Consider the following 68,080-nt stretch of genomic DNA (forward strand, 5'->3'; position numbering starts at 1 on the left):
AGTGAGAGAGATGCTGTTTCAAAAGATACAAAAACAAACAAGAAAGACACATGACAAAGACCTGTGGCCTCCACACCCGCTGCTCAGGTTCCCGATCTTCTAAGCTGTTGGTTGTGAAGGAGGGACCCAGCCCAGTGTCATCTAATCCTGTTGTTAGCTAACTAGCCACCTAACAGCTTAAGTTCAGAGAGCTTGCCTTGACTTCATACGATCCATAACTCTCCCAGCGCTGGGGCAATATGTCACCTGAGATAAACGGAGGGGTGACATTTGTTTAAAACATTCAAAGACAGATAGTTTAGCTGCTGCCACCTGGGGCAAACGATGAAACAGGAATCAATAATAGATAAATTGCTAGACTTAAGAGGAAATGAAGGACTGTGGAACTAAGAGTTAGAAGAATAAGGGCTTTAGACACTGCTCCCGAGACACTGAACAGCCTCTGGAATAACCCAGGACAGAATAACTAACTATTCCAAAAAGACCCCTGGCAGATCGCCAGGTTCTGCACAGGTTCTGAGGAAAATTGAGCTGTAAGCTCTCTGACTAGGTGATTAAGAGACAAAAGTCACTCACATGTGACGGCAGCTGTGTCGGCCAACTGAAGTAATACAACAGTTGGAAACATACTTTTGTCTACAAACAGAGACCAGACCCTAGAGGCAAAACCCCCGACAACTTACAGGAGAAATATCAACAGCAACTGCCCGAGTCAAGGTTCCACTTTCAAAGGTGCCTGTAACACCTGGAATAAAGATGGGTGTGGAAGGAGGGCACTGGAGACTCACTGCAAGGCAGCCAGACCTAACAGACTCTTGGCAGCTAATCTCAGCTGTCAGCTGGGCTACATCTGTATTCACCTAAAACCCCAGCAGCTCAGCACGCTTGTGTGGGATTTTCTTCACTGGATCAGCTGAGGGAGGAAGACCCACCCTGAATCTGGGCCACCCCTTCCAGTGGCAGCCTGCCACATTGGGAGAACACACTGCCCTCCCTCTCACTGGCAAGTTCATCTACCCTGCACCGAGGCATACTTTTGCTGGGGTTAGAAGCTACTTCTTCAGGACTCGAGCACAGACTGAAGACCACCAGCTCTTACGAACCCTCCAGGACTCCACCTGATTGCTGAGACATCCAGCCTCCTGGACTGAACCATGATTGCTGAACCAGATTCTTGGTCAAGAAACAGTCATTGTTAAACTACCCAGACCACGGGCTGTAAGTCACACTAATAAATCTCACACACACACACACATACACACACACACACACACACACACACATATATATAATTTTACATAAATTATATATTTTATACAGATTACATATTCATTCTATCAGTTCTGTTCCTTTAGAGGATTCTAATAGAAGACTCCATAGAATTCTCTATAGACTATTCTTCTTATACCCAGAATTCATAAGCACACACAAAACATTCACCTGGTAGGACAGATTTATAACCACAAAACAACTCTCAAAACACCTTTAACAGGTAAAGCACACAAAGTGTCTTCTCTGGCCCCATCAATAGAAGAGAAAATCTGGAAAATTGATGAATATGTGAAAATTATATAAAACACTGCTAAACAACCAACATTCCAAAGAAAAACCAAAAAAAAATTAGAAAATAGTTTTAGATGAATAACAATACAATATACTAAAGCATTCAGGATGTGTGGCAAGTATAATTAGAGAAATATAAAGCCAGAGCACTGCGTTTAAAAGATTGCAAACTGATTAGCCAGCATATACACAGAACCAGAAAAGCCCAAAGGTGGTAGCACAAGGCTTTAGTGCCAGCACTCATGAGGCAGAGGCAAGAGGATCTCTATGAGTTTGAGGACAGCCTAATTTATACAGCAAGTTCCAAGCCATCCAGGACTACATGATGAGACCTTTCTTGAGAGAGAGAGAGAAAGAGAGAGAGAGAGAGAGAGAGAGAAACTGGGGAAAGAAGAGCAACAATAGGAAATAACAAGGATTAGAGCAAAGATACATGAATTTCAGAAAACAATAGAAAGAGCTGAATCAAAATTTATGTTTTTAAAAAGGCAAGTAAATTGGGAAATATCTAAACTGACAAAGAAAAAGGAGATAATAGTCAAGCTATTAAAATCAGGCACGAAAGTAGGATATTACTACTGAATTTACAGATTAAAATGACTATAAAGGAAGGCTGCAAATGATGTCATCAAATTCAGTGACCTCAGCAAAATGTTTCACAGTACACAAACTAAGAAAAATGACTCATAAAGAAACAAAAACTATAAATAAACCTATAATGAGGCTGAATGAGTAATTTTACAACTTTCTACAAAGAAAGCCTCAGAACAGGTGACTTCATGGTAGACTATTACCAAATATCCGAAACACTATTAATAGTAAGTCCTCAAATAAATCTCAGAGTGTCACATGGCTACCCCTAAGTGAGTGGGTCCATGTGGAGCTCACCATTCTCTTTCCGTTACTTCCAAAGTTACTGTTTTTGTTTGTTGGGCATATTGAGGAAGAATTTGGAAGAGAAACATAACTGTCACCCGAAAGTTCTGACAAGTTTGGAGACTTCTCCCTCTCCTTGTTGTCCTTGAGTCAACAGTCAGCCACTCGGCCAATGACAGCCTCATCGGGAATGAAATCCTGCCCAGCCAAGAAGCTGGGGGAGACGAGGTTCACGGCTCACATGAAGTGATACAGAATATGCTACGCCTTGACAGGTCCAAGCTCGGCATCTCCCATAAGCACTTTAAGTGCCGCTACTTTTCTAATTCACCTCAGTCATAAACCTGAGTAAGAAAGATTACCTAACTGACAATCTCCAAAGGAGGGCGAATTAGTCCCTTGGGGATCTGAGGCTCACTCGTAGGAGGGCTCACCTCCAGAGAACAGCTGTTCTCTGTGAATCATACCGTCACACTCCGGGAGAAAGGGGCAGGAATTGGGCTTGGCTCCAAAGGCGATGTCACAAGGTTATGCATCACCCCTGTATCGGCAGCTGTGTTTGGCAGGGGAAGTTTCCTCTAATTAGGTATTGCTCCCTGCGGGCCATGCAGCAGAACCTTCTTTTTTTTTTCTCCACAGTTATTAATCAGCTGTCCAGTATTAACAAGATCAGATCTGGAAGTATGCAAATCCTCTCTCCATCCTTCCTCCCAGTCACTCAGCAGGCCACCTTAGTGGCTGGCTCGCTAATGAGGATCTTGGAGACTAACAAGTTCGCCCCGTTCCTGTCCTTAATGATCACTTGCGAAACGGGATACTTCCGTTACCGAGGCCTGGGCCATCTGAAACGCTGAAATCATAGCTTTTCCATGACTTTCTGGTAAGACCTTATCTAAATTAGGCAGTGTTGAAAATGAGTAGTTGAACGTCTATCACATGAAGAAATGCCTAGCCAGTGGACTTCAAATGAGAACACATTTGATACTCGGAAGTTTTCTTTCTCCAGAGGCTGAGTCCCCATCTGTGTTTCTATCATCAAAGTTCCTTCCTTCTGGACACTTGGGAAAGGAAGGAGTCAAACAAGAAGAAGGATGGAGCAGGGAGGAGAAAGATCAAGGCAGGAGGAGGAGAATATAGTCAAAATATGCAATAATCTTTTTGTTCCTTCTTTTTTTAAATTGAAAATAGATTTTTTTCATACAATATATTGTGATCATGGTTTCCACTCCCTAATCTCCTCCCAGGCCCTTCCCACCTCCTCACTCATGCAACTCCATGACTTCTTTCTCTCTTTTTAGAAAACAAGAATAGCAGAATATCATTAGGAGTCATTACATTGCTACATTCCTTAACACAACAATAGCATTTGGTTCTCCCCTAAATCCAAGCCCATCTAGTCTCCTGTTCTGGGCCTGTTATAAAGTATTGTCCCTTTCTCACCAGAGACCCCAATATGTTTATAAAATAGGTTTTTTAAAAAAATATATTTATTTTTATTCTATGTATATGACCGTTTGGCCTGAATATATTTCTGTGTACAATGTATATGCCTCTGGAAGCCAGAAGAGAGCAACAGATCTTCTGGAACTAGATGTTGTAAGCCGACATGAGGGTGCTGGGAAGTGAACCCAGGTCCTCTGGAAGAGCAGCAAGCACTTAACCACTGAGCCATCTCTCCAGCCCCCTATAAAATAGCTTTTTATAGCTCTTGTGTATGTATGACATTAGCCTTAGCATACAAAACCAATTCTGGTCAGCCCAAAATGTAGGGGTCTGCTGCCTCTGCAGGGAACACAGTGTCACACATTTAAAACAGGTGATTTATTTTTGTGTTTGCAACCCCAACTCTAAAGACAACACAGTAAGCAATATTAGTGATCTGTTTGTTGTGGTGCTTTGGGAGTGCCTGGCTTCGAGAGAGCACTCCCTCTTCTCTTGGCGAAGATTTTCTGCTCACAGAAATTTTACTGACTACTATGGTTTTAAAGAACCATAGAAGTAATATCTCCAATGTGTGTTATCATTTCACCTACCTAGACACAGGATGTACTCAGCTATTGTGTAAAAGGAGAGTGACATGTAATCAGTTGGCCTTTTCATTTATTCAGGATGCATTTACCATGAGAGAAGAATCATTTCAGTAACGTGAGTACAGAACAAAACAGACAAAAACCAACGATAAAACATTCTGTCCTTATGCATCTCAGGTGCCAGTGCAACGGAGAAGGGATATCAATAATAGAGTGAATTAAATAATGTTAAGATATGGTGTTATGAGAAAAAAATGCAATGGGGTGAGAAAGATTCAAATTCCTGACCTACGGTATAAGTGGAGAAAGCTGGAATTTTTTAATAGAATGTGTTTTAGTCATTCTTTCACCATTGTCTGCATGTAAGCAATGCATCTTTATCATAGTCGCCATAACTCCCCCCATTCTCTCCTCCTGGGAATCTACACCTCCTCCCTTCTAACCACTTCAGATACTTCCATGCCACCATGCCCCCCTGCTTCCTCTAGGAACCCCCACTCTCTCTCTTCCACATACCCCAGACACTCCCAACATGTGCCCTGTCTCTCAGAAGTGCCACCTGCTGGAATACTGTTGACTTGGTCCTGGGCAATGAGTTTATGTGCATAATAGCCATGGCACACGCCAAAAGTGGTGTTTCCCATCACTCCTCCCCACCCTTTCTGCCCCCCTTCCCTGATGAGCTTTGGAGGAGGGCTTGACATAGACGTCCTATTCAGCACTGAGTACTTAGTGTGAGCTTCCCGTTGACCAAGCTGCATGAGCTCTCCTCATTCATGCAGGCTGTCTCTCAGAGGACACCACACAAGAGTGGCTGAGGGTGGCTGAAACTTAAGCAACAATAACAGAAGACTCAAGACAGTCTCCAAATTCAGATATATTTTGACCCTTGGGAAAGAATCAGGTCCCATAGGACTGAAAATGTAAAACCAGGGACTGGGGAGATGTTTGGCCACTGGAGTGCTTACTTCACGGTGTGAGAACCTGAATCCAGATCCCCAGAACCCTGTAAAAGCCAAATACAACTTCACCCACCTTTAATTCCAGCAGGCAAGGCAGGGACGGGGTGGGGGGAGGGGGACTGGGCCTTTACTGGGCACCTCATCTAGCCAAATAGATAAGTCCCAGATTCAGTGAGAGACCCTGTCTCAAAAACCAAAGTGGAAAGCAAGTGAGGATAACACCCAGTGTCAACCTCTGACCTCCAGAAGCAAACACACAACACAAGCACACATGAACATGCACACACACACACACACACACACACATTTATAGCAGATTATGTTGGACCCATTAACATGCCAAAGAATTTCTTGTGTTAAAAAAGTAACTCTACCTTCAAAATTCTACCTGGGAACTCCTACAGCTGGTAAACACCTTCAGACAATTGTCTGGGTACAAAATTAACTCCAAAAAAAAAAAAATCAGTAGTCCTCCTTTATACAAACAATAGATGGGCTGAGAAAGAAATTAGGGAAGTAACACCCTTCATAATAGCCACAAATAAAATAAAATATCTTGATGTAACTCTAACCAAGCAAGTGAAAGACCTGTGTGACAAAAAATTCAAGCCTCTAAAGAAAGAAATAATAATGGAAAGAATATGGAAAGATCTCTCATGCTCATGGATCAGTAGGATTAACATAGAAAATAATGGCCATCCTATCAAAATCAATCTGCAGATTCAATGCAATGCCCATCAATATTCCAACACAATTCTTTACAGACCTGGAGAGAGCAATTCTCAACTTCATATGAAAAAAAAAAAACAAAAAACAAAACAAAACAAAAAAAAAACAGGATAGCTAAAACAATCCTATACAACAAAAGAACTTCTGAAGGTATTTCCATCCCTGACTTCAAGCTATGCCACAAAGCAATAGTAATAAAAACTGCATGGTACTGGCATAAAAATACTAGTTGATCAATGGAATTGAATTGAAGACCTAGAAATAAACCCACACACCTGTAGAGACTTGATTTTTGACAAAGAAGTCAAAACCAGAAAGCATCTTAAACAAAAGGTTCTGGTCCAACTGGATGTCTGCATGTAGAAGAATGCAAATAGATCCATATTTATCACTGCTCAAAATTCAAGTTCAAGTGGATCAAAGACCTCAACATAAAACCAGATACACTAAATCAAATAGAAGAGAAAGTGGGGAATAACCGTGAACTCATTAGTACAAGAGACAGCTTTCTGTACAGAACTCCAACAGCTCAGGCACTAAGATCAACAATTACTAAATGGGACCTCATGAAACTTTAAAGCTTCTATAAGGCAAAGGACATTGTCAATAGAACAAAATGGCAGCCTTAAGAATGAGGAAAGATCTACATCCAACAGAGGGTTTATATCCAACATATACAAAGAACTCAAGAAATTAAACAGCAATAAGCCAAATAACCCAATTTAAAAATGGGGCACAGAGCTAAACAGGGAATGCTCAACAGAGGAATCTCTAATGGCAAAGAAGCACTTAAAGAAATGCTCAACGTCCTTAGTCATAAGGAAAATGCAAATCAAAACCACTCTGAGATTCCATCCCACACCAGTCAGAATAGCTAAGACCAAAACCTCAAGTGACAGTGCGAGGATTTGGAGCAAGGCAAACGCTCCTCCATTGTTGGTAGGGGTGCACGCTTGTACAACTACTGCGAAAATCCATCTGAGGGTTTCTCAGAAAACTGGGAATAGATCTGCCTCAAGACCCAACTGTATGATTCCTGGGCATATGCCCAAAAGATGCTCCACCTTACCACAAGGACACTTGCTCAACTGTGCTCATTACAGCTTTATTCATAATACCAAGAAACTGGAAACAACCCAGATGTCCCTCAACTGAAGAATGGATAAAGAAAAATGTGGTACATTTACACAATGAATTAAAAACAAAGACACCATGCGATTTGCAGGCAAATGGATGGAACTGGAAAAGATCATCCTGACTGAGGTAACCCAGACCCAAAAAGACACGCACAGTAAGTGAATACTAGCCATATAGTACAGGATAAGCATGCTACAATCCACAGACCCAGAGAAGCCAAGGCGGGCCCGAGGGAAGATGCTTGAACCTTACTCTGAACAGGAAATACAATAGACACCCGAAGTAGATGAAGGAAGGGAACTGGGTGGGAGAGGGGGTGGGGAGGACGACAGGGGTGGGGATCTGGTGGGCAGGGGAGGGAGAGTGAAGGGGAGAACCGAGAGAAAACAGAAATCGGAGTGGGACAGGGGAGGCTCCAGGGAGTCTATGCGGATGACCCTGAGACTCCGATCAGCGGGTGTTATGGCGTCCACACCTCCTGTGGGACCCCCAGCGGAGGGAAGGGGACACCAACCCACCCATAAAACTTTCCACCCAAAACGTGTCCTCCCTACAAGAAGTGTAGGGATGAAGAGGAACAGAGATTGAGGCAAAGGCAAACCAATGACTGGCACAACTTCCGGCCCAGCCCGTGGGAGAGAGGCAAGCCGTTTCACTCTGCTATGACTGCAGACAGGAGCCTAACATAACTATCTTCTGAGAGGCTTTATCCAGCAGCTGATGGAGGCAGATGCTGAGACCCACAGCCAAGCAATAGGCCGAGCTTGGGGAGTGCTGTGGAAGCACAGGAGGAAGGACGGAGGGAGCTGGAGGGGTCTAGGACTCCAAAGAAGACCTACAGAGACAACTAACCTGGGCCCATGGGAACTCACAGAGACGGAGCCACCAACCAAAGAACATGCTTGGGTTCAGCCTAGACCCCCTACACACATGCAGCAAATATGCAGCTTGATCGTCATGTGAGTCCCCTAACAATGGGAGTAGGGGCTGTCTCTGACTCTGTTGCCTGCTACTCAATCTCTTTCCCCTAGCTTGTCGGGCCCCAGTGGGAGAGAATGCTCTTACTCCTGCTTCGACTTGAGGTGCCAGGGTGGGTTGGTACCCCTTGGGGGCCTCCCCTTCTCTGAGAAGAAGGAGAAGGGGAAAGGGGGGCCCATGAAGGTGGGATTGGGAGGAGAGGAGGGATGGGGCTGGGATCGGGCTTGGAAAGCGATCAAATAAATAAGTGGAAAAAAATTAAAAGTAACTCTAGAAGAAATAACTTATTTCTTGTAACAGCATGGAAGAAAATAATGCTCCTAGTAGGTCTACAACAGCACAACCTGATATATAGTAAACGTTTAAAAGAGATAAATGCAGTTGAAGCGGTTGCATTGTCCTGCAGTAGGGACCGCTCCTACTTGGCACAATGGAGCTTTGCTGCCCTCTAGTGGCGTAAGAAAACATGACCTTAGAAACCAGCATGCCCCCCTCAAGAAATAACTTATTTTCAAATGTTCTTTTTCTTCCACAAGTTGCTTTACCCAAACCAAAAGGTGTATCATTTTCGTTTTATATGTACGAGCGTTTTACCTGCATGTATGTCTGACGCCCAGGGAAGCCGGAAGATGGCATTGGATCCCCTGAAACTGGAGTTGCTGGTGGTCGTAAGCCACCATGTAGGTGCTGGGAACTGAACCCAAGTCTTTTGCAAGAACATAAAGTGCTCTTAACAGCTGAGCCATGTCTCCAGCACTCCACCACAACTTTTGATGGGTGATACCATAAACAATTCTTTATCACGGGAAATAAAATGAGGCATCGTGCTACAGTTATCCACGAAGCCCATTGATTAATGTCTTACAGTTATCATAGCTATAAAAGCGAGAGGTAAAGTCTGGAGGCACGGGTATGGCTCAGTACTGAAGCACACGCCTCTCGCGTGCAAGGCCCTGGGTTCAGTTCCCAGCAACATAAAGAAAAAGAAAAAGAAAAGAAAGGAAGAAAAGGGAACATAAATCTTTCCTGTGTTCATACACTGAGAGAGACTCACAATCACCACACTCCACACACATGCACACTCACATTCTCTCCTTTCTCTCTCTCTCTCTCTCTCTCTCTCTCTCTCCCCCTCACTCTTGCTCTCGCTCTCCCTCAGCTACTGTTCGAGAACCGTGTGGGCCACCAAGCTCCCTACCATAATAAAAATGGATTAACCTCTGAAGCTGCAGAAGAGCCCTCAATTAAGTGTGCAAATATGGTTACTTCTTTTCACCCAGTCTAAGCCTAACTGGCAGTATTTTGGATAGGCTGGTGGTCTATTCCTTCAGTGTATCTCTTAAATGTCTCCTGGAGAGCCAGAGGACCAGACACATTCAACAGCAGACCGTTTTCATCATCATTGCCCTAGGAATCATGGTCTTTCCCCCGTTTCCTGGTACGCTGTTCCCATTGTGCTTTTCAGTCTATGCTGCTATGCAGGCCGCAGTGAGACCAGTCTTCTAGGCTTCCTAAGCTAGGAATCTGGCTTTCTTGTTCAGACCCATGTGTGTAGCCATTTCTAAGGTGTTCTCATGTGCTGTACTCTGAGACTCGGAAACTTCAGCTCCAGACAGAGCCACAAACCAACACCAGATCAGCTTTTCCTCACCACCTAAAGTCTGGTCGCAAGCCAGAATCCCCATTCCAAACCCATCTGTCCTCTATAGTTTTATGTTAACTTGATACAGCTGGCAGCATCTGAGAGGAGGGAACCACGACTGAGAAAATGTCTCCATAAAATCCAGCTGCAGGGCATTTTCTTAATTAGTGATTGATGGGGTGGAGGTAGAGCCCATTACGGGTGGTGCCACCCCTGGGCTGGTGGTCCTGGGTTCTATAAGAAAGCAGACTGAGCAAACCATGAGGAGCAAGCCAGTAAGCAGCATCCCTCCATGGCCTCTGCATCAGCTCCTGCTTCAAGGTCCCTGTCCTGTCTGAGCTCCCATTCTGACTTCTCCCAATGATAAAAAGTGCTGTGGAAGTGTGAGCTTAATAAACCCTTTCCTCTCCAAGTTGCTTTTGGTGACTGTGTCTCATCACAATAGTAACCCCCTAACTATGACACCATCCTTCCTTCCTCTTGCAAAAGTTGTCTCTGCGGCCCAGAAGCACCATTCATGAACCCAAGAGATTCCTGGGAGACACAAGTGCATTTCCTTCTGTTTGGGATGCTCTCCCTCCCCCTTAGGCAACCTTTGGTCTCCAGCTACTGTAAGCAGTGGCATTCCTGAAGGCACCTGTAAGAATGAGTAGCTGGGAGAAAAGAAGCCCACAGCTAGAGAAATTTAGGGTAGGGAAGGAAGTGAGAAGAGCTTAGAAAAGGCAGGGGGCCATCACGGATTCTAGAATTGTGTAGCAGGCACTTGTAATAATGAGGGAACCTGGAGGCCAGCATGTGCCATTTGTCCCTCTGCCAGTGATAAGGGAACTGGCTCCTTTTGGTAGAGGGGAATAGAACAATGGTTCTCACATTGTGGGTCGCTGACCCTTTGACCTCTTTGGGGATCAACTGACTCTTCCACAGGGATCAAATATCAGATATCCTGCCTATCAGATATTTACATTACGACTCATAACAGTGGCAAAATCACAGTTATGAGTAGCAACAAGATAATTTTATAGTTTCATAGTTTATAGTTTTACAGTTGGGGGAAGAGGGTTACCACAACATGAGGAAAGTTGAGAACCACTAAGACAGAGAATAGAGAAAACCCAGTAAGAAAAGCAGGGGCAGAACTGTGGGTGGGTAACATTTGGAGAATAGCAGGGTTATAAGGAAAAGGAATAGCTGTGAGGAGGGCAGCCCTTGAGCTGGAGGGAGTTTGGAGTAGGAGAGGAGTTAAGAAGAGCTAGATGGACATTAAAATGTGTAACAGGAGCCTGGAGGCCAGCATGTGTTTTGATATGCTAATAGGCATCACAGGTGGCCATTTGTCCCTTATGGTGGATAGGAATCATCTGGTGGATAGGAACATTTTCACATGTTCCTGAAGAATGCTGGCTTTTTTATCTAACCCCCAGAAATTCTCTCATAGTCCAGGCTGGGCTCCTTTCTGGATATCGATTGCCTTTTAGAGTTTTGGGGAATTAGAGTTTCTTTTGGACCTAACACACAAACAGTGATTTCTATGCAAGGAGCCTTCTTGGTGGAAAAGACAAAACCAAACCCACAGTAATTATCCAATGACAACAAAACTCTGCCCTCTCCATTACAAAAAGGATCCAAACTCATTCAACGAGCCCCTGGGTGACTTCCTGGTTCCTCCAAGGAAGAGAAGCATGGCTCGACCAGTACTGGTTTCTGCTGTTGGGAGCTGAGCCTCCAACAGGCACTGTGGCCTGACTAGCTTTGGTACACAGAAAGTCCCTGCTGTAGTATCTATGTATGACTTTCATTGCTACTGCTCTACCCACTTTGTTCAAGAGTAAACTGAGCAAGGATGGGACCTGATGAAAAAAAAAGAAGTGCTCGCCACCCTGCAAAAACTCCCGGTAGTTGATGTCACCCCTTTGTGAGCACTGATAAAGGATGGGGTCAGGGGTGGGGGTGGGGATCACAGCTTTGATGTGCTTAGAGAGGCTCATTCACCTTTCTTCCCTGTGACAGCCAAAGTTGTTTTAAGTTTTCGTCAATGCGCCCAAGAGATCCAGAAAACAAAAGTGCCTCCCACCTGTAAGCCCCTTGCCCAAGGACAGCGACTTCCCGAGATGCTGCAGGCTGTTCACGTGAGACAAGGCACGTGTTTCCACTCGCCTAAACAAGCTTGGTGGACCCAACTGCACCGGATGCGCTTGATCACAAACGGGCGGGAGGTGCGTCAGCAGGAAGTTTGTCAGGATGTACGTTCGCTTCCCCAGGTTGGATGGAGGTGGGAAGCACATAGCCTAATATAAGCCTTTATAAGCACCTGGCCAACACAGCTCATGGCCATTTTCTGGGAACCCCAAGGATGAACGTGGCCAGGGCCTAATTAAAGCTCGCTTCAAATTTGGCCCAAAATTGTGGTAGTGGTCTTATCCTCACTCGGTGGAATAACACACACCCTCCCACTAACCTTGGTCTCCACTGGCTTGTAAAGATGCCAACCACCTTCTTGTAAGCATACCCCTTGGGGAAGTCGGGTCTTGGGTTAACCAGTCTCCTAAGTCTAACATTCCTACTTCGAGGTCCAAGGGGAGCCCCTAGCCCCTACCCCAAAAGGCATCGATGTCTCAAGATGACAGTCTGGGCTCAGCTTCGGGTGGACTGTGGAAGGATGGATAGATGAGCTCACACACAGCATTCCTCAGGAACCTGAGAAGCAGGTCTCTGTCTGCCAAGAAGAGTCACTTCCCTTGCCTGGCACCTAGCTACATAGCAATGCCCCATATTAACCTCCAGGCTCCTCCAGTCCATAGTCATTTGTACCTATTATGCAAACCAAAGCCCTCACCTGGTCTCTTCCTCCCTGCTGTGCTAGCTCTCAGGCTGTGCCCTCCCCCATGTCCCTCCACTCCCCCCTCCCACCACTATTCTATAACAAGCAAGGTCATTGTCCCAGCCACCCCTACCCCACTCCCACCAGCCCAGCTCTTGTCTCTTATTCCAAGAGAAAGTCCTGGCAGTCTCCAGTCTGTTCCTCTCTGTGTCCCTGCAGGGAAGGCAGGGTGGCTTTGGACTCCCCGGGGTGCCTCTGGCTATTTCCTCTTCCATATTTACAATACACCTGTTCTTTCATGCACCCACAGAGCCATCTATTTTTGGTGGTTTCACTGTTCCCTCATGTACACCCACCTGTCCCCAACACAACACCCCCTAATCCTCCTCACCCCCGGGCTTTTGAATCACTTAGTCCATGCTGTACCACAGAAATTGTGACATCTGCATCTCATTTCCTATAGGAACCATCCGCAAGCAACTTTAAGAAACCATTCTAGTGTTCGACGCCTCAGGTTCTGAACAGAACACTGATTCACGATCCACAGGTGAATGTACGCATTGCTCCTCTCTCTACCATGCCTCACCCAGCAACTTCCAAACATAGCAGCTGCTCACACATACAGGCTAGGTGCTCTAATTTCTGTGTTGTGTGGTTTCCTTCCTCCTAGGGCAAGGGCTGCTGTTTCCTTGCTAAAGGTTGTGATCCCGAATCTCCTTGGCCGGAGGCAAGGACGTGTGCCAGGATGCAGTCTTGAGAAGGAATGCTATCTTGCAAGGCATCAACTTCCAGTGAGGTTATTGCTCGATCTTTAGGCAAAGGCAAGCTGATCCCCTTCAGCCAAGAGGTGGTGCCTGGGGTGCCCGCTATTGCAGCAAGAGAGATTTAAGAAAATGCTGCTGTTCCGAGTGCCCTAATTCGGGTAAACAACCCCGTTCTCTCATGCCATCATAACCTCCCTTCGCTTCTAGAGATTAAAGCTGTAACACTAGGACAAGAGCAAGTCTGCAGGCAGGATGAGTAAAAGCATCTGGAAATCGAAAGATCTGATGCAATGCTACACAATGTGTTACAGCACTGACTGCTGCTTCCTGGGGAGACGGGGACACAGAAGGTTGCCGGGGTACAGTCATAGGCACGTGTGTGTAGACATGTCAACCCCTTGGACCTCTCCAAATATTCACCAGAAGACGTACTATGTAGTCGTTCCTGACAAGAGGAACATTTGGTTCTCACCGGTCACTGATCATTCATAGATCATTCTCCCGCTGAGACAGCTCCAGCACTTCCCAAAGTTTTGAGTTGCACCATCTGGGCTCCCGGAAGCTACTCAGCAAGCCAGATCTCACTCATGACAGCAGGGTCATGTGGCGTTTTATTCATGGTCTCACACTAGACAGGCGACCTTGTGTCAAGAGGAAAAAGCAACTGGTGGAAACTGTGGAAGGGCAAGACAGTGCAGTTTGCTCTGTCTTGTATTCTTGCCAAGGCTATTCCAGGTTTAACTAGGATTTGATCTCATCAATGGAGAATCCCATGGAAAATCACCCAACTCTATTCTAGGAACTCAAGGTCAAGATGCCCCAGCTAACTTAGCTTAGCTTCTGTTAAACAACCTGCTTGTGCAAACCTCCTCCACACCTGCTTATCTAATTTCTGTTAAACTGCTAGCTTTCCAAAATCTCCCCCTTCTGATGCTGAGTAAAATACCAGGAGGTTTGTTTGTTTGTTTGTTTGTTTGTTTGTTTGTTTGTTTTTAAAAGCCCCTTGGTCTAAATGCTCAGGGCTATACCTGGGTCCCCAGATACCTAATTGTAGTCCCAGCTGGCTGGGATAAAGCCTTTCAATTGGCTAGAGACTGTCTCTGAGTTGTCATCTCTGTGGGCCAACTGTACCAAGACAATCTGAGAAGATGCAAAAGATGGGACTTGTAGAGTGGATTTGGACAATCTAACACCTCCAGGGAACAACGTCTCTGTACACTGGAAACCTGCTGCTTGTCTTGTGGCCAGTCTGAGTTTTTCATGCTACTGAACAGATAACAAAAGGGTTGTTTGTGGCATTAGCCAGGTTAATTTATCCTAGTTACCCTGGTAAAGTGCAGCTGCTTCTACTCAGTCATAACAAATGAGACTACTTCTCCTTCAGGTCTATAATGGAACCAACCTGTTATTTGTTCTCTTCTATTACAGGGCTCCTGGTGGTTTTTCTATGCCTGGCCATACCTTTTTTAGTAAACAGTTTAGTTAAATCCTCAAAATTATTCTTTTAGCTGGGTATGGTGGTATACGCCTTTAATCCCAGTACTCGGAAGCAGAGAGAGGTAGATCCCTAAGGTCAAGGCAAGCCTGGTCTGCAGAGTGAGCTCCAGGACCGCCAGGGCTACACAGAGAGACCCTGTCGCAAAACAAAATTTTTTTCCTGCTTTGATATTGCTATCTATTTCTTGCTGTAACTCTCCTTGGTATTTCAGATACAAGAGACACAGAATAGAAAAGGAGATCTCCTCTCACCAAAATTAAACAAGGAAAACAAGGAGGAGGCAAGAACTATCTGGAAAGGCAATAGATAACAATAGTAAGAGACTTTAACTCAGTGTAACACCCTGGCTGATGCTAGAGCCTGTGACTGCTACAGAACCTTCTCTTGCTGCCGGCCCCTGAGAACTAGCAGCTTCGGGGTAAGGACACCAGGGTAGCACTCTGAGGAATAAGTTGCCTCTGAAGACCTACCGAGCATTGCTCCTTTTCTCCTCAGGGTGGGTGGTATGCAAAGGAGCCCTGCCCCTGCCCCTCCAGTCAGTGCTGTAACCCATTGCGGAACATTGCATCACATCTCTCTCTCCCCTGCCAGTGTTCTATCTCAGCCTCTCTGCAGACCTTCACCTGTTTCAGTGCTGTAGCCTTCAGCTCTAGAGGTGAAGGGCGGTTAGGGTGGCCTTAAATTGGTCACAATGTATCCTCCCCAGTGAAGGTATAGCCATACCACTGGATGCCTAGAAATTCCACTAGGTAGAAGGCCCTTGAATGTTTGTCTATTTCTCACCCTCTAGCCTACAAGGGACCTACCAATATGCCTGGAATACATGCCAAGTATTGTTCACCTAGTGCAATCAGCTTAATAGCATCTGTCTCATGGACTAGTGTGGGGTCTTAAGGAAAAGGCGTTCACAAAGTGTGACTAACTGCATCTAGACACTAGGCTATCCTCCTGAGGGAAGAAGTGAAGGTGCTTTGACCTTGCCAGCTGCAAGCCACCTCTGGAGCTCTGTACTAAGAGGTATAGAGGAAAAGCATGTGCCAGTGTGGCGGGTGCCTACCTGCTGTGCTGGGGTGCCGAAGCAACAAAGCCACATCTGCAATTGGAGTCACCACTGAATAGCTCGTGACTAACACTCTCAAAGATCTGCTGTCCGCACAGGCCAAATGGTGAGCTGAGGACTGGGTGGGAGAAACCAACCCGGCAACATTCTGGCCTTTGATGATGTCCCAGTTTGAATAGGGATGGCCCTCCTAGACTCCCGTGTTTAGATGCTTGGCTCATAGGGAGTGACACTCTTAGTAGGTGTGGCCTTGCTGGAAGAAGTGTGTCACTGTGGAGCCGGGCTCTGAGGATGTTCAGGCTACCCCCGGCAGGAGGTATAGCACACGGGCCTCTCCTGCTGCCTGAGGACCAAGATGTAGAACTCTCGGCTCCTTCTCCAGCGCCTTATCTGCCTGCACACTGCCACACTTCCCATCATGATGATGGACTAAACCTCTCAAACTGTAGGCCAGCCCCAACTAAATGTTCTCCTTCATAGGCATTGCCTCGCTGACGGCGTCTTCACGGCAATGGAACACTAAGACAGATGTTATCACTCACCTCCACAATCCCTCCAGAAGCGGGGTGTTACTCAGTTTACCTGTTGTCTTAGGAATCTGGTCTTACATTTGGGGAGGCTGTGAGTCTGAGAAAAAACATCAGCTGGCCCACGCTCACTTTGCAGGTGCTGGAAAAGGAGCCACCCCAGGCCTATCTCCAAGCTCCTGGGAGTTCGCTGACCTGTGGCATACCTAGATTTGTGACAACATAATTCCAGTCTTTGCCTGATGTTCTGAGTGTCCATTTGCGTCTACTCCCCCATGTTATGACATGAGTTGTAACGGTTAACTGTGAACTTAAATGGAATGAAAACTATCTGGATTAGTGAAACATACGTTGGTAGTGTCTGGGTTAAGTGCTTGATGGAGTCAGCATATGATGGCAATATTGGGAGAGGGTTAAAGATAAAAGGTGAAAGCCTAGTTAGAGGAGGGTCACTGAAGAGGTGCCCTTATGGGCTCTTCAGTGTCCTGGCCCCTTCTTCTGTTTTTCAGCCTCTTGGCCACCATGGTATGAATCCCCCTGCTCTGACAGTGAGCCCTTTTACTTTAGGCATTTGGAACTATTTTGGGGGATAAATCTCACAATACTGTCTGACCTACAAAAGACCAAATTTTAGGAGCTCCCTCACAATTCTGGTAACATGTAACTTATGTGTTCATGAAAAATACAGTTAAATTTTACTGTGTGAACATCATAGACTTAAACTTAGTGTTTGTGTATTCCATTACACCTCTAGGCTGTGACTGTGTGTACAGAAACTGCTCCTACACAATGGTGCACCAAACATAAAATTAAACTAAGCATGAGAGAACGACGAGGAGGTAACTACAAGATGTATAAGGCTGCTATGTGAGTAAACAGTTTGAGAGTGAACTTTTTAAAAACTTATTTATTTTTATGAACATTTAGTGTTTGGGTGAGGGAGTCTGATCCACTAGAATCTGAGTTACAGACCAGACAATTGTGAGCTGCCATGTGGGTGCTCGGAACCGAACCAGGGTCCTCTGGAAGAACACCCAATGCTTTTAACCACTGAGCCCTCTCTTCAGCCCCTACAACAAACTTTTTTACATGAGTCTATTTTAAAATAATGAGCCAAGATCCTAGCAAATACATTTCAGTCACATAGCATTCATAATGAGCATGTGTCACTGGCAGCAAACACTTGATAATACCACCATCATCTGTGACAGCCCAACAGCTCTAGCCATCACTAGGCCACAGGAAATATGTCTCCATTGTAACCTTATAGGAGCAGAGTCACACATGCAATGAAGTGTGTTCCCTGGACTGTCCCGAGGGGGGTGGTCTCATATGATAAATCCATTCTAAACAGCCATTCTCCTGAGTATGGTGGCTCCTACCGTAAAGTCCATTCTCTCATGGATTGCAGTTTGTACCTCATCCTTTGGTAGGAACGTGGGTCTAGTTACAGGTCTATTATAGAGTGGGTAGGAACAGCTTCTGAGGAGACTCAGCAGTGCCCTGCAGGGAACATCTCTGGAGAGTATAACCTGCCCTTCAGGCAAAGGACAGTTTTTTTCTCAGAGGCAAGGAAATTGTATCAGAATTTAGGGCTTCCAATTCCCCGGCTTTACTGAGATCTTGTATCTCCCTTTCTATTTATCAGAACTGCATCCTCTCCAGTCTGTGATCTTCAACAGTAAATAAAAAGTAATCTTTGGTGGGCTGGGGAAGACTTAAGATTTAATTTTTTTTTAATTTTTTATTTTTTTAAAGCAGAGGACCTCATCCACTCTGAAAATGGTACCTCAGAGGTCAGATCTCCTCATTTCCTAGAGCAGGAGTCAGAAGCAGATGTGACTCCCAACACAGGTACTAGGAACCAAATTAAGTTTTTGTTTAGTTTTGTTAGAGATAGGGTCTCCACTGTATAACCATGGCTGGCTTCAAACTCAGAGGGATCTGCCTGCCTCTGCCTCCTGAGTGCTAGGATTAAAGGTGTGCACTACTATTCTTAGCCTAAGTTTTGTCTTCTTTTTGCAATTTAAGTGTTTAACTGTGTCTGTGTGTGCGTATGTGCACCACATGAGTTAAGTGCCCTAGGAGACCAAACACAACCACTGCCCCTGGAACTAGAGTACGACAAGCAGGTGTAAGCTGCCTGATGTGGGTGCTAAGAAACAAACTCAGGTCCTCTAGAAGAGTAATACAAGCTCTGAACCACTGGGCCAGCACCCGAGCCCCGGAAGTTATTTTGAAAATGTTTACCAAACATTTATCTCACTGGTGTGAGATAAGGAAACCACACAAGAAGAGTGCCACAGCTAGTACAAAGAACACAAATACTTCCTGGTTTTTTTAGTTTATTGTCATATAATGTAAGGCTGAAATGCACTGTTACAACATCTGACCATCTAAGACTTCACAGACAGCTGCATGCTTTTGCTGTTGACAGACTGCTTTGGAGCATCTGAACATTACCACCTGAAAACTAAAGAATCTAGTGATTTCCACCCTTCTGGGAGCACAGTCATTTACTTCCTCATTTTCACCCCTTTTCTGGGAAAGGTCAGCTCACTCACCAGACGCTGACCACCACAGGAGCGGTCCAAGCTCTGAAGATCCAGTGATTGGAACCCACAGATTAGCATAATTAGTAGTCCAGTGCTGGGCTTTAATGTTTGAAGAACAGCAAATACCAAATGTTTTAATACCAAATAGAGGATTATTGTTTCTATGAGGGAATGACTCTCAACTAAAGCCACCTTGGCTCAAGCTGTCTGTGCTCAGACTCAGGAGGAGGATGCTCCATTCTTAAGGCTCCTTCCAGCACCACAGGCTTTAGAATCAAGCAAGACAATGTCAGCATTCCACAGTAGCCATCACTTTGAACTGCACATTACACTAAAACATACAAAATGTAAGCATTCTGTCACATATCAGCTCTTGGCCACAAACAACAGGGCATGAAAAGCTATACAAGGACAAAACACCACACAACTTTTGGAGATTCCCATTATCCAGGTGTTAAAGAGATGGTGATGACAAGTTCCAAACTTTGCATCCAGTGTTTGCTTCCAACTTTCTATTTTATCGTCTTCTGGTGCCACCATATGCTAAAGATGAGAGAAAGAAAGTCTGCTTTAGCTTTTCAAAACATATGAAAGCTGCTTACAAAGCTTCAGAAGTTGAACATGTTTCTTGTCAGCAACCAAGCAAGCTATGAGAGAAAGTTACACCACGAGGGGGAACAGGATGGTGTGGGACAAGGCAGATCCTCTCATAGTCTCCTAACCTCACACACTTGCTCTCAGGAAACCAAAGAAGGGCTTCGTTGTAAGCCAAGGAACAGGAAGCAATATGCCACCATGCAAATAACCATGGAGATAGGCAAATGCCTTGTTTCCCACCACCTCTAACATGTTTTGTTGTTTTTTTACATTCTATCTTTGCTTTCTATAATCTTTAGAATAAATATTATAATCATTCTGCTGACCTTTTTGAAAGTGTAACTCAATCTATTTTTGGAATTCTCTTGAAGTTGAGAGGCCAGACTTCTACAAACTTTTGAAAGTCCTAGCTTAGAGCTTAAAGGAGTCCAAAGCTAAACATCAGTACACTCTAGCATCTAGGCAGGCTTAATTTCGAAGCCACTTTTAGGAAATATTTAAAGTGTGAAGGAGGTGGAGTATGATTTAGGTTTCAGTCTCAGCTAACTGTGCTGCTCACACACAAGCACTTTAGGTCCTGAAGCTGCTGTGTACCTCAGCAGGGACACCTGCTTTTACCTGATGCTGTTCTGGTTCTCGAGTCTGTACTTGAGGATGCAGAATAGCTCCCTGTGCCTCCGCCTGGTGGTGAGTAAGACCGACTGTTCCAGGTGCCAGAATAGGAAGGAGGGCAGGGTGGGTAGGGCCACGAGTCTGAGAAGGGGGTCGCCGCCCTTGAAGACAGAAAGGTGAGTTAGGCATCTTTTCTTCTGACTACAATTTTTAACCACTTCCTTGTTTCTAAGTCATCAGAAAACAGCACCTTTACCAAATATTTTTTTCCTGACTGTTCTGATATGTGAGGTTACCATGACACATGTTGTATTTACTTCTGCCAGTTGTAACAACTGCTGTGGGAATAGAAAATTGTAGGAAGCAAATATTCCTTCTTTATGAATTCCCAACCACAGACATTCTAAAACCCACCTCAACTCTTTTCCATGCTTCCCTCTATCATTCTACCTAGACAGATTGCCAACTGTCCCTCCCCAATAGCTGTGTCCTCCTCCGCCTTCTCACTTGCTCAGATGTCAGGCAGACAGACAGCCTCTCTCCTAACTCTTAGGACAGGAGAGGAAGGAAGACAACAAAGGAAAATAATAGTCATAGTACTGACCAAAGCAAACCAAAGCTTGGTGCCATCCCCTCTATGCAAAAATCGCATTCAGTAGGGCAAGATCACCATCATCTGTTCTCCTTAAATTCAAACTGTAAGCAAAACAAAGGTGCCCTGATGGAACTAAGAGCAAATGGGATGAGTGCAAAGCTTACCTATTGCTGCCAAACAGATATCCTAGCAATCCTCCAGCACCCAGGCCAGTCCAGAAGCCCGGCCCTGAACTGTCACAGCCTTGTCCTGTAAAAGCACTCCCAAAGCCAGAAGCTGCACCATAGCCAGGGTTCTGTGGTCCTTAAAAGAAGATGCACATTATTAGATTAAGCGTCTTCCTACACAGGTGACATTTCATTGTCTCATCTGTACAGTACTACTACTTACTAACAATGCTCAGCCCTCAGCCCACGAACAAGCCGAATTCCAAAGGGCTATTTATACAATATTGACTTATAATTCAGAACACATTTCCCATAGTCAGAGAGAGAGAGAGATTTCTAGGACTTGAAAGGACAGTCTTCCTATTATGTGCCTTGCTCAGGATGAGCTTCTAGATGACAACCCCCTTTGAGAGTCTCCATTCCAATGCTGTGAAGCTCTGTGAGAACTCCCAGTAAAAACAGTACCTGTCTCTAATGGGAAAGGGAGCCTGACAGTTATCAATTACAATGTCAGACTATAAACTCCTTCTGCTTAGAAGAAACTGCAAACATGGATACACCTAGAAAAGCATGCTAATCTTAACACTATGAAACAATAAGCTCACTATCTGTTCCCTCCATGTAACCACCACCCACATCAATAAGCCGTTTTAGCACCTCAGACAGCTTGAGAAAGAGCCCAATAGATAACCTGTATGCTATGAGATAAACAGTACTCAGACTTCCTATTCTTTAATTCTGTCCATTCCATGACCATGCATGTCAGTGCCCATGGAAGTCAGAAGACGGCATCAGATACTCCTGAGACTAGATTTCTTTTTCTTTTCTTTTCCTTTTTTTAAAAAGACAGCTAAAAGCTGTAGGTCCTCTGCAAGAGCAGTAAATGCTCCTAACCACTGAGCCAACTCTTGAGCCCCTGGATATTCTTTTATAAAATGGCTCTTTGAATCCTCTGCCTAATTTTAGATTATTACATTTCTTTATTTGGGGGTGTACACAGCAGCACAGCATGCGTGTAGAGAGGTCAGATGACAACTTTCAAGTGTCAATTCTCTCCTTCCACCCTCTGCTCCTGAAGCTCCAACGCAGCTCGCCAGGCTTGGAGGCAAGCACCTTAGTCACTGAGCCATCTAGCCGACCCCTCTGCCCAGTTTTAACAAGTCTGTCTTTTCTCAGATTTGTGGATGCCTTGTCAGCAGTATAGGTTACAAATCTCGTCTTTTAGGTTATGAGCCTCGCTGTTAATGGACCATCTCTCCAGCCCAGGCTTTACAAATTCTTTATCTAAACCCATAGCCTGCCCCTTTCATTTCTTACCACAGTTTCCTGATAAACATTTAATTTAAGTAAAGTCTAGTTTATCTATCTTTCCTTTTCAAGCTAGTACTTTTTGTGCTATTAAAGAAATCTGTCTAGTCAGGCGTAATGGTGCACACCTTTAGTCCCAGCACTTGGGAGGCAGAGGCAGATTTCTGTGGGTTTGCCAGCTTGGTCTACAAAGTGAGTTCCAGGACAGTCGGGGCTCCATACTGAGACCCTGTCTCAAACAAACACACAGAAACACACACGCACACACAGAAGAAAATGTTACTATATTTTCCTATTTTATTCTAGTAAGTTCTTTTACTCTCAGTTAAATTCTATAATATTAATGCGTGAAATGTGGGGTACAGTATGAAGTAGAAATGAAGCGCATGCTTATTAACAGTGCTCACTGCATGTTCCAGCTAAATGGTGACCTGCGTTACCAGGCATCTTCAGTGACAGCAACCACAACACACTCTCAGAAGAGCGCAGCAGTCAGGCACCCGGCTCAGCTGAGCAGGTGCCGTGCGAGACTGACAATTTCGCGTCCTACGCCACAGAAACCCAGAAAAAGGTGGAGGGAGGGAGGGAGCATTCATAGTTACCCTCTGCCCTCCACACCAGCAGCACAGCACACCTAACCCCACACTCACACAGAGCGCACATATACAAAATATGTCTTTTAATTTGTCTTTAAAAAAAGAAGGGCTGCAAAGGTAGCACTTCTGCTCTTCCAGAGGACCCAAGTTTGGTCTCTAGCACCTAGAGAGACAGTTAAATAAAATCACCTGGACCAAACTATTACATGCTAGTCCCAAGGTATTGGACACCCACTTCTGCCCTCCGTGGACACCCACACATGTACAAGGACACTTTTTGAAAAGTCTTTTTTTGAAAAAAGAAGTTTTCCTTTTTTTTTTTTTAATCTAATTAAGTAGACCAATGTTTTGTTTCCCGATACAACTAGTCAAATCTTCAGAAACAGGCCCAAGACTCAGCTGCTCACATGCACCCCACTTACTGCCCCAGAGCAAGGAAACATACCTGTGAACTCAGACTTAAAGCCTGGGGGAGGCGCTCCTGCAGCACTGGTAAACCTGGAATAGTGCTGGGAATACGGCGGGTACTCAGAATATGGCGGAGGAGAACCCTGGCCATCACTAAGGAACAGCTTATAAACCACATAGGCAAGAGCAAGGAGTACCCCAATGGTAACCAATCCGCCAACACCAGAGGAATCAGAGGAGTACAGCTTGTGATAATAATCAGAGAAGCCTTGGTGTTTCCCAGACTCCTTCAGTTTCTTCAGGCCCAGTTCCGTGTAATCCAAGTTGTACTCCAAGCCACAGGAACCCCTGAGTACATACTGGTCTTCAGAGGACTCATACCCTTCACAGCTCACCACAGTTTTGCCAAATTTGTATGCAATATCCAAATCGGTCTTACATTCCCACTGCAAAAAAAAAAAAAAAAAAAAACAGAAACAGCCTGTAACAACCAAAAGATTCTTTTCCTTCCATATATATCACATTGATTATGCAGCTGTCACAAAACTGCAAAAGAACAATCCACAAAATTCAACACCATGAGTATGTGTGGAAGAGACAGACTCAGAGCTTCAAGACAGCGGTTCCACTAGCATTCTACTTATGCTGGTGTGTATACATGAGCATTCTTTTTGTCACTTTTCCTTATTCCCCAGATATACATTACACATTCTTCTGTACATCTCATGATTTGAATAGGTATGGCCCCATGGCCTCATGTTTTAAATGCTTGGCCCATAGGGAGTGGCACTATTAGGAGGTGTGGCCTTATTAGAGGAAGTGTGTCAATGTGGAGGTGGGCCTTGAAGTTATACATGTTCAAGCTATGCCCAGTGAGTCTCTTGCCATTGCCTGAGGATCAAAATATAGAACTCTGGGCCTCTTCTCCAGCACCATGTCTGCCAGCACACTGCCATGCTTCCTGCCATGATGATAATGGACTAAACCTCTGAAACTCTAAGCCAACCCTAATTAAATGTTTTCCATTGTCATGGTCATGGTGTCTCTTCACAGCAATGAAACCCTAACTAAGATAGTATGTTAGTTATTCCATAATTTATAAATCTGAGGCAAATAGTCAAACTATTACATGCTTGCCACTGCTGTCGAAGGAACTTCCTCTACAGCTAGATTGTCTAGATGTTAAACATCAAAGGATCAGCATTAGGGAAGAGCCCCTAATTGGTTCTCCAATACCATCACATGGTCAGCTCTAAAAATATACATGCTTGCAAAACTAAGAGGACTCAGTGCCACATATTTTATAATACATACATACATACATACATACATACATACATACATACATACATATAATGATTAAAGAAAAAGCCATGAATTTGGAGGAGAAAAGGGAAGGGGGAAATGTAATAAATACAATAAAAGGATTTTTAAATCAGCATCAGATATATAAGATCTAATAGCTACATACAACAGATCACTTTCTGAAAAACAAAACTTTCCATACACAGTTTCTAAAAACCATGGGCTGACTTTATAGGGTCTAATCCTAACCAACAATCTTCTTGAGCTTTTTTAAAGATAATATTTAGAAAACTGCAAAAGAATTCATAATGCTTAAATTTTACCAGAGAGAGAGAAACAAAGAGACCCAGAGAAAGCAGGCATGTTCAGCCAGACATGATGGTCCAAATTTATAATGCAAACGCTGTGGCATGCTGCAATAGGAGGCTGAAGTCCGAGACCAGCCAAGCTGCCCACCAAGTTCCAGAGCAGCCAGGGAACACAGTAAAAATCTCACTTCAAAAAAACAAACAAACAAAACTGAAACTAGAGTGTAGATCAGGGACTGAGCAAATATCCAAGGTTTGAGCTCCGGCACCACCAAAAACTAAGTAAGCAAGCAGGTGAAACTTCAATTCTTTAATTTTTGCTGAACAGATAAAATGCTTCCCTCACAAGGTTTAGATACAAGCAAGGGCACTGCAACAGGTTCTCCTGCCCTTTTGTTAGGTTTTGCTCAAATTATGCTGCTCTTTCATGTTCAGGTGCACTGCTGTACTGTTTCTAACAAACAGCCTCACTGAGGTGGATTCACACACAATTCATGTAGCTGCACAACCATTACTATAACCAACTTCATAATCTATTCATCATCCCCAAAGAACCCTCAAATCCATAAGCAGCTGCCCACTTCCCCCTCCCAGCTCCCCATGCTGTCTGCTTTACCTCCCCCTACTAGGACATTTCTTGTCAAGAGGATCACAGGCATGTAGGTCTCTGTAACTGTCACCTTTCCTTTAGTAGAATATTTTCAGAGTGGTCCATGTTTCAGCCTCAATCAGCACTGTGTTCTTTTCAATGACTAAACAACACTCCACCCCACCTTATGAATGGACTACATCACATTACTCATTAGCAAAGGACTTTTAGGCTGTTTCTATATTTTAGCTATTTGAATATTCCTACAAATACTTGATAGTTTTTGGGAAGAAATATGTCTTCAGTTCTCTTGGATATATTCTTAGGAGTGGAGTGACTGAGGCATCTTTTTTCTTTTCTTTTTTTGGTTTTTGGGATTTTTTGAGATAGGGTCTCACTATGTAGCTCTGGCTGTCCTGGAAGTTAACTATGTAGACCAGGCTGGCCTCCTGAATGCTGGGATTAAAGATGTGCCACCACGCCCAGCTTTGGAGCATCTTTCTTGATTATTTCTTTCAATCCCAAATGTTTTTTAGTTACATAATATGCAATTCTCTTTTTGCTGTTGTCATTACTATGTTATTATTAATTTTGTCTGGAAAAGGACTTCTGAATTTACTGGGTTAAGTAGGCAGAACACGCTGAACCTACAACAGTACATGCTAAGGTGGTTTCTGAGTACTGCATTGCAACTTAAATTGCTGCTACTAAACAACACACGAGAGGCTCTACACTTCATGATTCCTTCCTAAGTCAGCACCTGTGTCTCCCCTGAGTCTTCATCAGTGCCCCAACCAGACACAGCTGGTTGTGTGTCTGGTTGAAATGTGTGGGCAGCACAGCCAGCTGTGATGCCTACACCCCCAAAGTGAAACAATGTGTTTCTGTTGGTATGTGTACAATTCAAGTATTTATTTTATCTCTCCTCCTAGATGAATTTCCTGCTATCCTAGTCATGTGGTGTATGACACATTTATTATGCACACTGTTAGCACCCCCAGCCCCACCAGGACTGTAAAAGTAATTTAGCATGGATGTGAGACGTCTGCATTAGCCAGGATTCAGTAATAATGGGAGGAGGCTGTGAAATCATTACCAAGCTAGAGCCAGGAATGCCTTGAATGCAAACACTTGGGAGGGAGAAGCAGGGAGAGCACTGTGCGCTCGAGGGCAGCCTGATCTACACAGCCAGCTCCAAGAAACCAGGCCTACATGGTGAGACCCTGTCTCAAAAACCAAACAACAAAAACTGTGAACTACAAAGGCCATGCATCAAGGTTCTATCAAGCAGGAACATTAGTTTTTCCAAAACTCATGTTTCAATAAACAGTTTAAAATCTGCTGTGGATTAAAATTTGCTGTGTATCAATTTCTTCCAAGATAAACCTCCATCTTGGAGGGAAGCTCATTAAGACACAGGCTTAGGTCCAACTAGCGGTGACACATTCCATCCTGCAGGGGAGCTCACTACGCCCTGACGGTAAACAACTAGGACTGCCCTTGTGTATACTCTAGCATGAGGACTGCTAAGAGATGCTCTCAAACCAGCGAGCTCTGGACAACACTCCCCCCCCCCCCGCCACCCGTCCAGCCACCTGGAGGTACCCAGCCACCATGAGCTAGGACCCATGCTGGTGTGGGCTTCTGATGATGCAGCGGTCTGTGAGGCACATCTGCTCCCGTTAAGTCACCCCTCGCCCAAGCTCCTGTAGGCAACCTCAGTAAAACTCACTGGTTCACCAACTTGGACGTTATGGTGTCCTTACTTTGGTCTGTCATTAAGCTCCCTATCTGGAGTGAGCGTCGTCTGCTCAGTCTCCCCAGGAATAGTGTCACACAACATCACTCCACTGAAGCTGTTGCTGAGGCAGTAGCTGTTACCTGTACATCGTATCCGTCCCAGCCTTTGTTCTGGCACTGGATCACTTTGGGGGTAAAGGCATCACAACCGGCTGTGCCTCCAACACATTTCAGCTGTGGAATAGGGTCCAGCCTGCGGGAGGTGGTGTAGCGGTCATGGTGGAGGGTGAGAGCTTTCACATCCCGCAACAGGATTCTGTCTGGAATGAGAACACGCGTCAAAGTGAGCACCTCTTACTAAAACAGACTCATCCTATGGACAGTTTCAAAGTCAAGCATCGGTCGCCCCTCCCCATCGCCCTGCTTTTGGGGTAACTGAGAAGACTCAAGGGCACCCCACAGCACAAACTCAGATGACCACATTTAAAACCTCTCATCACTGTAAGCTAGATATTTCTTCACCACTAGTTCTGGATAATTTTTCCTAATTCCAAAGTTCAATAATATAAAACTACTGTATAATAATATTCATAGTTAATTAAAAATGATAAAAACACACAAAATGTCCCTACAGGCAATAATTTAAATATCTACCCTCTGGTAAAAAGGCAGATTCTAACCTAGATTTTTTTGTTATAATTAGAATGCAATCTCTTTGTTCTTTAATTTTTTCCACTCAGTTATTGTGGGTCCCGCTGTGCATTTGCACATGTCTGGGCACGTATGTGGAGGACAGAACACTCTACGGAGTCCATGCTCTCCTTCCACTACTTGGGTCCTCGTCTGTAACTAAGGCCATCAAGCTTGGCAACAAGAGCCTTTGTGCACTGAGTCATCTTGCCAGCCCTATTATTATTATTTACACAAAATTACAGAAAACCATTTTTAAGCACATAAATAGTGTACTTTGAGCATATTCCTCCCATAGCCTCCCCCTTTCTATCCCTCCCCATCCCATTAGTACCCTTTTTACCCCAGACAGCTACATTCCACTTTCAGCAACCATTACACATATACTAAGCATCTGTATTATCTAGAATCCACAGCTGAGCGAAAACCCATGCAACCAGTCTGGAACATCTCCAGCTGTATGAACTTTCCTGCAAATGGCAGAACTTTATGGTTGCAAAAACTGCACTGTATATGTAAACCTTTTTCCTTACCCGTTCACGAACTGTGCTAGACACCAGGTGGGTCCCATAGCTCAGTTACTGTGACTGCAGTAACACTGACCACAGGCATCGTGTCATGTGTTGGCTTGGAGTCTTTGAGCAAATGGCAAGAAGCAGTAGAGCTGGATTTTTTTTCTTAACTGTTGTTGGGGTTTTGTTTTGTTTTGAGGTACCTCCCTACTGCTTCCCTAGTCATATAGTGTATCCTGTAGTATGTAGCGTCTAAAGAAACTAGAACTTATGTATCAAACTAAACAAATGACAGAAACATTTTACACAAAATGGAAGTTACAGAGTGTTCAGCTTTATACAAACCTTGAAAACAGGTAAAGTACTACATACTAATGTTTACACACATTAATGTTGACAGATGTGCTTAATAGTGAGAAACCATGCAGAGGAGTAGTCAGATACAAAATGCAGATGAGTATCTCGAGGAGGGGAAGACACTGGCTCTGTAAGAATGACCTATGCTCCACTGTCAGTATGGGATTTGTGGAGCTCATCAAAGAGTCACAGAGAAGCAGAGGGCACTAGGCCCTCTCCTACAGCCACATGCTTACCTGGTGCCTGCTTACCTCAAAACTCAGAGAGAATTGGGAAGCTGCAGGCACTTGGTCAGAAAGGGGGCAGTCTCAAGCCACAGAATATTCATCAGAGAGTTTGGGCAAGGGGGCTATGCTAAAGGACCACAAACACTGCCTCTTTAAAGTACCAGTCCTTGGGAAAATGATGGCAAGAATGTCTCACCAGCAGAGTCTTTAAACCACTATCTTGGCCAAACCAACAGGCCAGCCATTTTGATGTTTCTACACAGGCAACCCTTTCTGCAAAAGCATATATTAAAAAAAAGCTCTGCTTTCAGCAGTTTAACATATTAGAGGGTCGTGTTGCCCCCAATTCTATCCAAGTGTCACCTTTATAAAAGCCAATCCTGCTTTCTCCAACTTCCCATATCTGTGATGACCACAATTAACAGCCTGAAAAATACCCAATCAGACTGTGACAAAAATAGACTGTTTAGATCCTTGTCAGTTTACCTCATAAAAGCCGAAACATGCAGTAAATATCATTCTGTAAACTTTTTCCTTAGCTTGTGTAAGGGTTTGCATGTGCCCACGCCATTGCTCATGTGTGGAATAAGAGGGTAGCTTCCGGGAGCTGGCTCTCTGGGTTGATGAAATCAAACTCATCAGGCTTGTGTGGCAAGTACCCTTACCCACTGGGCTATCTCACGGGGCCTCTTCATTTCTTAATCGTAATCACGGTCAGTCATTTATGTTGGCAGATACAGATCTCCATTTATGCTTTACCGATCAGACAGACATCAAAACAATTTTAAAATCAGCCTTACAAACTAAAGGGCCGCAGGAGCAGGTTCAATATTTCCAGCCACGAAAGGTTAACTGGCTGAAGAGCCGAGGGTTCTGATGTACTCTTGTGGCTTCCACAGGAATCAACACATGCATGCACACACACAGATCTTGTGTATGTAAAAACAGTTAAATATAAATATACGCTGTAACCATAACTGACAATTAGACAACTAGAAAAGCTAAGCGATACATTGGCTCTAATGCTCAGAACTGTTAACTAACAGGCACTTCAATGGGGGTAAGGACACATTAGTGAACAAACGGTGCTGGGAAATGGATAATGTACAGGCGGGGCAGGTCTGCCGCACAGCTTGCACAGTTCCTCCCTAGCCCTGCCCTTGGAGACTGAGGCCAGAAAAGCATGAGTTGAAGGCAAGAAAATCTTTAATTGGGCTAAAGATCTAGATCCTGTCTCAAAAAGCAACTAAACTGATAACCACAAGCAGAAGGCGGACCAGCAAGATAAATGACTCATTGAGAGCCGCTCCAAGGGGATCAAGTGACTTCAGTCTTACAAATGGGGAGGGCTGATAGCCATGGCGATGAATCGATCACAGACTTCTTCTGGTCAACAGCTGGGTCCATGTTACGTTTTTCAACATTCAGCTTCAGTGAAAAAGAAAGGAAGGAGGCTCCAGAATTTCATCTGATTCCAGACAACGACGGAAAGCTAAGTGTGCCAGCCGAGACAGCCTGTAAATCTAAGCAGTGGTTGTTCTGAGTCCTCAGATGAATGAATCGTCTGGGAAGTCCTTCCACAGGGACCTGACCTGACTAAATGCAGTTTTGTAATTTGTGCTTTTCTCTCATCTTTTTAAATCTAGTTTATTAAAGAATCAACACAGTCTTGTCCCAACATTTAGGAAACAGAAGCAGGAGAGTCAGGAGTTCAAAGCCAAGGTCTGCTACACATTAAGTTCAAGGCCAGCCTAGGCAACGTGAGGCCTTGTTTCAAAACAACCGAAGACGGGAGTTTTAACGTTTTATTTGTATGTGTCTGAGTATGCAGCAGTAACAGGTGGAGGTGAGCGGACAGTCCGCGAACACTGCTCTCTCCTTTCGCGGTGTGGCCCAAGGAGCAGACCTAAAATCATTAGACTTGGCAGCAAGCACCTTCATCCCGGCTCTCATCCACAGTTTTTTGGTTGGTTGGTTGGTTAGTTTGGTTTGGTTTTTCGAGACAAGGTTTTTCTATGTAGCCCTGGCTGTCCTGGACTCACTCTGTAGACCAGGCTGGCCTCGATCTCTGAGAGATCCGCCTGCCTCTGCCTCCTGAGGGTGGGGATTAAAGGCATGCACCACCATGGTTGGCCCCTCCAAACAGTTCTAATAAAGACTTTCCATTGCAAAACTTGGCTCATCCTCTTTATATAAATCACAAAACTCTCAAAAATAAAGGCAGTGTGTTCAGTGGTACTTTTTTTTTCAACTTCTGAAATAGTATTACTTGTTCACATTTATAAATAAATTATGCTGCATTTTAAACACAAATATAGATCAAATCATGAAAAATATGAAAATGAGAAATCATGATACTCAAGTGAATATCAAAAATTAACTCATTGCTAAAGTGACAACCAATTACTTTATTACTTTAAACATAGTTATTAAAGATTAAAAAATTTAACACACAGCCTGATTTCCCAGTAGGGAATGTAATCATAAACAGCCCTGCTGATAAGGGAGAACCCTACCTCATCCTTTATAATTCTAGCTAATAATTAAAACTGACAGAATTAGAAATTTTTTCACTTTCATTTTCTAACCCTTAGGAGACAGATTCAGACAAGGAGTAATTAGTGGTAAAACTCTGGTACATCGCCAAGATCATTACACAAATTATTCCCCAATCCAAGTGAGCAAAGGGCAGCTTCACAGGAAAGATAAGGCCGCTTTAATGCGGTGACTAACCAGAATGGCAAAAACAGAGTAAATTGATACTGTATCTCTTATGGAACCAAAAGGATTTACTCTCACTTGAATGGTTTGCTAGCCTTGGCTACAAGGGAGTTTGAGGTCAGGTTACATAAGCCCTTGTCTCAAAAAAAATTAAGAGGAAAAAACAAAAACAAAAAACTACAAAGACCCTGTTTCAAAAAACCATAAATAAATAAATAATAAATCACTGAGTTTAATCCAGTTCCAAAGGTGCAATCAACAGCAGTTCTGATCGGACAGCTTAGGAAATGCCTGGAGCTCACATCTGAAGAGTCCTTTTTAAGGAAGGTTTGACTTAAACCTAATCAAAACCGTCACATCATTCTTCATGCATCTTCATTATGTAGTATTAACAAACTCGGCTTCAGACAAGCACAGTACTTCAGCGAACAACAACAAAGAAGGAAAAATTGTCTTTAATAAGTGGAAGAGACATAACTGATGATTCTAGAAGAATCTTCACCTGCAGCCACATACAAACTTAATTCAGTATGGGATGAAAATCTAAAATCTAAACACTTCGGGAGTCCAAGCAGAAGCACCCTAAGTTCACAGCTAGCCTGAGCTACATTTGAAATGGTGTCTCAAAAAAAATAACAATAATCTAGGGGCAGGAGAGATGGCTGAGTAATTAAGAGCACACACTGCTCTTCCTGAGGACCTGAGTTCAATTCCTGTCACCCACATCAGGCAGCTTACAACTGCCTGTAACCCCAGCTCAGAGGGATCCCACACCTCTGACCTCTGTGAACACTTGCATTCATATTCATATACACATACCACACCCGTACCCCCCACACACACACACACAATTAAAGTAATAAAAATAAATCCTTAAAAAATTTAAAATTTCCAGGGGGCTGGAGAGATGGCTCAGTGGTTAAGAGCACTGTCTGCTCCTCCAAATGGACCTGGGTTCAATTCCCAGTGCCCACATGGCAGCTCACAATTGTCTATAACACCAATTCCAAGGGATTTCACACCTTCACACTAATGAATATAAAATTAAATAAATTATTTTAAAAAAATTTAAAATTTCCAAGAACTATATTAAAGTTTGCTACACTAAATACAAATTACTGCCTCATACATAAAAAAGAAAAACAAAGCAATAAAAATGGTCCATGATTTTAAGTTACACTATTAATAAGCTAACTGTGAAGAAGAATAACCTTAATTTACTACATAGGAGGGTTGTTGAATAATGTGAGGAACACTAAACTAAATTGACAACAGCAACTTAATAAGACTTTGGTCAAGGTGATAAATTTATTCATAAGTTTCATCACCTTTAAAATTAAGATATTAATCTTAAATTTACTGTAAACTTTAGATACAATTTATTAAAATTGTCTGGCAGAATATTTGATGAATACTAGTATGAGTATAGAATTGAGTATGAGGAATAGTAGGAAGAAAATTTTAAGAACTATTTACACAGGAGTTTAATTACCATAACCCCAGAGCAAAATTCTCCAGAGAGCCTTCAGGTCTAAGAAAATGCTCACCATATACCCACCTAGCTTGTTAAACCAAACAAAGCACACACAGGATCCCCTGAACTTCTGACTCAAAATTCACCATCTTTTCTCAGGTGTCAGGCTTAAGATAAATGCAACCACGGCCGCTGAACTCAATTGACCCTATACCTCCCAGCATCTCAGGAAAATACTAACACTTCAGTCACTCAAGCCAGAATGTTTGCATCATCCTTATCCCCCTTAAAAAAAAAAAAAAAAAAAAAAAAAAAAGACAGGGTTTTTCTGTATAGCCCTGGCTGTCTCGGAACTTGCTCTGTAGATCTCTAAACCCTGCATGTTGGAATTAAAGGTACGACCCACTACTCTGCATCCTCATCTTCCCCCCATCCCTTACCTCATCAGAGTACCCAACTTCAAAACAGAGAGATAATCCAACTCCACTAACTCTCCCCTGACCTAAAAGGGTCCCTGTTCTTGGAAACTACTATAAAAATCTCCTTTCCACAAAGCTCCAGTTTCCCTCCCACCCATTTTTCAGCCTGTTTTCCAAGGGATAGCCCACATGAACTTTCAAAAATTTAAATCACATCATTTACAGCTCTCTCCCTTCAGGTTTCTGAAAAACTTTCATGGTGACTTCTCCCCTGATCAATGTATATTTTTTTAAGTACCCCCTCTGCCTGCAAACCCCACTCTCCTTGCTTTACCATTGTCCATAACTCATTTCACCACATGACCAGCTATTTACATGTTGACTGTGTACCCTCCTCAATAGACAGAAATCCCCTGGGGACACGAAAATGTTTTCTTCACAGCCATACTCTCAGAATCCAAGGCATAGTTAGCTGAGCCGTTGTTCTCAAGCTTCCTAATGCTGAGACCTTTTCATACAGTCCCTCATGTTGTGGTGACCTTGACCTATAAAATTACCTTCGTTGTAATTTTATTACTGTTTTTTGATGGTCTACGCATCCTGTAAAAAGGGTCATTCCATGCCGGTCAGGGGGTCTCAACCAACCCACAGGTTGAGAATTAGCTAAATAGTCCTTGCCCTGTTTAATCTGAGAATGGGGTTTTTCCTCCCCTCCTAGACATATTATTAAGTGTTTTTATATTACCTAAACACAAAGTAAACAAAAATAAATTGAGGAGTTGCTTAACCACAACTTAATAATCAATATTCCAATAAAGCACCTTCATAAAACAGTTCCTCAAATGAGGTGGAAACCAACCGAATTAGTACTGCAAAATATTCTGGTGCTTTCTGTTCCAGAACAATGATTTTTACAGCCAAAGTAGACAAAGAATTGCCAGGAAGCGGTTCACCATTAATTTAAATGTGGTTGTTTTTCTTCTAATTCCCCTGAGTCTACATCTCTATACTTCCCCAGGCTTTGGTGAATTCTAAGCAGGTCTCTCATTTTCACACAACTTTCTAGGATTGCTTAAAAGAAAGTGTTCAAGCAGTTTGTACCAAACAGCGTGTCTTAACTCCTGACAAGGCATCGTTATAACTCAGCGTGGGGACCAACTGCACAGCCTCACTTCAGCACGCACCAACAAAATCTTACAAAAATACACCTGTTGCTTAATGCAAGTTCCAGGCATGCTCGTCCACTGCTGTATTTTCCACGGCTGACAGCTTTCCCCTCCAGACCAAAAAAAAAAAAATGTCGTTTTAACTGACAGCTAGCTGAGTTCTACATTTTAATAACAGCTATACATAAAAAGAGCGCCCCCCCCCCGTAGTAAATTCTCCTGTACTAGCACCGGAAAGTTAAAATTTATTTTAAATTCCCACGTACCGTGAAAAGTATGAAGAAAGCTAGTGTAAACAACGCGGTTGACTGCACTAATTAGAATAAGCGGCAGGAATCCAGCCCACAAAACCAATACAATCCAGAATTCCCAGGTTTGCGGTTCTGGCCACTACTCATGACTCAGAGACTGCTGGTGGCATGGTAACCGCGAGCCATAGCAACAGACAGCCATGACAACAGTGGGCGATTATGGCATCAAACAGCCATGACAACAAGACAAGATGCACAGGTGAGGGTCAAACTTGCCATCGGGACTCAAGGATGCGGCCTAGTCCGAGACAAGTGGACAATCTGGAAGTCCGAGGACCTGGAGAACTTTTCAGAACACATTGGTGCGCCCCGCCCACTCCCAGAGGTCCTCACCAGACCAGCAAAGCAGCCCGGAGAGGACAGACCGGAGGTAAACCGGTCAGAAGGGCAGCGAGGAAGCGGACGGGCGCACGCAGGGCGGCACTCACCAGGGTCGTTCCAGCACAGCGCAGGGCCGGCCACCAGCAGGAATGACAGCAGGCGCAACAGCCGGCAGCACGCGGCTCCCGGGAGGCCGACCGCGGCCACCGCCATGGCGCCGGGTGAAGACGGCGCTCGGCGGCCCGTGACCCGCTGCGGACCCGTAACCCGCTGCACAGCGACCCCAAGAACCCACAACCGTGACCGCACCGACCGACCGCGGCGCGGCGCAACGACTCTCCGTCCTGCGCCACTCTGACGTCACTGCGCTGCGACACGTATGCGTCCGTAATTGGTCGCGCTCTACCCGGCCCCTAGAGCTCCGCCGCCTTGTGGGCGGGGCCAGACAGGGCGCTGTCGCGTGGGCGGAGTCTGGGCACTGACCCGGTAAAGCGCGTTGTGTCTGGCTGGCGAGTGCGTGCACGTTCCGGAAGGTTCGTTTACCGCGAAGCTGCCAAAGTTTTAGAGGCTAAAAACTTTCTGGAAGGGAAGTCGAGAAATACTAGGAATACTTATATCCAAAATCTCTGTAGCCTCTCTGAAGGGCGTTACTTTGAGGGTTGGTAACGCCACCCTGCTTAGGACTGGTGTTCTCTTACTGTGTACTAAATAGGAACCAGGTGAACGGTACTAAAGGAATGACGTTGTGTTTTCCGAGCTCGGGACCTTCGCACAGTACCTGAAACATGAAAACCCTAAGAATGTACGAGAAGCCAAGAGGAGACAATGTTGTATGAATAGACAAATAACCCAGACAAAATGTTTCTCTGAGTTTCTTGGATGCGTTCATTCAACAAGTAGGTGTTGAATGCCTAATATAGCATAAAATAAAATATAAAATAAAACAGCCGTGTTTTAGTCATGGGAAATAGCAAGGTCCTTGTATTTGTATTTGAGGAAACAGGATGACGTAGCACAGGACAAACAAAAATAATAGGTAGTGGTAATTCTGTGATCAAAACTATAACAGGATAATAGGCACTGAGTGGCAAATTCTGGAAGAGTAGGGCCCAGGAAATGACTTTGAAGCTTGAGACATGAATGATTAAAAAAAAAAAAAAAAAGCAAGGATCTAACCAGAGCCTGGGGCTTGATGGATAACACCCTCGTTCCTCCCTCCCACCCCCCACCCCCCGCCATCCCTTTACCGCACCCCACCCTCCCCCCACCCCCTCTGGCCATGTTTTGAGGAGCAGTCAGTCATGCACTCAGCCTGTTTTTTGGTTAGCATTTAACACACTTGTCAGTACCTACCAGGGAGGTACTGTAGTGGGTAGCGAGATACACTGGAGAATTTTTAAATTGGAGGCATGAGATAGGCAAGCAAGGCCAGTGAAGCAAAGTAATTTTCTGAACAGGGGGGGCCAGGAAATGGGAGGCTTTGAATGGAATCCAGCAATCTTAAAATACCGCAACGATAACAGAGAATTCTGTCCTTAATTTGGCTGATTTTATGGTGGGTATTAAGTATCCAAGCAAGCTGGCCAGGTAGACAAAGATACGCACACCCAAACTTCAAAGCCAGTGTAAATCTGGCCAGATTTACTGCAATAGAAAGAGGCAGGTAGGCATAAAATTTAGACAAGGCAAAGAGGAGGGAAGGACCAAACTGTGGGAATACTGCTGTTTCTATCTTGAGTAGAAGATCCTAGAAATAATCTGAAAAGAGAATTCTGCTTAAAAAAAGAAAAAAGAAAGAAAGAGAGGGCAGTGAGGTGGCTCTACAGATAAAGGCCTTGCTACAAAGTCTTGAATTTGACCCCTGACACCCAAATAAACTGGTTTGTTTGTTTTGTCAACTTGACATCAGCTAAAGTCATCTGGGAAGAGGGAATCTTACCAGATTGGCCTGTAGGAAAGTCTGTAGGATTATTTTCTTGATTAATAATTGGTGTGGGAGGACCCAGCTCACTGGCGGTCATGCCACAACAGGAGTAAGTAGTTCTGGGTGGTATAAGAAAGCAGGCTGAGCAAGCCAGAGACAACAAGCTGGTAAACAGTGTTCCTCCATGGTCTCTGCTTCAGCTCCTGCCTTGAGTTCCTGCCCTGACTTTCCTCAATGAGGAACTGTGAGCTATAAAATGAAATAAACTCAAGTTGCTTTTGGTCAGATGTTATAAACACAACAATAAAAAGAAAGCTAGGACAACATATAAAGATAAAAGGAGAAAATTCCATGTTGTTCTCTGACTTCTCCATGGTATGTCTCTCCCCACCCCCTACACATACACACAGTGTACAACAGAGAGAGAATAAAAAGGTAAAGGAAAAGGAGATAAAGTGAACAATAATGGTCCCTTGCTGGAAAATTGAAGCAAGAATAAAAGTAGCTTTTGTATTTTGCAATGTAGAATCACCTAATCACCTTTACAAGAAAACTTTTATTTGAGGCCCCTCCATGTGCCATTTATAGTTATAGACTGATTTAAAAGCAAGAAAGGATGTCCTAATTTATATTTTAATGGCAACTGAGCTAAATAAATAATTGATGCCCTAAAGAAGAAAATGGGTGATATGATGGGTATGGCCATAATAAAAAGAATGGTTAGATAAGATCCGTTCAGAAGCCAGGTTGAATGGGGATCTAAATCACATGAGCCTATGAGAGGGGGGAGGGGGTACTTTCCTCCTCTCTCTAGCCACAGAGTAGAACATTTCTGTGATCTAATGTGTTACGGAAGAATTTGTCTACACAGCAAACAGTTCTCAACTGGACACCACTCTGCTCTCCTAAACATCATTTTGATTCTGGTATATCTCCTTGGAGATAGTGTCAGATCTCATAGGTTCAGGGCTAAGTATATACAACTAACCCACACTTCAGGTGCCTGTCTCAAATCCTGTGTAGTCATATGAGATTCACCAGCTCACCGGCTGCAAATCAATTCTTTCTATAATAGACATACACACACAGAGAGAGAGAGAGAGAGAAAGAGAGAGAGACTCAGTGCAAGTCTGTCTGGAATGTGCTTTAGAGTACAATGAAAACCATTTGGAGGAGGGGACATAGGTAGGGAGAATAAATAAAGCAACACTATTGTTGAGAACTGGAAGTTCCTCATGGTATGTTGTTACAGCATACTCTCGTGCTTTGTATTTAAATGATTGCATGTGCCCTGAGTTTCTTACTGTTCTACAAGCAAACTCTCATGTGTACCAAGTGATGCTGTATAACCTACCTCAAAAATTATCCCTGATTGGCTGAATAAAGGCCTACATGTGGGCAGGGCAGAAGAAAGGTAGTTAGAGCTAAGGTTCAAGGGCTTGGATCAGAAGGATCTCAGGAGGGGGATGGCGGAAGGGAGAGAGACAGGAGAAGAGAAGAGAGCAGAGTCACCCGCCATAGATTAGGGTAAGGAAGAATCATGTGGCCAGGAGGACTTTGCTCTGAGGATCCATTATGGAGAGAAGCAGCCAACATGAAAAGCTTCTGCAAGTATTTATGGGGACTATGGAGGGGAAGTAGCCCAGATAGAAATAATTAAAACAGATGGCATGGGAGGCATGGATTATTATCTGCCCCGCCCCAGAGTTTGAGGCATATTAATCTAACAGGTGTCTGTGTCTTTTATTGATATGATAGCAAGTTAAAAATAAGCACTATAACAATCATATGACTTAATAATATTAATAGACATTTACTACAACAGTATGTAGAAGTTTACTGTACTATTATTGGTACTTTTCACATACAGTATTTAAATTTTTCCATAATAAAAGTTTTTTAGCAAAAACTAAAACTCTATGCCCTGTGTGAGTTGGTCTGTAAGAGTCAGAATGCCCACCTAATAGTGATGAAAAAAATATTAAAGTACATCTCCTTTAAGGAATTGTTTACGCATACGTGTGAGTGCTTGCATGTATGTATCACGTTTGCCTGGTGCCCCCAGAGGCCAGAAGATGGAATTGGATCTCCCGAAACTGCGGTTACAAGTGGTTATAAGCCGCTTCTATGGTGCTAAATTCTTTACAAGGGCACCAAAGGCTCTGAGCCATCTGTCCAGCTCCAAACATTTCCTAAAGCACTAGATACACAGCAGCTGACAACTAACCCCATCTCTGTGACCCCATCTGTGGTCTCCCCTCTGACCCCAACTCTGTGGCTTAACTTCAGATGTTAGGAAGTCACGAAAAGTAACAAAGAGTAACTATTATAGAAAACATTTAAAGAACACTTAAACAATTTATCATTAGCAAACATTTATCATAAGCAAACTTGAAAAACTGAAGAAAGCTTCTAACCATCTTCTCTTTTGGGGGCAATGATTTTCAAGCCATGGTTTTCACAGCAATTATTTTCAAGATGCATCGTAACATTTTATATTTCTGGGCTTTGCCCAAAAAAAGAAATGTAATGTAAATGTAATGTTCAAATAATGTAAAGTAGAATCTGGGAGTTAAAATAGCATCCCAAAGAATTCTGTTATAGGTGATCTTTGAATACGACATTTGAAAACAACATCTTTAAGATCTTAAGTTTCCAGTCCCTAGCAGTATCAGAAAACCAAATTAGCCATTTGAGTGATTAGTGGTAATGTTGGTTGGTTGGGTTTGTTTTGTTTCTTAGACATTATCAGGAAACTGAACTAGACCTTCAAGTGGTTATTGTGGTGTTTTGTTTTGTTTGAATTTTTGCTACAAAGACTCCAGTCTCCTGGGAAAGTTAAAGGAGGGCAATGTCCTATAATTCTGTGACTCTGGGAACAATAGTCTATAGAACCCTCTGACCAGATACACAGTCTGAGTTTCCCTTTGTCATCAAAGACATCTAATGCTCAATATTTAACATAAATTAGGGAATACAATTTAAGTGCAGGAGCATCTGGAAGCTTCCTCACAAAGCACTTTTTTTCTTTAATCCATTTCCTCGGAGCCAAGCTACAAGCCCTGAGATGTGAGATCGTCACCATTGATCAGCAATGCACACAAAACCATTCCTGCTTTCAAAAATGGAACACCACAGAACAAAAGGAAAGCAGGCGTTGTGGTAACATTTGAGACAGAATCATTGACTTCTTCACAATTTTATGTCTGGAGTACAATGCCAGAAACATTGATAAGCACTTTGAGTCTTTCCACAATGTGGAAATGTCAGAATTTATTGAATAATAAATTTACAAAGTTTAATGGTTCCTTTTTAAAATGGTTATTTTATGTGCATTGGTGTTCTGCCTCCATCTGTCTGTGTGAGGGTGTCAGATCCCCTGGAACTGGAGTTACAGACAGCTGTGAGCTGCCATGTTGATGCTGGGTATTGAACCTGAGTCCTTTGGAAGACCAGCCAGCGCTCTTAACCACTCAGCAATCTCTTTAGCCCAAGTTTAGTGATTGAGTGGCAGTAATTTGCCATAAAAATCTGTCTACCTTGGTATCTTGGACTAGGAGAGTTCCAGTTTTTGTCTGTTTTGTTTTTTGTTTCTGGGGTTTTTTTGTTTGGTTTGGTTTTTTGGTTTTGGTTTTCCAGACAGGATTTCTCTGTGTAGCCTTGTCTGTCCTGGACTTTGTAGACCAGACTGACCTCAAACTCACAGGTCTCTGCCTCCCTTAGTGCTGGGACCACAGGTGTGCGCCACCACGCCCAGCTGAATTCAAGTCTTTTATTCCAGTCTTAATTAACTCAAATATCACATGCATACAGAAATCCACTTATGTGACTTTATACATATACATGGAGTACAGAATGAAGTTAAAGACTGAAGCAAAGTTCAAGTGGTTTAAGGAGTGGACCAAGTTTGTCTTGCTAAGACAATGAACCAGACTGGAAATCAGGTTTGAGAAAAAGGCTGCAAAAAACAGCTGCATTGTGAATAAGCCAAACTGGATCCAGAACAGGAAATGGAGGATTAGATCCAGGTCCCAAAATATGAAGAGGTGGCGGGGTAAGCAGTGGAGTACACTTAGTTAACAGTGGGAAACAGGAGTCAGGAACTCCTTGGTCCTTGACACACACTTACGCCCAACTCGAAAGACCCCCAAAAGACCACCAGGGGTCAAGTCCATTGCAAAACACACAAGGATCTTTATTCGCAGCTCAATCTGGGACTCTCACAGACACCAAGGCATTGGTATTCAGCAGAGAGTCCCGAGCTCTGGATTGTAGGTGATTTATAGGCCCCAGTCCCTCCCAGAGCACCCAAAGCAGAGGGATTCCAGCCTAGCAAGCTTCCAATGGTTAAAACAGAAAAGGAGAGGCTACGTTTCAGAAACGATTTGCAGTGGGAAGTGCTACAACCATGAACAGTTCTGGCTTTCTTTGTTCTTTCTCTTGCGGGGGTTGGGGGGGGAGCGGCAGGCTTTGGGCTAAGAGGGGTGATGAGCTCAGTCTGTGCTATTTTCAGAAGCAAAGCTACAAGTTGGAACGAGTTGGGGGCCATCTGGGCTGGTTTCCTGGCAACGATATCTCTCATGAGCAGCAAGGTCAGCTCTTCCCTGCAGTTGGCTGGATCTCTCTAGAAGCAGCAAGGTCAACTGGCCTGATATGTTTTAAACTTTTTAGCTCAGTAACCCAAGGAACCTAATTTTTAATGCTCTGGCCAGGTATTCTATGATAGGTTGGTATAGAGGCAGGTCACTGTGGTGTTAAGGATCTGAAACTTTATGGGGTTCAGACAAGAGTTACCCTCTTTCACCATCTTTTCTGCCCCATAAATTCCTGGGCCTGGTTCTCCTGATATGATCTTGATATGTCCATGTGTTCCTGCCTCCCAGTTTCATTTCTCCCTAATTAATTCATAGGGTGACTCCCTTTGAGTCTGTGTAAGTACAAATTCCAGGAGTTCTTGGATAGGGCCTACAATAACCCAGGCTAAGCCATTGGCTTCTCTTCTCTCCAGCTTTACAAGCTCCCTGCTCCATTTGTTGGCAAAGCACGTCTCCCACTCCACCCTCCCCCACACGCAAACAAATCAACTTTGCGTTCCCACAGAGAGAAACCGTCAGATCAAACCGAAAGTCTGTTTCCCACCTTTCCTAACTCTTAGGTATTCCTAAAATAAAGGTTTGCTCTGCCTTTTCAGCTTCAAGAGCTGAGACCTGAATATTAAGCAACCATAAGGCAGATTTAAAGGGGAAAGTTTGTTTCACAGGCTTAGCAAGGCTCCAAAGAAGGGAAAATCTAACTGGCTAGGTCTGAGAGCCTATGGGGCATTTTAACAAGAGGGAATACATTTTGGGAAAGTGACTAGATGGAAAAAGTTCGGGCTTTCACAAGGAAACTAAAGGAAGATAAGGGTATAATTCTGTAATATTTGTACAGACTCCAATTGCTTAGAGACATCTGTCTCTTCCTCAGAAATGAAAATATTTGCAGATGGGAAGAAAATTGTGTTGCAAATACCTTTTTATGTAACACAGGGAAGTTCCTTTACCTTTACAAGGAGAAACTTATGCTCTGCTTTTGTACAGAAAAGAGGAGAGCAGCCAGTTCCTCTTCTGTCTTCAGCTGAAGTAATCTTTATGCCGAAGTGGTATATTTTGGAGTGGAAATCCTAACTAGCGAGTATCTGCGTTGCACTCTTACTTTTTGAGTATTCTCTTTCTAGTTTGCAAGCCACCCGAGGGCAGAAACTACACCTGGTTTTTGCTCATCCTAATGCCTACCCGGTTTCCCAGCATATGATATGTGGGAAGCTTACATAAATATATTGGATCTCTGCGGGGGCTTCCTCGCCCCCATCCCTCTTGTCACCAAGAAGAGACTCCCAAGAGGATGCATCTTTATTAGCCCCATCCATGCCTCGGCCCGCTGCACCCAAATGGGGGCGCGGGGAGGAGGGCTTCATCCGAGTCCCGATCTGTGTAGGAACCCGAGGAGAGAAGCAGAGACCCTCCGTTTCCCGTGTCGCAGACTGGCCGGCGAGAGGAGGAATGGGCTCGCCGTGCGGACGGTGAAGTGAGCCCGCGAAGTGAGCCCGCGAACACACCAGCCGGGTCTTCACGAGCTCCTCAAGCTCTTTCTCCCGAGCCCCGGGGGAGACTTCGGGGCAGGCGCTGCTTCCCGGGAACCGCAGACCCGCCCCGCACGTCCCGGCCGGCCCCGCAGCCGCGAAGGAACAAGGCCGGCCCCGAACCGGCCCCGCGTGCCCTCCACGCCCCCGCGCGAGCCGGCGGCGGAAGTGCAGCGTCGTGCACTTCCGGGTGTTGTCTGGCCGCTGCCGCGCGTCTCGGGTCTCCCGGCCACCGCCCGGGTCGTGGAGCCAGGAGCGACGTCACCGCCATGGCGGGCATCAAAGGTGGGCCTGGGGGGCGCGGGCCGCGGGGACGGGGCCGCGGGGACGGGGCGGGGCGGCGTGGGGACGAGCCAGCCCGGCTCCTCTGGCGGTCGCGCTCTGCCCCTGGACCAGAACCGGGCGACCCAGCCACCGACGCGTTCTGCGCGAGTTTGCACCCACAGACAGTGAGGGCTGCGGTCGGGAGGGATGCCGTGCACGGCACACCAGCGCGGTTTCCCACGCGAGGCGCGAGCGCGGTCCTCCCCGAAGCCTGGGCTCTGCATCCGCTCCCGGGATACCGGTGCACCATCTTTCCCTGCCTCTGAAGCCGATGCATCTTGGTGTTCGGTGTTGGTACGGTGCAGCAGAGCCCGGATGCTAACCCAGGGTGCTTCAGGCTTGCTTTCCCCACAAGTGCAAGTTGACACTTTTTTAGTTGTGGCTGTTCTTAAAAGATAAGGTAACTTACACCTGGAGGAAAGATAACTTATCTGTTCCTGTGTTTTCTTCAGAGAGAGGGGATTTTTGCCCTGTAGCCTTGCCCTGGGGTTAGAAGCAAAGTTTTCTGTTTACTTATCAGCAGATCACTTTGCTTTCTTGACCTGCTTTGTACAATAGTCAGCCTAGTAGGAAATAAAAATAGTTGGAGAGTGGTACTTCCACCTCGTTGGTAAGGGCGATTTTTGGTTGAGCTCTTCCTCGGGGTCACGTTTTTTTTTTTCCGGTGTCTCGTTTATTTTATGCCTGAAAAACATTTCGTTTCTCAGAGAGAACCTTGTCATCTGAGCAACTAAGATACTTTAAGATCTCTTTTTGAGCTATAATAGACCGTGTCAGATCCGAATGTGAAGGGAAGTTATTGTAAAATGCTGTAGTTCTTAGGATGTTGCCTGTGTTCCTCTAAAGAAAATAGCCGTGTGAGTCTCCAAATCTGGGTAACGTTAATCTGGTGACAGTGACTTCGACCGAATTTGATTTACTTTTTAAAGATTTCAATGTGTTTTAAAGTTACGATTGTTTAGCAAGATATTTCTTCCTTTTGGCCTTTATATTGCCTTTTTATTAAGGAGTGTTGCTGTAGAGACTGTTACATATTTCTTGAGATAGTTGCCTGTTACTTTGTGGTGAATTATATTTTCTGTTAACTCCCAGACTGGGGAACTTGACCCCTTCACCTGTGTCTTTGTAGCCACAGAACCATCATCACCTGAAGAATTCACTAGAGAATCTTTGCTAGGTAATTGGGCTGTTCCGTCCCTGGGCCGGAGGCTCTGGGAGTAGAAACCACACTCCTGTATGGTTCATCTTCCAAATGTTGCATCACTCAATGACTATGAATTCTTACCTTACTGGTGTGTCACTTAGGACGCCATTTATATAAAATAAGCCGCAGAGTTGCCAATGTCATAAGACTGAAGAAACATTACTGGTTTGGGGAGCAGTTAATTTACTCTTGACTGCTTTTTATCTGTAATGACTTAAGAGATGAGATGTCGAATGAGTTGTTTTGAACCTCTTTTAAATATTGAGCATTGAATGCATGGAAATATGACCCTGGGGCATTTTGATTCCCCCAAACAGTTCCACAGGGCTTGCTTTCTCTCACGTGAGTACTTGAAAGGGATTTGATTTTGTATAAATATAAACGCATTGGTAATTTAATGGGCTGGAGAGATGGCTCAGCTTACTGCTCTAACAGAAGAGCCAAGTTCAGATCCTAGCACCTTCCCAAAGCAGCTCACAAAGGCCTGTAACTCCAGCTTGGTAGGCACCTCACTGACACATACAAAACACACACACACGTAAAAAAAAGTGAATATTGTAAAATAATAATTTTCTTACAGCATTGATAGAGTAGCTGTAATAGAAACTTGAGTTTTAAATGTGTTTCAGTGCCAGAACCTTATCCTTTGGTTGCTTGATTTCTTTATTTTAAAGTCTTTTAGGTTGACTTTGTGTATTTGCTCTTTTGGAGACATTATTTAGTACAGGCTAACCTGGAACCCACACTGGACCTGCCTCGGCCTTCTTGCTAGGATCGTGGGCATGTGCCTCTACACGTAGATTCTCATTGTTTTCCCTTTTTCCTCCTCTTCATTAAACTAAGCTTCATTTTTAGTTGGGTTTTTTTATTTGATTTGTTAGTTGTTTTGTTTTTGTTTTTGGTGGTAGTGGTGGGTTTTGGTTTCTTACAGACAGGGTTCTCTGTGTAGCCCTAGCTGTGCTGGAACTCTCTGTAGACCGTGTTAGCCACAAACTCAAAGATCAACCTGCCTCTGCCTTCCAAGTGCTGGGACTAAAGGTGTGCACCACCTTTAATCCAGCCCAGCCCAGTCCTGTCTTTATTTTTATTTTCTGTAAGGGGTAAAATATATGCAGTGGCATCTCTTAATGGTAAGCATCTCTCCTGCTGGGTTTGGATGGCACAGCCTTGTGCAGCTCCAGCCCCTGGCACACACTGGAGAAACCCCTCCCCAGGATACCCAGCCCCACTGTCCTGTTTCCTCCCCTATTAGCCCAGCCTCTATCCTTCACTCAGACAGTTAAGACTGTATTCAAAGAACTTGGACCTTATTTTCTAAGAGTCTAACTGTTGGCGGCTGGAGTCAGTAGTTAAGAGCACTTGCTGCTCTTGCAAAGGATCCAGGTTGGGTTCCCAGCAGCACACACATAATTGCTGGTAACTGTATGTAACTCCAGCTCCAGGGAATCCAACACTCTCTTCTAGTCTCTGTGGGCACCAGGCATACACACAGTGCACATTCATACATACATATATACATACATACAGGCGAAACGCCCATATATTTAAAAAATCCATTTAAAAAAAATAATCTAGATGTGTGTTCTCTGTCACAGAGTAGACCATCAGACATCTTAAGGTCCCCAGGCTTCCTCTTGCTGAGAGGGAAGTCTTTTTTGAAAAAGGCCTTCTTTTTTCTCTGCCTGACTTAAAATGTTTCCCCAGTCTCCTGTAGGGGCCCATTTGTTGACCACATGCAGGCCTTTCATCTACCACTAATTTCAGTGTGGGAAACAAAATATCAAACCTACAAAGTTTCACATCATAAGACACAGTCAGGGCGGTCCCTTTGGGGAGGAAAGCCTTTCTGGGCTCCCACACTGGCCTGGGACTTGCTGTATAGCACAGGCTCCCCTGAACACCTGTTCTTCCTGCCTCTCCCTCCTCAATGCTAAGTACGGATCCACCATACCTAGCTTTAGAGTTTGTTGTTGGGTCGCTGGGCTTATTGTTGTTCCTGTTGTTGGTTAATTGGTGTCTCAGGTACCTCAGGCTAGCCTGAAGCTTGCTGTGTGTTCAGGATCACCTTGAACCCTGCTGATGCTTGTTCCTCCAGCAGAACAAGCATCCTGAGTAAATGACTTCTGGATAAGCTCTGTGTCTTTGTAAAATTTACAGTGGTGAACTTATCTGACAACTGCATTTCAGAGACTATGGGGTTTTTTCTTCAGAATGTCCTTTTTAAAAGTATCTTCAGTGTTTGGGAACTTGCTTGCTTTTCAGCTTCTCTTTCTCTCGCCCTCTCTCTTTCTCTCTCAAGACAGGGTTTTTCTGTGTAGCCTGGCTGTCCTGTAACTCACTCTATAGACCAGGCTGGCCTCAAACACAGAGATCTGCCTGCCTCTGTCTCCCAAGTGTGAGCCATCCCGGCCCGGCAGTCTTCTTCATTAGTAAGAGGAAGAACTGAATTAAATCCATTACTGAGGTAACTAGTTAGTGCCTAGCAGGGGCCAGGACACGATGCTCCAGAAGGCTACATTCATTCTACAGTTGTTACTGAGTGTGTGAGCTGGGGCATGGGTGTCAGAAACACAAAAGGAGCTTTAGGAAGGAAAGATGAGTGGCTTCGGGGACTGATCGCTGAGCTGCCTGCAGTCGAAGGCCCCAGAACGCACCTGCGCCTCTTTCTTTCCTTGACTATCTGCCCAGTCTTTGCCTCATCAAAGATGCCTGGTCAGGAGCCTGCATGCCCACCCCTTATCCTACTGCTTGTGTTCATCACTGGACATTTGTTTTTGTTTTTTTTTTAATCTTTAACTTCTTTAAGAATTCGTATTTACTGAACAAACAGAATGTTCAATCTCACTTTCTCTTTTTTTTTTTGTTAAGTGTTTATTGAACACATACTGTATGCCAGGCGCTACACAAAATCCTGAGGATACAGAGATAAATAAAACAGAAGATTATTCTTAAAAGGTTCCCATCTTTGCAAGAGACCACACATAAGGCCCATGGACACATACCTAGTTCAGAGAACAAAAAGCAATTAAAGTGAAAATGCTTAGGTTGAAGGTGGCCACAGGAGGACTCAGCAACTCTAAAACTGATGCAGACTCACTGTTTGCTTGGTTGCTTGTTTTTGAGATTAGGGTCTCAAGTAACCCAGAATGGCCTTGAAGTCTAATTCAATATATAATGAAAGCTGCCCTTAAAATCCCGATCCCCACCTGCTTTCACCTCAAGAGTCCTAGGATTACCAGAGGGCACAACCACACCCCGTCACTGTTCATTATTTTATGGGCTAGCACGATGGCTCATCAGCAGGTGCACACAGATAGTGTACAATAAATAAAATGTGATCATTTTAAAAGGCTGTTTTCCCTTTCCCTCTAGAATGTAAACACCATGAAAGCAAAAGCAGCACTGGGGCGTCCCCTCCCCCTCCCTGCTGGTCTTCAGTAGCAGGAAGGACCCAGGCAGCACACACTCAGAGCCCAGTGTAGAGTGCTGTTGATTTATCCAGGGGTCCTGGGGGTAGAATCGAGAGCCTCAAGCACACTAGTTGAGCATTGTACCCCTGAGCTAGTTCAGAGCCCTCCATAAATCAAGAAGTAATAAATTCAGTGGCAGAGTTGGTGTAGCTCTGAGGAACACATGACTTCTTGAGTTGACATCTGAGGGGAGTCATAGCTGGAGGAGAGACAGAGCAGGGTGGGAGAGACAGGAGCTTGAGGGAGCCAGTGAGATCCTTGCTGGGTCCCCAGTGTCTGCTGTGCGTTTGTCGTCAGTGAGTATTTCCTGAACGAATGAAGAACTGTGATGTGGGAGAACAAACACGCTCAGAGGCCTTGGAGGTGAAGTAGCCTCTTTCCAGAAGAGGAAAGAGGGCGGTGTCAGAAGCCAGGAGGACTTTATTGCCTGTGTGGCCCAGGCAGGGACTGTAGACTGGACCCTGAGGGACAAGAGGGAAACTCCGTGCTCTCCTGTAGTTGCTGCGCTCCCTGTAAGCCTGAAATGTCGTTTGCTGTTTACAATAAAATAAACATTCGCTTGACTTCTTCCCTCGGTTACTGGAAATATATAAACTATACTGACGTTAAGAACTCAGTACAAGTACAGTAAGTTCACCGTGTTGTATTCAACACTCTGGCGAACACCGAGTCAGCCAAGACACTGTCCGTATCCATCCTCTCTCTCCTGTTAAGCAGACTCTGACCCCTTCCACACGAATTTTGGGTTGTGTGTGCTGCAGTTTTTAACCCGGCAAATTTTAGGTCCTCACATACACTTTGGAGTTTAACTTTCCTGTTAAGGTTAGATCGTACTAGTTTTTTAAAAAGTTAACTTTCCGGGCCTCTGAAATGGCTCCACGGGTAAGAAGGAGTGCTTGCCGCTAAACCTGGTGACCCGTGTTCAGTCCCCAAACCCCACATGGTTTGGGAGAGAGCAACTGCACGTCATGCTCTGACTTCCGCATGCACACACCCTAAATAAATAAATTTAAATAATAAATGTAACAAATCTTACGAAGTCATCCCCTTAGCCACTGAGGATGCAGAAATGCAAGCTGTGGAGAAGTTAAATGGATCACGTTTCTCTTGGCTGAAATCTAGATCATTGGTTTACATAATAAAGTTGTTTCTCACTTTGAAGTACACTGTCCCGGTTCCGGGACCTTCCAGGGTGTCTCTTACGGTAGGAGGCATCTTCCTTCTGTGCTGTGGGAAGACCGTGGGGCGGTACCATGTCTGCCTCGGGATGCACTGTCAGCCCACAGATCTCCTGGGAGTTAGGGAACCGGCAACAAAGTAACTGCTGTAAACTGTAAAGACTAACAGCATCACATGATTACAATAATTAACTCCACTAAGGTCAACCAAGAAGTCTATGCAGAAAATCTCTCTTTTGTTGTTCTTGTTTGTTTTGTTTTTCGAGACAGGGTTTCTCTGTCTCGACAGAGACAGGCATGCACCACCACGCCTGGCTAGTAAATCTCTTTCTTGTCCTTTAAAATTGATAATAACAACAAGGCAGGCATGGTGGCATATAACTCTAATCCCAGCACTCTAGGAGGCAGAAGCAGATGGATCTAGTTTGAGGCCAGCCTGGTCTACATAGCAAAGGCCAGGTCAGCCAAGGCTACTCAGTGAGACCCTTTGTAATTAAAAAGAACTAATTTTTAAATAATTAAAACGAAAAAGCGTATCATAAATAAACTACCCGTGGTCGTGCAACCTTCTCTCTCAGTTTTGTGCTTTTCTGTTTCAGTTTTGGTGAGGCTCTTCTGTCCCTCGCTTCCTCCTCCCTCACCCTCTCTCCTTTGTGTGTACCATTGTGTTTCTGTTTTGGTGAGGCTCTTCTGCCCCTTCTTCCTCCTCTCCTCCACAGGAAAGAGTGCTGTGTGTGGTGGGTGTGTAGGTCAGGACAACTTAAGAGTTCATTTTCTTCTTCCCTTTCCATGTGGATTCCAGGAAATGCCTCAGCCTGCGTGGCCAGGTGCTTTACCCACTTGTGGATTAAGTATGTTAATGGGGATGGGGAGAGAGGTGAGCATTAACGCTGTGAGTCTTAATAGTCCTGAGAAATGGAACCAGTAATTGTGTGTGCTGTTTGTTAGCAGTGGGGCAAAGCTGGCATACAGGTTGTGTTCCTTACTGGGAGTTCTTGGAACCAAATGTGTTTCACCTGTGGATTTCTTCAGACTTCTGAGCCTTTCAAGGGATTAAGGACAGTGCTCAACCTCTATGGCATAGTTTTGTTTTGTGGGTGCCATAGAAGCTTATTCTGAAACTGTGTAATTGGCAGTTTTGAAGACAGTTCACATTTCATTTTGTTTTTTGATATTGGGTCTTACCCTGTAGCTCAAGCTGACCTTTAGTTTGTTGGAATCCTCCTGACTCTGTCCCTGAGTGCTGAGATTAATTGCTCCCTTTTGTTTTGTTGTTGTTGGTTGGTTGGTTTGGTTTTTTTTCTTTTGTGTTTCTGTGTGTAGCCCTGGCTGTCCTGGAACTCACTCTGTAGACCAGGCTGGCCTCGAACTCAGCGATCTGCCTGCCTCTGCCTCCAAAGTGCTGGGACTGAAGGTGTACACCACCATTTGCCCTGCTAACGGTTCACTTTTGAAGGTTGAGTTTGTCTCCCTTCTTGGATTCCAGGGCCTGCTCAGCCTGGTGTGAGGGTGAATAAAGCTGGCACTATCCTGGCTTAACTGATCTCTCTGCGGCTTTTGTTTGTTTTGCAGCCTTAATTAGTTTGTCCTTTGGAGGAGCAATTGGGCTGATGTTCTTGATGCTGGGATGTGCCCTTCCAATATACAAGTATGTAACTGTTTTTTCTTTTTGAGTATTTAAAGGTAAAATTCTTCTACTAAAGCTTCTTACTACATGCTCTGTTTTCTGCTATACAAATAGTGCAGAGAAATGTTCATTTACCAACATAATCCTCTTCTGAAGATCATCACTTCAAATTTATCTGTAAAGATACTGGAATGCCAGGGCAGAGAGATTTTTGGCCATGACCTGCTTCTGTAATGGCCCGGTGACAGAAACTCAGCCCTGCTACCTGCTGATAATTTGCCCACAAAATCTAAAACATCTTTATACGGACAGTAATATAGGCGGCTTCTGAAAACAGCTGTAGGTGATTTCTTTCCCTAGAACGTGACGAATTTTCCACTGAGACACTGCCCATGCTCACTGACAGTCTGCCTGCTCCAGCCGCCCAAGTTCTAGAATTCCAGGTATTCATCACCATGCCCAGTATAGAAAACTTGTAAAATTAGGATTTAAGTAACTAACTAACTTGGTTTTCAAAAGACTAATGTGAAGGGGACCACAAACAGAAGGAGAGAGATTGTGTCGCTAATAAGCACGTGAAAACATACTGAACTTCACTCCAAACTACATGAAATCTACTGGTGAGGAGAAAGGAAGTGAGCTGGCAGGCACTACAGGGTGCCAGCAGGACTAAGTCTTGGGGAGGGGGTTTAGGAAGTGGGCAGTTGCTGTTTCTTGAAACTAGTTTGCCTGTATCTTGTAGTTCCTTGAACTTAGAAATCTTCATTCAAATTCCCTTGCAAATGCTTACAAAGATAAATATAGTAGGTAAGAATATTGCGATTTACAGTTGCTATGTCTATAATAGCAAAAATGGAAAACTGATGACATCACAAATGCCCATCCAAAGCTAAACCATGGGGCATAGTGGATAAAGCACTTGCAACAGAAACACGAGGACCTGAGTTCAAATTCCCAGACCCAGTGTGGCAGCACATGTCTGTAATTCCAGTGTTCCTCCAAAGAGAGGAAAGTGAAGACGGGAGAATCAGTAAGCTTTGCAGACCGGTGTACACATCAGCAAAGACCTGGTCTCAAACAGTGAGGTAGGTAAGAAATGACACCCAGGGTTCTTCTCTGACATCTGTACACTGTGGCACAGAGCATCTGCATTGACGCACACACTTGTGAAGATGTAGAGGGTGGAGAGACCAGTTAGAAAGTGCCTGCTGTGTAGGCATGAGGACATGTTTCCAAACCCCTCACCCATATGCAAAAGCAGAGGACCAGGGTCTGTGTTTATAACCCCAGGGCGAGGGTCCTGCTTTGGATGGGCTTTTGTGATGTCCTCAGTGTTGCATCTTTGCTATTACAGACAAAGCAACTGTAAATAGCGATATTCTTCCCAGGGCACGTAGCCTAGCCTGTGTGACAAACCCCAGGTCAGTGAGCAGCCCTGTCTCAAACAAAAGATAGGGTCTGAAAAGGACTGGCACCCAGGTTGTTACCTGACCTCCAGACCAGTGCACAGACATGCACACGTACCAGTGCGCCCAGACATACATGTTCTAGAAAACAGATCATTGTACGCCCTTCAGGGTCGATATTAACTAGCTTTAAGGAATAAGGAAAGACTGTAAATCCATAAATGCTATTATATACAGTTTCATCTTGGTCAAATTTGTATGGATTGTGGAGGGTCCCAAGAAGCTCCTTAGAAAGGTTTAAAAAAAAAAAAAAAAACAAAGTACAGGTTGGAAAGCTTTTGTTTTTTTATTTGTGTGTGTGTTTCTATATTGTATGGATTTTTTTCTTAAGCATATATTCCACTTAGAGTCTTTTTTACTTTCTTAAAATGTTTCAGAAAAGATTAAGAAAAACATAACAGAGGCTAGAGAGGTTGCTCAGTGCCTACTGGCTGCCCTTCAGAGGACCTGGGTTCAGTTGCCCGGCTCCCATGTGGTACCTCACAACCACCTGTAACTCCAGTTCCAGGAGATACAGCACCCTCTCCTGGCCTCTTCGGGTACTGTATACACTTGGTGCACACAAATTCATGCAAATCGCTGGCATAAAATTAAGTCTTTTTGGCCTGGTAGTAGCAGCACACACCTTTAATCCCAGCTCTGGGAGGCAGAGGCAGGAGGACCTCTGCATTCAAGGCCAGCTTTGTCTACAGAGCGAGTTCCAGGACAGCCAGGGCTACACAGAGAGACCCTGTCTTGAAAAAACAAACAAAATCTTTTTTAAAAAAGAAAACATAACAGATAACTCTAGTAAATTTCCACAGTGTGTAAAATTAAGCTTGTCAATTTTAAAGACCATTTGTTTCTTGTAAAATTTTTTAATAACTGGTTAAACCATGACAGAGAGGTGGGAAGAGTTTCTCTGTCCCCTTTACACAGCTTCCTTCACTGCAGTTCCCAAAGCCAGAAATTACATCCACACAGCACGATTAACAACGACTAAAAACTGTGTTTTGCAATGCTGTTATGTCCTATATTCTGATTTAAGGGAAGCATGGGTGTTTTAACATTATGGTAAGGCAGATGTCAAAGGCATGAATCTCTAATCTTTAAAACAATATTCTTATTTTCAGTATGTTTCCTTATAAACTAAAGGGAGATAATTTTTTTTTTTTGGCCCTTAATTTATAAAGCATTTTGTGAGACATTTTTAGTAATTGTGCTGTAATTAAATATAGGGATGAATTGACTCTTCTCACATGAGCTTGTGGCTTTGTTCTCAGCTACAGCCTGTGTAATATCGTGTAATATTCCTCTGGTCTTTAAACAAAAGGATATTCAGTGTATTGGAAGGTGACATAGCTGACCAAAAAAACTCAACTAACTCTGTTTCTTTTCCAGCCAATACTGGCCCCTCTTTGTTCTGTTTTTTTACATCCTTTCACCCATTCCGTACTGCATAGCAAGAAGATTAGTAGACGATACGGATGCCATGAGCAATGCTTGTAAGGAACTCGCCATATTTCTCACAACAGGCATTGTCGTCTCAGCCTTTGGACTGCCTGTCGTATTTGCCAGAGCACATCTGGTGAGTTTGCCGTATTCTGTGAATGCTTTTATATCAGGCTGATCATTTTTTTCCTTAAAAGTTTTGTTGCCTAAAAGACAGATGCGAGACATCAGGATGCAGAGGACAGATTTAAAAAAAGAAAAAAAAAACAGCTCTCTGTTTTTGCTGTCGGGTTGAAAGTGTCGGAGGGTGTGGCTTGGGTCTGCAGCACAGAGGGCCCTGAAAATGTGCAGTGCATCTTTAGGCCTGCCCTGTAAAACCGAAACCAGCCGGGCTCCTCCCTCTCGATGTGCAGCCCGTTAATACAGTTCTTCTTGTGCAGAAGAACCATAAAACTATTTGCATTGCTGCTTTACATACCCTACCCCATGAAAGGGGCGTTTGCCCACACACACAGGTTGAGAACCACTAACATGAGACAGAGAGGGGTGAAAAGTTTGTCGTCTGCATCTGGGAAAGTGTGAGAGAGGAGAAAGGGCAGATTCGGCACCCAGCCACACCTCCAGACCTGGAAAGGTGGAGTAAGGGGCAGAGACGCTTGTGGCTGAGGCGCTTTTTCCCTCTGCCAGTTCACAGAAAGCCCCGGTATGTTTTCACCACTTAGAGTTCAGTCTCTGCTCCAAACAAGGTTTTAGACTAAGAGTAACTTCCTTTGTAAGCAGTAATTGTAGAGAGTTCCAGGGGCAGGGCGCACCCTGCCCAGGGTCTGGGGTGCACCCCCAGGGCTGCAGACAGAGCCAAACGAAGCTACAGTGGACATCAGCAAAGCTCAGCTTGGACCGGAATAATCATCACCTCCTAACTGTCCACTTTGCAATCAGTGGCAAATAAAAACGCACTGCAAGTTGCTTTACCCGAGATCAGGCTTGGCCAGTACACAGCGTCGATTTGCTCCTCGTCGCCCTTGCTTGCACGCCTGCTGACTTTGTCTCTCCCCCTGCCGCAGATCGAGTGGGGAGCCTGCGCACTGGTTCTCACGGGAAACACGGTCATCTTCGCGACTATCCTCGGCTTCTTCCTGGTCTTTGGGAGCAGCGATGACTTCAGCTGGCAACAGTGGTGAAGGGAGCTACTGAACTGTTGTCATGGGGACTTGTGTCGTCCGTTGGCCGTCCGTGCACAGGAGGGGCCGTGACCCTGAGTTGCGTGTCAAGCCTCTGGGGGTGTCCTAGGTGCTCCCTCTCACTATTGTACACCTACTGTTTCCACGGGGACTTGCTAAGGATTAAAAGGATTTTCTCTTTTGGAAAAGCTTGACTGGTTTCCCACTTCTCTATACTATATGCTTTCCATGACGTCCTGCTGAATCGAAACCACTTCCGTGTTTTCCCTGTTGAGTTGTTTTTAAATCAGTATGCAATGTTAAACATTTTTAAGATGTAATAACCATTTGCATTGGTTTAGGAATTCAGAACTTCTGGCTGTATTATGGGCTAAAGTACATATTTTCTCTAAAAATCAGTTACTCTCCATTATAATATATATATAGATATATATGAGTAAGTTTTTATTCAGTCAGGATGACATCACTCCCAGGTGACTGCAAACATGCAGAGCGTTGGCATAGCTTGTACACTAGTTACTCAGTGCAAAGATAGCTGCATTTATGCCTCAGGGGGCCAAGGAGTGCTGCCCATGCCCTCCCCAAGGGATGCTGGTGTTACTGGCAGACAGGTGTTTTATGAATTGAAAATTATTTTATGGAACTGCCACAAAAGAATGCTCTTCTCCTCAGTTGTTAGGAGACTTTGTGTTAAACTTTAAGGTACAAGTGTAAACACAAGTTTGGGGATACAGTTTGTATTTGTGATAATTACGGTCAAAGCAAGTGAGTTGGCGTGTCGGAAGAAGCGACATGGAAATGCCCCTGTTGGAGAGCCGCTTCTGTGCAGGGTGGTGAGCCTGGCCCTCCGTCGGCCTCTCAAGGTTTGGAGGGTGGAATGGACCTGCATGGGACACCTGCGTTTGCACTGTAGATACTCAAAACCTTTCCTCTGCTCCCTCCTTTTAACTTATTTTGTACATTGTGTATATGAAGTAAAAGAACTTTTCAAATATAGTTTAATAACACTTAGAACTGTTTGACTACTAGGAAAACGATTGCTATGCCATCCACTCAGAGTGCTCCTCCCCACAAGGCCTCGGCGTGATTCACAAGTGACCTGTTGGTCTTGCAGGGGATCCGGGAACGAACAGTTATGAAACTTAGACCACGGTAAGAGTAGTCTCCTAACATTACAGCGTATTTTAAAAACCCCTAAGGCAGGTTTCCTGTATACCTCTTAACTCTCTGAGTTCTGGTTTCATCCTGCTAGATCTACTATTGTAAAGGTATTTATTGTACGAATTAATACTGAGTAGCCAAATCCAGCTGTGTCCAAGCTTCAACATAAACCCGACCAAAAACTTCCCAGTGGCCAGGCATGACCAAACCATAGCAGTCTTTTGCGTCCTCGATTCTCAGTACTTAATCCAAGAGCTGGTTATGAAAATGTTCGCGTTGATCTGACAGTATTTTGTGAGGACATTTGTTTGTATCTTCAGTCTGCTTATGTTAAAAAAAAAAAAAAGAAGTGTTCTGCCTTTAACTGAAAACGAGTAACCATGACAACTGTCTTTTGCTGTTTTTCTAGAGTTTATTTCTCAAAAAAAAAAAAAAAACAGGGGTTGGGGCATACACAAAGTTTTCTCGCCTTTTTACTAAAGATGCCTAAAGCTGAAGTTTTCATTTTGCTTTTGTTTGGCCTGACCATGTTTTATCACCTTTGACTGTGAGATGGGAAGCAGCAAGAAATGTTCAAATGTGGCCTGGCCGTTTGTGGGTTAGGCCAAAAGTGGCTTGCTGAGTGATGATGAAAGACTCTCGGGAGGATGTGCGTGCGCACGCGCGGTCAGAACGCTGCCTGCAGTCTGGAAGGGGCGGGAGGTTCCTTCTCTGCTCCTTCCCCTTTTTCTGTTCCCTTCGCAGATGCCGCGCTGCCCGCCTGGCGGTGGAGCCCTTTTCTAACAGCTGCATATTGTTTCTGGCACTGATTACCAGCGGCATTGCGTGTCTGCCTATGGCCCTGGCTCGGCAGTCCCGTCTCCGGTTTCTAGGCTAGTTACTTAAGAGTTTTCCATGAATGTGCACCAACACAACATTGCCATTCTGCTGTGGAGAGAAAGAAAACTTTTGACGGTGAAACAATAAAGGTTTTAAATATCCATCTCAGCCTGTGGGTGTTTTCATAATAAAGGTTCCGTCTCTGAAGTGCACTAGCCATTTAATAATGCGGCACAAAGCTAGATATGGTAGCATCACCTCAGTACTGGAGAGGCTGAGGCAGGAAGAGGATCAAGAGTGTGAGACTGCGTGGGGCTCCCCAGGACCCTGTCTAAAAGAATGTGCTAGAAAGCAAGCAGGCTAGCAGATCAAAGCTGCAGAAGGAACGTGAAACCATAGTAACAATACTGCCTTGAGCCTCCGTGACCTTGATGGCGATCAATGGCCTGAAACGGAGCCATATTTACACCAAGTGCAGACATTCCAGCTAAGCGCAGAGCCACGTCCTAACAACTAAATGTTATTAGTCTGTGCTGTAGACCCCAGGGCGCTTCGTGCTGCTACAGCTGGTGAGGAGTTCAAATTCCTATTTCTAGAGCTGGTGAGATAGTTCAGTGATTAAAAACACCTATAGTTCCGCCAGAAGACCTAAGCTCAATTCCTAGCATCCACTGCCTAAGTGCAGCTCTGGGGGCATCTTTAACTTCCTCTTCTGGCCTGTGCCATCACCCAGATAAGTGGCATGTACTTAGAACACACAAACACAAAAAAAAAAAAAAAAAAAAAAAAAAAACTTTGAGCTGGAGAGGTGGCTCAGTGGTTAAGAACCCCAGCTGTGTGCCTGGTCCAGTGGCACACACCTGTAATCCCAGCGCTCTGGGAGGCAGAGGCAGTCCTATCTCTTGAGTTTGAGGCCAGCCTGGTCTACAAATCAAGTCCAGGACAGCCAACGCTACACAGAGAAACCCTGTCTAGGGAAAAACAAAAAACACCAGCTGCTCTTCCAGAAGTCCTGAGTTCAGTTCCCAGCAACCACATGGTGGCTCACAACTATCTATAGTGTGATTTTTCATCCCTCTAATAATAAGTAAGGTTGTTTTTTTTTTTTAATTCCTATTTCTTACATACAAACTTGTGTTGTCCTTTGGTGAAGATTGAGAACTCTGTGAGCTGCAGGGGGGAGGGGGGCGGCCCAGTGTGTGGGGCACTTGCCTGCCTCACTTACCCAACCAAGGCTAATTCTGTACATCCTACTGAAAAAAGCCAGCCAGCTCCGGCTTTGTTTTAACCATTCAACAAAAGCACTAAGGAGCTCGTATGCTTGCGATTATTTGGAATACTTTCCTTTCTCATTGCTAAGTGAGGGTTGTGGGGGGGAGGACACTAACAGCCAGAGTTTAATCCTGGGGACCCACATGTGACAAGAGTGACCCAGCTCCTGCAAGTTGCCCTCTGACCTCCACCCACCCCCATTCACCTACCTGTATTCTCATACACAAGAATTCATTTTTTTAAAATTACAGGCCAGCAAGATGGTTCAGCAAGTAAAGGCTGACAGCCTGCGTTCTGTCCCCAAAACCAACATGGTAGGAATGAACTGGGGCCCTGGAGAGATGGCTTGGGGGTTAAGAGGATTTGGGTTCAGTTCCCAGCACCCCTTTGATGGCTTATAACCATTCATGGCACCCTCTCCTCACCTTTGTGGGAACCAGCGTGCAAGCAGTGTACACACATAAATGCAGGGTTGTCTCATACACACAAATCTCAGGAAAAACCTTTAAAGGGAGGGGACCAGCCTGACTTCCAAACATTCGATATGAGACATACATCCCCACATACGGCAATAGTCAAATTATAAAATATTTTTTCCTGGTTTTAGGGGGCCATAACCTGTATTTGGGGAGAGATTGTGTTTCTGGGCTCTTAAAACTGACCCTAGCACCACTCGATTTAATTGGTTTTGAATTTGCTAGTGCGTCCTAGGATAGGAAGGGTGAAACACTGTTGGAGGAAATGGTCTCCTCAAATGCTCTGTTCCAGTTACATAACACTTCCACCTCCCAGTGCTCTTGTGTAAGCGAATTGCTTTGTGATCAGCGTTCCCCCTGCTGAGAGGGCTTTTTAAAATGTCGTCCTCATCCTCGACCGTCCATCCGGATAATCTGAGATCATGAGCAGTAAGGGCAAGCTGTGGAGCACCAGCAGAAGCCTGGCATCAAGCTTCCTACGCTTCGAAGTAGGAGCTGCCCTTTGCTTGATTCCACAGGCCTTCATTTCTCCCTCAGTAAGTATCTCTTCACCTAAACGCTCATGAAGTGTTTAGGGCTGAAGGTTTAGTTTGGGTTTTTTTTTTTTTCAATTACATTTATTTGTGTGTGTGTGTGTGTGTGTGTGTGTGTGTGTGTGTTTGTGTGTGTGTGTGTGTGTTCGTATGTCCCATGGTGTCTATATGGAGGACAGAGGACAACCTGGGAAAGGTGTTCTCTCCTTTCACCATGAGAGTCCCAGGGAACTGAACTTGCGTCATCATTTTTGGTATCAGGCACTCTCGCCAGTTTATAACTTTTAATTTCTCTCAAGGGTGTGTTTAATTACATTCACATGTATGTCCCAGGGATTAGGAAGGTGTGTGCACATGAGTGTGGGAGCCTGCCGAGACCAGAAGAAGGGATCGGATCCCCCTGGAGCTGGGAATTGAACTGGGTCCTCTTCAAGAACAGCCTTCACTCCTAGCCACTGAGCCATCTGCTCCAACCTCTAAAGTTGGTTTTTGGTTTGTTCTTGTACTGGAAGTTGAACCCATAACCTAGAGTTTGCTAAGCAAGCAGTCCGCCAATGAGCTAAGTTCCAAGCTCGCCAGAATTTATCTTTACAAGAAAATGACTACCCTGTTTTGCTTCCAGTCTCCTGAAGATATTTTGAAACCATCCTTGGGTTTAGAACCACACACTCTAGTAATAAAAAAATAAAATAATTTTTTTTTTAAATCAGATATTGTTAAACTTTAAAGCTCCATGGAGATAGGGGCAGAATAAAATCCAAAACTGGTTTTCATAAAGGAGAGGTCAGGACCATAAAGCATTTCTTTTTCAGCTAAAACTGTTTTCATTTTTGTGTTTAGTTGCAGTACTAATGGGTTCGAGGTTAATTTTAGGTGTCAGAGTAGTTTAGTTTATACTGCGAGGGAGGCACTTTGGTTTAGAGCAGTAAACACTCTCAAATAGGATAAAAGAATAAACCTGCTTACTTTCATGTGTTTGCTGTTGTCTTAAGATTTTTTTTAATGTTATGTGTATGACTGTTTTGCCTGTGTGTTTTTCTGTATGCCGCATGTACACAGTGCCTGTGGGGGCCAGAAGAGGGCGCCAGATCCTCAGAGACTGGAGTTAGAAATGGTTGTGAACCCCTATGTGGGTGCCGAGAACTGAACCTGGGTCCTCTTCAAGAGCAGTAAGAATTTTTGGTTGTCTGTTTGTTTTTTAGACAGGGTCTCTGTAGCCCTGGCTGTCCTGCATCCCTCTATGTGGTGCTTGAATTAACAGCATTGCTCTTCTCTTGCAATAAGTCCTCCGAGCCGCAGAGCCATCTCTCCAGCCCACCCTGTGAGGGTTAGGAACATTGCTATTTAGTTTGAGTGACAGTGGACTTGGCATTTAATATGGAAGCATGCTTCTCTTGGCAGATGACCGCAGCATAATGTCATGTAAATGCAGCGTAGCCATAAGCTAGCTTTGTGAGCTGCCCTCCCCCAATAGAACAGATGTTTTCTAAAGGCTAGGTTTAGAAGATTTGAGGTCATTTTGACAACTGTTCTCAGGTGAAACAGCTTCCTGGGATGAAATTAAGACAAGTAGACTGGGTTTTGTCGTGGTCTGAATCATCTATAAGCAGCCGCTCCAAGAGACCCACTCAGTGGAGAGGTTTCTGTGTATGCACGAAACTGGGTAGACAGCCAGCACCTGCCTAAAATGCCAGGTTGAGTCTGTGAATGTCCCAGTACTTGGAGGCAGATCCCTGGCACTCACTGGCTAGCCTAGTCAAAACTAGGTTCACTGAGAGACTCTTGTCTCCAAAAATAAGAGTGATTGAGGAAGAAACCATATACCCGCGGTCTCTGTGTGCACCAACACCCACACACAAGCATGCCCTCGCAAACATGTCCACGTAGCAGACACACATACAAAGCATCTTTGAGACCTAGTTACCAGTGTAGCAGTGAAGACTGAGGACACTGGGCTGTCCTCAGGAGAGGGGTGCGATGTTGAGCCGTACATCCTATTAGGCCTGATATTTGTCACCATCAGAAATGGAAGGGTAATTTCTTTTCAAGTCTGTTGCTCAGAAGAGTAATTTCAAAGCAGTGTTTTTTAAACTTTTAAACCTGATGTTGGTAATGTCTATAATTCCAGGGAGCGGGGAAGCCTTCAGCAGGAAGATTACAAATCTGAGGGGAGCCTGAGCTACAGAGCCCCTCCGGGTAACCAATTAAGCAAATAAATACATAAATTAGAGCACAAGAGTCTCCCATTTACACGACAATCTAATGAGCTAAGACATCCCAAAATAGATCAAAGGATGCCAGCGCCTGCCCATGTCAAGAGAGAAATATGGAGACTCGGGAAAGGGAGGATTTGGGAAATAGAGGTGTGGCAGGCAGTGTCCAGTCTAGTTCCAGGCTGCTATCAGCCCACAGTGCCCTGGGGCAGAGTTCTGCTATCTTCTCTTCAGCTTCCGGAGCTCGGCAGTCAGCTGAGTCAGCAGCACGGGAGCAGCCGCTTCTGGCCTGGCTCCTGGCCTCAGCATCCCAGGCGCTGTGGACATGTGAGGGGTGGTTAGGGGCAGCCTGTATCTAAGGAGTAACCAGGCCCGCTGATAAGTTGTGTAAAAGAGGCGAATCAAGGATGACTGTCTCCTGTGCCGCTGTCCAGTTAAAGCTAGAGTAGCTGCAGAAAAAGTAGTAGGGGTGGAGGGTGAAGAAAACGTGACTATAGGATATAGCCACCATGTATCCAAAACCCGCCTGTTACCTGCGGGCGCTGTGGTCCGCCTTGCTACAGACCTTCACCAGACAAAACAACGCTCTGACTGATGCTTTAACCTTTTAAACACTTAAAATTGTATTTATTGTTGCTATTAGTGTCTGTGTGTTCATGAATGATGGGATGGTACAGGCTTACCACAGCACATATGTGGAGGCCAGAGGACCACTTTGGGGAGTCCGTTCTCACTTTCTAACTTTAACTGAGTTCTGGGATCAAACTTCTTCACCCTTCCCTCTTCCTCCTCCTCTTTCTTCCTCCTCCCTCTCTTCTTTCTAATTTTTATGTTTGCCAAATTGTGGTGGTTTTTTTGGTTGGTTTTTTGTTTGTTTTGTTTAGGTTTTTTGTTGTTGTTGTTGTTTTTGAGACAGGGTTTCTATCCTGGAACTGGATCTGTAGACCAGGCTGGCCTCAAACTCCCAGAGATCTGTCTGCCTCTGCCTCCCCAAGGACCGGGATTATAGTATGCACCACCGTGTCCAGCACCGAATAGTATTTTTAAATTGTATTTATTGTTATTGTGTGTGTGCAAAGGGGGGATGCACTTTCCATAGCGTTCACGTGGAGGTCAGAGGAGAATTTTGCGGCGGTTGTTATTTCTCTCCTTTCATGGGTTCTAGGAATCGAACGCAGATCAACAGGCTTGCAAGACCAGCACTCTTTCCTGAGCCACCTTGCTGCCCTGCCAGAGCATTTGAACTTTAATTCACCGATTTCATTTAATAGTTTTAACATTTCATCAGAAACACTCAGAAATACGCAGAGGAAATATATATGGAAATAATAGATATATATGGGTTGAGAGAGAATCACAAGCCTTAATGACATCGTGAAGTATTTTTTATAAGCTGAATACACCCGTGTAGGCAACCCCCAGAATCACCCCCACACAGAGTTCCTTTTTTTTTTTTCAAGACAGGGTTTCTCTGTGTAGCCCTGGCTGTCCTAGACTCACTTTTTAGACCAGGCTGGCCTCAAACTCACAAGAGATCCACTTGCCTCTGGCCCTCCCCTCCCCCTCCCCCCCTCAAGTGCTGGCATTAAAGGCCTGCACCACCACACCTGGCTTTTCAAAGTTCTCATTTTTTAATATCACTGTAATGATCAATCATAATTTACTTAATGTTATTGTTTAAAATGCTATTAATTGTTAACTTTCCCAAAGTCTTTTTTTTTTTTTCCTGTAAATAATGCTGCAACAACGATTAAATGTCTTGCCACATGATGATTAAATTTCTTTTCCCCTACCTTCCACACCCTTTCTGGGTTAGCCAAAGGATGGTCGTTATAATGACATGTTTGTAGGTCCTTTGACATTCCGTGACCATCAGCCGTTTCCTCTTGACTGCTTCCAACTGAGGGAAATCCTGTGTCCACTTTGGCTCTTCTGGGCTGTTGAGTATTGAAAGTCTAGAAAACTGGCCTGGGGAAGTACAGATCCGCCGAAAGGGCGCACACCTGTAATCCCAGCTCTTGGGGGAGGCAGAGGCAGGCGAATCACTGTCTGTTCGAGGCCAGCCTGGTCTACAAAGTGACTCCAGGACAGCCATGGCTACCCAGAGAAACCATGTCTTGGAGAAAAGAGAAAAAAATGACTGTACAGATTCGTGCCATCTTCGCTCTCCAGAGCCCTCGTTGGTTGTTGGGCCACGCTCTCTGTGCCAAGATTTGGGCTTGTTTGATTCCTCGTATCAGTGTGAATTAGTCTCGTGGACCTGTACTTTTCTAGATGACCTATAACTAAGTCACTCTCCTTCCCTCAACTCTGTGTGTGTGTGTGTGTGTGTGTGTGTGTGTGTGTGTGTGTGTGCGTGCGCGCGCGCTCTCACTGTACTTCTCCAGTACAATACCTTTTATGGTGAACCAGAAGTCATTCCAGGTGGGTTCTTTTAGTTAGTACCCAGACATTTCTATTTGAACAAGTATATGTTTCTTTTAGTTTGTAGCAGAGTGAGTCATAACTAGTAAACTGGACGTGGTGATGACACGTGTAATCCCAGCGCTCAGAAGATAGAAGCAGGAGGATCGTGGTTTGAGTCTATCTAGACTGGACTGCATAGTGAGATGCTTTCTCAGAACAGCCCAGACGTGTGAGGAAACAGTAAGCTGACCTAAAACCCAATTTAAAGAAAAGGCAGGCCGGAGAGATGACTCAGTGATGTTTGTCGGGCAAACGTCAGGACCTGAGTTCCATCGCCTGCTCCCACAGAGAAGTGGGACATAGCAGTGTGTGGGGAATCAGAGGCAAGTGAGTCCCTGGGGCTTGCTGGCCAGGCATTCGAGCTGGATCCCTGAGCTCCAGGTTGCGTGAGGAGCCGTGTCTCAAAAATAAGGCTGAGGACAATTGAGGAAGACACTGAGCACTCACACATATGCCTGTGAAAACACACACACACACACACACACACACACACACACACACGCATACTTTTTCTTTCCTTAAAGAAAAAGAGTAATCATCTATCGTCCAGGTGCCCACAGATGTGGCATTACCTCCCAGCTAAGTTGGAGGTTCTGACGTGAGTGTGGGTATATGTTAAACATAGGAATGGTTCGGTAGGGTGAGCCAGGGAAAGGCCAGCCTCCTCACAGTTCTACAGAGACCGTGTTTGCCTCCCGAGCTCACTCTCTCCCGCTGTTACATTTCCGTTGGTTTTGCTCTTGGCAACGACATAAGTAATTACCAAGTGTTAGGTGGTGTCCTGGTTGGATTTCTGTCGCTGTGATAAAAACACTTCCCAAACCGGGTGTGGTGGCACTCACCTGTAACCCCAGCACTCAGACGGTCAGAGGCAGGAGGATCTCTGTAGGTTCGAAGCCAGCCTGATTTACAGAGTGGGTCCAAGACAGCCAAGGCTACCCAGAGAAAACCTGTCTCAAAAAACAAAAACAAACACACACCTTGGGGAGGAAAGGGTTTATTTCAGCCTACCTTAAGGCAGAAACACAGATGGGAGTTGAAGCAGAAGCCATGAAGGAATGCTGCTTATAGGCTTCATTGCCATAGCTTATTCAGCCTGCTTAATCATACAGCTCAGGACCACCCACCCTTTCACATCAATCTTTCATCAAGAAAACACCCCACAGACATGCCCACATTCCATCTGGTCTGATAGGGGACAGCTCCTCAGCTGAGGTTTTCTCTTTCTAGGTGACTCTAGGTCAAGTTGACAAAATTAATCAGCACAGGTTTGTTTTTCATTTATTCTTCTCTGGGAATATTAGCCTTTTTTTTTCTTTTTTATCCAAATTTCTACGTTTAGATAAAATGTGTGGATTAAATGATTAATGATTGACTTCATGTCACCAGTAATGCACTAGTGTCACATTAGGAAAGAGATAAAAGTGCTTCCCCTTGGTGTCATTTAACCAAAAATGAGTCCAGCTTTGGACGCTCTGCTTCATGCTGTGTGCCATCTGTCCTCTGTCTCTCTGTTCCATGAGTCCATATCTGTGCCTGCCTCTGTGTATCTGTGTCTTGTCTGTGTCTCTTGTGTGACTATGTCTACATGTCTGTTCCTCACAGAGGGCTTTGCCTGTGGGAAAGGAATGGGGTGATTTGCAGAAATCTTTAACAGAGTTTTACAAGGGATTAAGTCACTGACTCCAACTGATCCCAACAGACCCAGACAATAACCGTCATTGTTTACCAACCTTCACAGTTGGCTTTAGGAAATTGTGTTCCATTTCTGTATTTGCTGCTGTGGTGGTTTGAATGAAAATGTTTCTCATAGGCTCATAGGAAGTGACACTATTAGGAGGTGTGACCTTGTTGGAGTAAGTGTAGCCACTTTTAGGGGTGGGCTTTGAGATTTCAGAAGCTCAAGCCAGGCCCAGTGTCACTCTCTCTCTTCCTGCTGCCTGCAGATCTGGATGTAGAACTCTCAGCTTCTTCTCCAACACCATGTCTATCTGTGGTGCCACCAAATTTCCCATCATGATGACAATGGACTAGACCTCTGAACTGTAAGTGAGCCCTAATTAAATGTTTGCCTTGTAAGAGCTGCCGTGGTCGTGGTGTCTCTTCAGAGCAGTAGAAATCCTAAGACAACTGCTTTCAGCAAATGATACACATGTATTGTCTGGGCCAAAGGCATGGAAGAGTAGATAGATGCAACTATTCATTAGCTTAGCTTGTAAAAGTTGTTTACATGGGAAGTCTAAGGCAGGTTGGTTGTTTCATTGTTCTCTTAAAGGCCGGTTAAGCAAACAGCCCGAGTCCACATCAGAATAGCCACCTTTAATCGTCAGAGACCTCAAGGTATATTATTAAACTCAACTGTGAAGTCCAGCAAAAGTTCCAGTCTCTTAGGATGATGTAAGAGATGTTTTCAGAATTTGGATGGCCACATAGACCAAAAATTTCAAGCTTATGGCTAGGGATGAGTCTCTCGTTCATGAGACAGAACAACATGGTGATATGGTTGAGTTTTGTCATTTTTGCTTTGTGTCTGATACACTCTTTGTTTTCTCTTTGCTTGAGGCAGTGCTCGACAGCCTCAGACTTGGGGTTCTCTTGCCTAGGATTCCTGAGTACTGGGACCCCAGTCCTACGCCACTTTGCCTGACTTGTTAGGGTTGAGTGTTTCCTAGAGGTACATAGGTTGGAGGCCTGGTCCCCAGGATGGCAGTGTTGACAGGTAGCAAAACCTTTAAGAGATGGACCCCAATGGAGTCATGTCACCCAGAATTGAAGGTGGTTTTCATGTGACCCCTTAGCATTTTTCCCAGGAGGATTGTTACAGAAAGAAATACTGGTCCCGACGGCTTCCTGATTGACTCTGTGATTTGAGCCATTGTCCCTTCTCTTACTTCTGCTGTGCCATGGCAGCATCTACCGATCTACCATCAGGGCCTCAGCAGAAGCCATAACAATAACCAATAGGAGCGACAAATCTTAGACTTCGAGGTCTAAACCTGAGACCTAACTAACCCTTCTTTTCTTCATAAGTTAGCCTGTCTCTAACATTTCATTATAGCAATGAAAAGCCAGCTTGCTATAATTCAGATTCCAGAAACAGCTGGCGCATGAGACCCTGGGCATTTGACGCTCCATGCGTATAACATCTTCATGTGGTTCTCAGTACTTTGAGGCTTTATCTGGGTTGGGTTTTTTGTGTGTTTGTTTTTTGTTTGTTTGTTTGTTTGTTCGATCTGGTAGTGAGGATTGAACCCAAGACCTCACAAAGTTCTGGGCAGACGTTCATTGAATTATCCCCCCCACAGACACCTCACATTTTTCTATACTGCTTTACTTGAACTTCGCTTTCACATCTAGAAAAGTAAGTCTGTGTGTCTCTGGGGTGCTACTGGACTTGCACCCCAATAGCAACAGAACAGCTTGTTACTGTAGGAGTCTTAGTGTTCTCCTGCTGTGAACAGAAACCGCGACCACAGAAACTCTTACAAAGGAGAGCTTTTAATTGCTGGGGCTGGCTTACAGTGTCAGGGGTTTGGTCCGTTATCAGCGTGGCTGCAAGCATGGCTGCTGGAGGAGCTGAGAGTTCTACATCTGAACCAGCAGGCAGCAGGAAGAGAGAAAGACACTAGACCTGGACTGGAGCTTTTGAAAC

At 44.5% G+C, this 68,080-nt stretch overlaps 2 protein-coding genes across 2 annotated transcripts; one reads left to right on the forward strand and one right to left on the reverse strand.

Moving 5' to 3' along the window:
- Window positions 1-18,912: 18,912 nt before the first annotated feature.
- On the reverse strand, window positions 18,913-35,907 carry Saraf (store-operated calcium entry associated regulatory factor). Its single transcript, XM_055593315.1, has 6 exons — window positions 35,670-35,907; window positions 27,506-27,684; window positions 23,460-23,868; window positions 21,108-21,246; window positions 20,355-20,509; window positions 18,913-19,682 (listed from the first exon to the last, which is right to left on the reverse strand). The coding sequence occupies exons 1-6, from the start codon at window positions 35,773-35,775 to the stop codon at window positions 19,657-19,659; spliced, it is 1,014 nt and encodes a 337-aa protein (XP_055449290.1). The 5' UTR covers window positions 35,776-35,907; the 3' UTR covers window positions 18,913-19,656.
- A 7,882-nt stretch (window positions 35,908-43,789) lies between these two features.
- On the forward strand, window positions 43,790-57,631 carry Leprotl1 (leptin receptor overlapping transcript like 1). The gene is made up of 4 exons (XM_055593316.1): window positions 43,790-43,892; window positions 51,356-51,431; window positions 54,257-54,443; window positions 55,372-57,631. The coding sequence occupies exons 1-4, from the start codon at window positions 43,877-43,879 to the stop codon at window positions 55,486-55,488; spliced, it is 396 nt and encodes a 131-aa protein (XP_055449291.1). The 5' UTR covers window positions 43,790-43,876; the 3' UTR covers window positions 55,489-57,631.
- The last annotated feature ends 10,449 nt before the right edge of the window (window positions 57,632-68,080 follow it).

Source organism: Psammomys obesus, unplaced genomic scaffold (genome assembly GCF_907164565.1).
Source record: "Psammomys obesus unplaced genomic scaffold, mPsaObe1.curated_primary_1811, whole genome shotgun sequence".
Lineage (NCBI taxonomy): Eukaryota > Metazoa > Chordata > Mammalia > Rodentia > Muridae > Psammomys > Psammomys obesus.

Bases quoted from the DNA above. Each gene is read 5' to 3' on its own strand.
- Saraf (XM_055593315.1), bottom strand. From the start codon at position 35,775: ATGGCGGTGGCCGCGGTCGGCCTCCCGGGAGCCGCGTGCTGCCGGCTG. The intron at 27,685-35,669 runs GTGAGTGCCGCC...TTCTCATTCCAG, and splicing joins GCTGTGCTGGAACGACCCTG to ACAGAATCCTGTTGCGGGAT. The intron at 23,869-27,505 runs GTAACAGCTACT...TTTTTTTTGCAG, and splicing joins GGGACGGATACGATGTACAG to TGGGAATGTAAGACCGATTT.
- Leprotl1 (XM_055593316.1), top strand. The intron at 51,432-54,256 runs GTATGTAACTGT...TTTCTTTTCCAG, and splicing joins TGTGCCCTTCCAATATACAA to CCAATACTGGCCCCTCTTTG. The intron at 54,444-55,371 runs GTGAGTTTGCCG...CCCCTGCCGCAG, and splicing joins TATTTGCCAGAGCACATCTG to ATCGAGTGGGGAGCCTGCGC.